The 66,315-nt window shown below is 44.2% G+C and overlaps 2 protein-coding genes across 2 annotated transcripts in view; both read right to left on the reverse strand.

Moving 5' to 3' along the window:
- Positions 1-14,914, reverse strand: part of LOC137142836 (NACHT, LRR and PYD domains-containing protein 3-like) — a gene marked incomplete at its 3' end in the record, with an annotated part of 25,625 nt that extends 10,711 nt beyond the window's left edge. The window contains 6 exon segments of the mRNA XM_067532300.1: positions 6,223-6,312; positions 10,372-12,133; positions 13,519-13,551; positions 14,632-14,799; positions 14,802-14,853; positions 14,855-14,914. Coding sequence (XP_067388401.1) covers positions 6,223-6,312; positions 10,372-12,133; positions 13,519-13,551; positions 14,632-14,799; positions 14,802-14,853; positions 14,855-14,914 — 2,165 coding nt within the window.
- Positions 14,915-27,322: 12,408 nt separating this feature from the next.
- Positions 27,323-60,690, reverse strand: LOC137142837 (NACHT, LRR and PYD domains-containing protein 12-like). Its single transcript, XM_067532301.1, has 10 exons — positions 60,611-60,690; positions 60,281-60,313; positions 56,850-56,939; positions 44,220-44,333; positions 41,176-41,346; positions 39,981-40,154; positions 35,924-36,094; positions 33,577-33,741; positions 28,035-28,104; positions 27,323-27,433 (listed from the first exon to the last, which is right to left on the reverse strand). The coding sequence occupies exons 1-10, from the start codon at positions 60,688-60,690 to the stop codon at positions 27,323-27,325; spliced, it is 1,179 nt and encodes a 392-aa protein (XP_067388402.1).
- Positions 60,691-66,315: the final 5,625 nt, after the last annotated feature.

Genomic DNA, 66,315 nt, shown 5'->3' on the forward strand with positions numbered 1-66,315 from the left:
GTTGCTGGTGGATCTAAGACCACCACCGCTTGAGCTGATCCAGGTCCATGCTGACCTGTACTGGGGAATAGCTTTGCAAGTCTCCCCCTTGTCAGCAAGGGAGGGTTATGCCCGCATTCTCCACCACGTGTGGACGTGCCCCTGGAAGCAGGGAGCAGCATCCGGGCTTCTCCCTCTGGGTCCTTCTCAGAGGGGGACCACCCCTCCCGGCTACCTCCCGCCGGGAGAAGTCTTGAGCCCTCTTCCCAGGCTAGCATTTTTTTCGCCCAGCCCTCCGGCAGGGCTGGCAAGTACACAATCTAGTGCCAGGCCCTCAGGCAGGGCTGGCCAACAAGCAGTCTAGCGCCAGGCCCTCAGGCAGGGCTGGCCAACAAGCAGTCTAGCGCCAGGCCCTCAGGCAGGGCTGGCCAACAAGCAGTCTAGCGCCAGGCCCTCAGGCAGGGCTGGCCAACAAGCAGTCTAGCGCCAGGCCCTCAGGCAAGGCTGGCCAACTAGCAGTCTAGCGCCAGGCCCTCAGGCAAGGCTGGCCAACTAGCAGTCTAGCGCCAGGCCCTCAGGCAGGGCTGGCCAACAAGCAGTCTAGCGCCAGGCCCTCAGGCAGGGCTGGCCAACAAGCAGTCTAGTGCCAGGCCCTCAGGCTGGGCTGGCAAGTACGCAGTCTAGTGCCAGGCCCTCAGGCAAGGCTGGCCAACAAGCAGTCTAGCGCCAGGCCCTCCGGCAGGGCTGGCAAGGTAAGCAGACCACTCTCTGGAGTGGTATGGAGGGTGAGGCTCTCTCAGGGCTGTTAGGGAAGAGGGGAGGGGGACGCAGGCCCACCCATCTCCACTGCGTCCCAGCACAGGGACCTTGCAGTGGCAAAAGTCGTTTGCCACGTGGTCGGCGGAGTTCCTGCCGCAACACACCGCCCGGGTTGCCCCAGACTCAGTCACGAACTTGTGGCTACCCCTGGGCTTCTTCCTCCCCGAAACCTCTGGTACCTGCCTCCTTTGGGTCGCTGGGGCATGGCAATCCTACGAGGCCCTCCTCATCCACAGGTGGCAGCTCTGGCAGCTCCATGGGTTCGTCCCCGGAGGGCAGCTCTTCCAGGTCCTCCGGCCTTCAGGCCACGGGCAGGGCCGGTAAGTTCTTCGGGTCCCAGGCTCTGTACTGCTCAGGCGGGCCCGCCTCCGGCTCCCAGGCCGCGGGTGTCTCAGGTGGGCCCTCCTCGGGCTCCCAGGCAGCGGGGACCCCGGTAGGCCCTCCTCCAGCTCCCAGGCAGCAGTGAACTCTGGTGAGGCCTCCGCTGGTTCCCAGGCTGGGGGTAAGACCGGCCGCTCCCTTTCAGCATGGGTCTCTGGCCTGGCCTGGTCTTCGCTGGGAGCTCAGGAGGAGAGGCGTCCTTCTCTCTTGGCCGTCCTCTTGACTGGGCTCGCAGGCCTGGCTTTTAAAGGCCTGGCTCCGCCCCCCTGCTTCCGGTCAAGTGGTGTCCCTGGGGCTTTTAAAGGCCTGGACCCGCCCACCTGCTTCCGGTCAGGGTTTCTCCTTTGGGGCTCTATCAGCCAGGGTGGGTCTGGCTCCCCTCTGGGTCCTTCTCAGAGGGGGACCACCCCTCCTGGCTACACCCATCCTACACACAGTCTTTTTAAAACCTCACATACATTGCTTTTTCTTTTTTTAACACCTATATTGTAGTATATATTCTTGATTCTGTGTCTGATTTCGCATAGATGTTTTCAATTCTGAGCCCTAACTTTTTTTTATTAGTATAATAATAAAATTGTTTTCTGTTGAAACAAATGACAATATTTAACATGTTTCTGTTCTCTTATGCGTTGTTTCCCTCTCATTCCCCTCCCTATGCATTCTCCCATTATCATCTGGTTCCCTCGATCTATGAGAACCCAGGCTTTCCTTACGTCCTCAATGAGCATGTTAGTTCCCTGCTAATAGGAGGTTTTCTTTTCTTTCTTTTTTTAATGTTCTCAAGAACCAAGCCTTATCCAATCTTATCATATAGTTTTGTAACATTGGGCATTATGAGATTATAATACCATTTTTGAGTTAATTTGTTCTTAAAATATTCCACCATAGATGAACCGTTTCCAAGTAATGTAAATTTTGGAATATTTGTGATTGCTTTAAAGTCAAACTTACTTCAGGAGGGCAGATCTAGGACTTCTGCTATTTTGTTACTAACTTTGGTTTATAATATAAATCACAACATTAAATTAACTATAATGTTATAACCAATAAGGATACTGTAATCACATGGAGTAAACTATCCTGTGTGCTATACAGCTCAGCTGCCATTTAACTATATGCCTTTGTCACTATAACCAGATGGATATAATAGCCATTAGTGACACAGACAGAAAGGGTTAAGCACTAGCAGGCTAAATGACCCAAATTCAACCTTTAGAGACATATCAGAAGAATATATAAATGGTAATTAGGGCCATTCCTTATAAATAGCAATCAAAGACATGTTAATAGACCTGAGTGTTTGAAATGCAAGTCTGTATTGTTAGAGAATTGGAAAAAGATGGTGAATGTATTTGTCTGTGTTTCCCTATATCTTGTGAGAGGTTAACAATGTAACCAGAAGGTCCCTGGCAGTTACTATATTCTATTGATTCAGAGATCAAAAGAGGATATTAACATTTAGATGAAACTTGGGTGTAATAATATTGTCTTTATTTCTTTTTGAAGATTGTAGTAAACTACCTATGAATGGCTTGAGATGGGTAGGTACCTTATGCTAATCAATGCGGCTAAAGCTAATTACCAGTGTGTGCCTAAAAATAGAGATTTAACTTCAAAACAACCATATACCTTCTTCACCCAAGGAATCCCTGTTATGTTAAAACAACGAGAGTCCTGTAGCACTTAAAAGACTAACACATTTTATTTCTGTAGGCATAAGCTTTCGTGGGCTCTAACCCACTTCGTCAGATGCAATGAATAGAAATCAGATAGGGGGTAATATATATACAGCCAAGGGTAAGTAACAATAGATGAGACCTGTTCACAACAATTGATTAGAAGTTGAGAATGTGTGAACAGTGACAATTACTTCTTGTAATGAGATAACCATTCCAAGTCTCTACTACAAGACAGAGCCAACAAAGAAAACAACAGAACACCACTGGCCATCACCTACGGCCCCCAACTAAAATCTATCCAACACATCATTAAGGATTACAACCTATCCTAGCAGATGTTCCCTCACTTGCCCAAGTATTTTGGTCACTTTATTAAATGAGATATTAAATAGTTTACATTTCAACTACTAAACAGCACTTTGAATGGTGAAAACACAGATAGTATATTGTCATACTTGAATGTTTCTTCTCTTTAAAAACACATTTCCAGTCCTTATATATATATTACAAAACAGCCTTATAGGAAGAGGTGACATCTTTTCTACAGTACTTAAGATATTTAATACAGAACTGAAAGGCAGACCTATCCTTGCTTACAGACAGCCTCCTAACCTGAAACAAACACTCACCAGCAACCGTTCACCATGCAACAAAAACACTAACCCAGGAACCTATCCCTGCAACAAACCCTGTTACCAACTCTAGTGACACCATCACAGGTCCTAACCACATCAGCCACACCATCAGGAGCTCATTCACCTGCACATATACTAATGCAATATATGCCATCATGTTCCAACAATGCCTGTCTGCCAGGTACATTGGCCAAACTGGACTGTCACTAAGCAAAAGAATAAATGGACACAAATCAGACATAAAAAAGTGGTAACATCCATAAACCAGTCGGAGAGCACTTCAATCTCCCAGGACATACTGTAGCTGACTTCAAAGTTGCCATACTTTTACAAAAAAACTTCAAAACCAGACTTCAGAGAGAAACTGCAGAATTGGAACTGATATGCAAATTTGACACAATTAAGATGGGTCTGAATAGAGAATTGGAATGGATTACAGTCAATAAGTATCTACATGGGTACAAATATTTTATAATGGGCTCTTCAATCTATCAAAGAAAGGTAGAACAGGATCCAATAGACATTGAAGCTAGACAAATTCAAATTGGAAATAAGGCATAGATTGTTAAGTGAGAGTAATTAACCATTGGAACAATTTAGCAAGGGTTATGGTGGATTCTCCAGTCACTGATAATTTTAAAATCCAGATTGGATGTTTTTTCTAAAAGAGATGCTCTAGGGGAAGTTCTATGGCCAGCGTTCTACATGAGGTAAGAATGGATGATGAAAATCGTCCCTTCTGGCCTTGGAATCTATGAATCTATAGCCCTGAGAAGAACGCTAGGAAGAAATGTTTTCTCTAACTCATGGAGAAGGATGCTCCTATGTACCTTGATAACTGCACCTTATAACAAAAGACATTGACATATAGAATCATAGAATCATAGGATTGGAAGGTAACTTGAGAGGTCATCTAGCCCAGGCCCCTGCACTCATAGCAGGACTAAGTATTATCTAGGCCATCCCACTCCTGATCTAGACCATCCCAGACAGGTGTTTTAATCTCAGAAGAGACAAGGGTTCTATAATTCTCATGGCCTCATACTGGCCATGACAGGCACAGCTCTAAGCTCTGGTGCAAATGGTCAAAGATGATCCCATCAGGCAGAGAGTCTGGTCTTGGATCATCACGTAAAATGAAGACACCTTGCTCCCTCCCTATGCTGGAACCCTCTCCCTGACAGCTTGGCTCCTGACAGGGTACAGAGCCATAGACACAAGCACATGGCTCATGTCTTCCTGGAATCATATCAGCCAACTCCAGGAAGTACTGAAAACATCCAGTGAAAAGTGTCTCTGGTGGGATGCAGACAGGGCCATGTTGACTCCTGTATTTGTTCCATGGAAAAACAGCTAGACTGACTCCATCCAGTGGCATTTGTCAGCTATTTCAGCCTCTGAGAAACCAGACAAAATGTCTCTGCAGCTCTTATCATCTAGTCCATGTGGGGTTTGACACTTCTGAACCTCCATTAAACAGCCTCTGTCTCATGGGATATTAATGTCACCCTAACAAAATGGACAAAAGCTCCATTGGAAGCAGTCGTTTAACATGAGCTGAATTTTCTTACATGGCATGTCATTTGCCTATTGACCGTGACTGTAGTTCAGAGAGCAAGTGAGCCTCAGGCTCTAGTGACGGATCCACCTTACCAAATATTACAAAGCTAAGGTGGTAGCACAGTCTCCTCTGAGATTCCTCCCCAGGAGCATCGTGAACTTCCACTGTCATGGGAATGAGTGAGCGGGGCCATGACAACGGAGCTGCAGAGGGCTCCCTGCACTGCCGCAGGTCTGGTGACACCTGATTCCTGCAGGCGCAAGGTGCGCGGAGGAGGCTGCAGTCCCTGAGGGGCACAGCAGATGTCATGAACTCGGCTGCCTCTGGGCTGGGTTGCCTAGCAACCCAATGAGCTCCGCTGAGTGCAATAAACTCTCACTAAGTGACCGTGCTCCCTGATTGGTCAGAAGAGCCAACAGATCACCACTGAAGCCCTGCAGCAAGAACAGCACAGTGGCTGCTTAATGCGTTGCACGCCTGCATTTGCGCCAGCCGTTGCCTCCTCCGCTTCAGCCTGAGTCCTTGCCTGTCTCTGAACTCCTGAATCCTAACTCCTGGCTCTGACCATTGGCTTGTCTCCTGACCACGACTCCAGCTTAGACCTTTGGTTCTCTTCTGACCCCTGGCTCTCACCATCAGCTTGTCTCCAGACCATGACTCTGGTTCTGCCATCTGACTCTGCTCAGACCACTAGGCCAGACTCCTGCTTCAACCACTAGGTTTCACTGCTTACACCTTGGTGTGTGACAGCAGAAAACCCCAACAAGGACTGTCCTCTGTCCCACTAGAACCATAGCCTTCCCTGCAGGTCAGGGCAGAGCAGAGTCCTGGCCAGGACTCGCACCTGAAGGAATTGAGGCTCACCAGCCCTGTAGCAGTGCAGGGAGGTTTCTGCAGCCCCACTGTCTCAGGAGTGAATGAGAGGGGCCATGCCCCCATCTCTTGGCTATCCAAACTCCTGGTTATCCATAAAAAATCTGGGTCCCCCCCCAAGTTATTTGGACAGTAGGGAGTATTCTGGAACTGGAAATTTAAATTACTAACCCCCAGACAATTCTATATCGTCACTGGAGCAGCCAACGTAAAAAGACCTACAATGCTGTAGAATTTCTGGGATAACAGCAGTAATAGGGGGATTTTAAAAAGGAAAAAAATAGCTTCTTACTTTAGTTTCTTTAATTTACAATTTGGATTCTTCAATGCTTGACAGAGCAGGTAAATAGGCGACCACTTCACCGCATCCTGATGCTGCTCCCTAAAAAGAGAGAATAGAAATGTTCTATGTTGTTCTCTGGAAACAGATTTTAATTCTGTTTCCTGAACATGGTAATACCCTCTCAGATGACACAAGCATACATTGCATATAAGTTACTACATGAATCTCTGAGTGGGATTCACAAGGGAGCCAGTTTAGGTGCTTACATCCAAAATTCAGATTCACAAAATGCCTGCTCAGCTGCTGCCTAAGCCTAGAGATGACTAGAAGTTTCCCCTGGTACAGTCCTCCAAGTCCATCCTACAACTCTTCCAATTTGGCTTTCTCTCCACTGGAACCTCTCTCAAGACAGTCTTTAATGACCTCTTCCTGGACAAATCTCAGGGCTTTTACTCAATCCTCCAACTTCTCAATCGCTCATCTGCTTTCAATGCCATCAGCCATACTCTTTTTATTGAGATCTTTTCCTCACTCAGCTTTCATGACTGTCACTTTTTCTTTCTCCTTCTACCTTGCTAGTCAATCTCTCGGTACTTTATTTGGGGGATCCTACTCATTCTCCTCCTACTTTCATTGGGGTCCCACAGAACTCCATACTCGGCTCTTTCCTTTTTTTCACCCATATCCTGTTACTGGGCAATTTAATTAAAAACCATGGTTTTCACTGTTGTTATCCTTTAGCCCAACTGGTTAGCCAATATTCAGGGCTTTGCTAGATTGTTTCCATTAGAAGAAGAAATTGATGGTGCAAAATCAGGTATATTCTTAAGTGCAAACCTGCTTGTTTACAAAGAGTGTACACAAAGTTCTGTTTCCCTGAACATGGCAGGAACAAACAACAGCAGGAAGTTTCCTTGCTTACATTTTCCAAGTCTGCCTCTAAAACAAGTTCTGTGCCCAAGAAGCTCTGTCTCTCTACTTCCTCTCAAGACCTCGGTCATGACTGCTTCTCTCACTCACTGTTGGCTTTCTCCTCTAACACACAGAGATACACACAGCTAAAACGAATATCCTAGCACTTACGCTTTCAACCACTTCCAGGGAAATCCCAGCTAAGCCACCTGAATTAGTTTTTGCTCAAGCCTTGCTATGCAGCGCATTGCTTGGAGCTATTATGTCCAGCTATCACACTAAATAAAACAGGCTCAATCGCTCCATCCATTTAGCCAGACAGAAGTGTGCTTAGCAAACCCATAGCTTTAACCAGGTTTCTGATTGTCTTTGGATCAAAGACTCATGGCGGCCATTAACAACTTCCAGTATAACACTACTGTCTTCATGATGTTAATACACAGATTGTCTCTGTAGTCTGGTTCTGTCTCGTTCTGTCCAAACTAACATCTTGGTTTGTTTTTCTCACACCTCTTTACAGATGTCCAGCCACCAACATCACTCATGCCCATAATCTCAACATCCTCCTTGACTCAGCCCTTTCTCTAGAGCCACACATCCAGGTCATGTCTAAATCTTGCCATTTCCTGCACTACATCTCTGAGATCCAGAATATCCTCTCATTCCACAGAACTAAAACTCCAGGTCCTTATCATCTTGACTACTGCACCCTTTTCCTCTCCGGCCTTGACAAATACAGTCTTGTCTCTCAAGTCCATTCAAAATGAAAAACATCTCCTTGGCTTATTATTCTACCTACATCAATCCCTTCTTTGTATCCCTCCATTATCTATCTAGATTTTTATACGGTCATCCTGTGCAGTGGTATCTGAGCACCTTCCATGAGAAGTAAACAAATATTCTGGAACCAAAGTGAAAGGAAACCTTAAACTTTTGAAAAATATTTTTAGAAAGCTGTCTTCCCACAGAAAAAAATCCCATATTAATTAGCATTCAGTATCCCCAAGGCAGAGGACTTTGAGCTCCACCCATGTTGTAAACAAAATTCTACTTTTATTACTACTATTAAAAAGCAAATAATCATAAAAGCAAGTCATATTACAATACAGAGCACTTGTGTACTTCATATAGTACACTGCCAAACCAACCAAAATACAGATTAGGGAGTATTTCACATTTCATCTACAGGTTCAATTTAGGTAAAAGTTTCTTATTGCATTTCTCAAATAAATTGTTAAAACTTAAGTAACTTAATGGTTATTCTTTTCTCCTGTAAACTGCAGGGTCTTTCATATTACAGTTTGAGATTCTGCGTATTCTAAAGAGTCCTTTGCTAGATATTATGGAGGAAAGTCTTAAGTATTAAAAGCCTCAATGGAGTAATATCTAACGAGTATGGGGTAATATGTAGGGTTTGTCTACACATGGAGTTATTCTGGAACAGCTATTCTGATTTAAATTCATACCCCATCTTATTCCGGAAGAATTTTAATGGTTAAACAAGCCCTAAATCTCTCTTCAGGTATAGTTCCAGGTGAGGCAACTGGACGGAGAGAGAGAAAAAATTCCTTCACTTCTCAAGTCTGGCTTGACTTAAGGATTCCCCTTCCCCGGACTAGTCTCTCGTACTAGTGCTTGGCTTCCCCCCTTTGGATGTGGTCTTGGACTCCACAGGAACGAGTGGACATGCTTAGATAAGGTGCAGAGATGCCCTTCCCTGATCTAGAAATGAGTCTTTGGCTTCCGTTGAACCTTTAACTTGCAGCCTCAGCTTTTCTCCCTGAGCAGTCTGTGGTAGCTCCATATTGCCCAGCCCAGCTGTGGATTTACGCCTCCTACTTTCATCCTCACACTCCCATTTCCATTCTGCTCCCTTCTCTGTCTCTTTCCAGAAACTTATGTGACAATCCTCTCAAAACCAGTGCTTTTCAAAGACCTCCCCCTTTCCCACCAAAATGTGTTAAAAGACTTGTTTTTGTGGCAAAGATTGTCTGTGAAAGGCCTTGTTTTATCAGAAAACACTGTCAGTGTCCTCATTTTCTGCAGGCCGAGTTCATTCTTGCCTTGTCGAAACCCATTCAAATTAAGCCCACAATCAAACCAAAGTCAGGTAACACAGCTAAAAACTTATTTAATCCCATCCCCCCACTCCAAGACACTGCCCTTTCTTAAGGCACTACAGTTGTGTGGTCACAAACGCTACTGGAAAACGCTCAGAAGCTAGTGATGAGCATGGTATAAAAACCTATATAAAACAGAAGGGCTTGAAATGGACTCAAGTGTGGCCTGGTTTTTTCAGGGCTGGTAAAAGAGTCCATCAGCTTGAAGACATGAGTTCAAATTTTACACAACCTCTCTGCATTCCCTGTTCCGAGCCACCTGCAATCACCTGACTCTTGCTGTCACATATTTGGTGCAAGTGCAGCATGCCCTGATAATATGGGGCAGATTTTTTTTCTTTCATCAGCTAACACATGGTGTGTGAATTGGCCCTCTGCTGTTTCTGCCGCCCTCTCCAAGCATCCCATCTCTGTGGCAGAGGGCAAGATTAGGTAGGTGCAAAGCCCCTGACTGAGGGTGAGAGGTTGACAAGGGAGAGAGCGGGGTTTTCCTGGAGTATTTGGCCTGGGTCAGAAGGAATACTCCCGTGGGGGTGAGAGACCTACAGGAGATGGGGGAGGAGAAGATTGTTAACCCTCCACATGAGAGTGAGAATCTCAGCTGAACAAGAAGGTAGGTGTGTGAGGATGATGTTGTTCCCCCGCTCCCCCTCCCCTTTCACTTATTAGTAAGTTGTCTAACTCAGATTTTTCAAGATCCCTTTTGTGCCTTGCCCTGGAGGTCACTAATCAGGCACCCAGCTTCAGCAGATGTGTCTCTTCAGTGAACACCTTGAGAGGGTGTCCCTCTGCAGCCCCACAGCAGCTCCATCTTCCCAGCCTCCTTGGAAGGAGGAGGCAGCAGTGTTCACAAGTGTCAGCCCAGCAGAGGGCACAGAAAGTCACACACCTCCACAAGATCTTTTCAGTTTTACTGTTGAAATCACCAGCTGCTCTGGTACTTAATGCCTCACTGACGCTTCACCTAACTGCCCATATTTTCCCACTGATCTCAAGTTCAGCCTTAAGAGCTTTGTTGCTCATACTGATGCCAGCTTCCCTGTTTAAACTACCTTCTCCCACAATAATGTATATTTATGCAATTGGGAAATTATGTAGGTGTTTTTGGAACTCAGACAATACTTACAAACGTGGCTGCTTGGGTGGCCTTAGGTAATCTTTATTCAGGCCTTCTAATCCAAACATGCGCATATTTACATAGAGGGTCTCCAGCCTATGACAGTTTTTTAGACAGAACGAAAGAGCCACTTGATCCATTTTGGTAAATTTGTATCCATCAAAATATAGCTTTGTGAAGCGGTTTAGTGCACTTTGCACAAAATTCTCTTCTTGAATTTCATACAAGCAGTGGAACTCCTCAAGCTGGTAAATCATCTCAGTATCATATTTAAAGTACACCTCATCATTATCCTCAAAGAACCACTCCTCAGTCTCCAGGGAGAAGGACAATATTTTTGGTTTTGTTTTAACCCACTCTAGTAAATATGGTTTAATTTTGGGTGAAATTTTGCAGCTAAGTTTTTTCTCCATGTCCTTCATTCTCTCTTCATTTAAGAGACCAAACAGGAATCGCACTGTTAATATTAAATAATTTCCAGATTGTCTATAGTTTTTTAACAATTTTTTCACATTGTTCATAGCAGTTTCTGAATCTTCTACTGTTGTTTCTTCTTCTTTCTCCAACACATAAAACAAAGCTGCAAAAAACTCTTGAAAACTCAAATGAATGAAGCTGTAAACACATTCACAGTCAGTATCTTTTTGAAACATGTGCTCATTCAGAAAGAGAGAGTCAGATATATCTAAGCCATGCTTCTTGATTTCTTCTTCCCCAAATAGTATTTTCTGCCTCCAGATTCCATCTGCCGCCAAGGAGCAAAGTCCCTTCAAGTTAGCTGGTGTGTGTTGCTTTGAATTGCTGCTGTGACCCTTTAATAAACTGAAAAGATAGAGCATGTACACACCAGTGACTGTTTTGGAAGTTTCTGCAAGATCTTCACCTGCTTCCATCTGTTGTTTCAGAACCGTGCAGATGATCCAACATGCAATGGGGACAAAGCACATGGTGAAGAGCATTTCATTTTCTTTTACAAAGTTAAAGGCTTTTTTTGCATTTTCTTCATTCCCAAAAAACTTGTGGAAATATTCCTCCCTCTCAGCTGCAGAAAATCCCAAGATCTCTGCATAACGTTCACGTTGCAAACACTGCCTGAGTTTCTCCAGAGCAGTTGGTCTCGTAGTAATTATTACATAGGATTCAGGAAGAATGGTTTTTTGAATTAAACATCTCAGTATGATTTCCATTGGCTGCTTTTGACAGGGATCAGAGCACAGATTATCTTCTGACTGATCCAAGGAAAATCTCAGTTCATCAAAACCATCCATTATGAACAGGAGTTTCTCTGGATTTCTCAAAATCTCTTCAATTTGTGCATTTTTATTAGGACAATTCTTTAAAATCATATCAGCAATACTTCCCTGCTCACTGCCAAAGTTCACTTCCCTACAATTTATGTAGAAAGCATAATCAAACTTTTCCTTATAGAGCTTTTCAGTTGCCCAATCAAACATAATCTTTCGTGCTGTCATTGTTTTTCCAATCCCTGCAGCTCCCAGCAGCACAGCCATTTGTGGAGTTTGTCCATCTTCATCACATTTAAATAAATCACCCAGGGTGATGGAACTAGCTCTCTTAGTCATGATTTCTTCATGTGTCCGTCCAAAGGTCATTATTTCATGTTCTCTCTCTTTTTTGTGACAATGTTTCCCTACAATAATCAGCTTTGTGTATCTGCTGTTTAGAGTCACGTTCTCACCAAGACGAGAGTTCAAGTCTTTTATTACTCTGTATTTGTTTTGTATGTGTTTTCTATATGTCACCCTGTAATCTAAGTTAGTGACATGAAGCATTAGAAATAGGGAATCAGAAATTCAGAACACTTATCACTAGTGTCACAGTAAAGCTACTTAAACAATAATAATGCTACTTTAAGCTTATTCTGCAACTTCCAGCATAAAACACCCCAGTCAATTAACTATGGGCCTGATTATAAATTGTCCCATTGAAATTAGTCATGTGAGTAAAAGATCTAGGACCTTCCATGCATATACAGTAGAATTCCATTTATCTGAATGGCCTGCGGGACAACTGAAATGTTCGGATGACCAGAAAGGTGGGGTACCTGACTCCCTCCCCCAAGGCTGTCAGTGCCAGGAAGCGCTGATGCCAGCCGCTGAGGATGGCAGAGAGGAAGGAAAAAAGGGGAAGGTTCCTGTCTCCTGACAAGAAGGGGTGGCTGGGCAGAGTGGGGACACCAGGCTGTTGCAGCTGTGTGGACCACACCCCTTCCTCAGCCTTCTGTGTCTCTACAAGGCCAAAGTTAGTGCCTGCCTTGCTCCCCTCCCTCACACCCGCCCCTGCACTCCCTGCACTCCAGGCTCCTCAGCGCACACCCTCAGCCCCAAATGTCAGCCCCCACTAAAGGAAAGGCGGAGGATAGAGGATGGGAGAGGTGGAGTAGCTCTCAGTGCCGGGAAGGGCTACTGCAGTACCAAGGAGGTGCCTGTCTCCTGCTGCTACTCCCTCTCTCCTTCTCTTTCTGACAGACTCAGGGGAGGGAGCTGGCTGTATCCCACACTTCCCTTTATACAGAAATCCTTCCAAAATGCAGTGGAGGACACCTAGCTGATTTGGATATCTAGGATTTTCGGATACATGGAATTTAGAATAATTGGTTGCACCTGTATATAGGAATCACTTCATCAGTTACTGAAATGCAACCCCCCGGCAACTGTTTAATAGCACACACAAGCACTACATAACAAGTTAGGACATGATGTGCTGAATATGCATTCTGAACTGCAGTGGGAATTTAGGTGCGAGGATTGTAAGTACACAAAGTAGAATGTGTCCTGGACACAGGTTTTACAAAAGGCCATAGCCTCTTTAATGACCACAGCTGGGGACTCCTAGTTATTTTACCTCATTTAAAAGACAGTACACCTAGCAGCAGAGCACCTTCCAGCACCGTTCTTCTGGGTGGGCTCAGTACGGACTCTGAGATAAGAGTTCTGCCTGATCATTTAACACCATTTGCTGCAGCACGTGGAGATCTACCATCCATTTCCTCATCTCCCTCCATACCCTACTTACCCTGTGTGATCTGATGAGACTATATACTCTGAGGTGTTATTTCTAGAGGTAAACTAAATGCCTGGCTGATCTGGTCTAATGTCTGTAATCAATACAATTTTCAGTTAAAATGTCACATACCTGAACTTGTAGGTGTTTGCTGAGGAAGCAAAACTGAAAGAGAAATTGCACATGAACGTTAGAGTAACAGAATCACGGTGTGTCACACTGTATGTGTGAACTTGTACGAGCATCCATGCACTCCATTCACTGCTGTCTGAAGGCTTGTCTACATCTGGAGTTATTCTGGAATAACAACTCCGTATATGGACACTCTTATTCACAGTTCGTTTAATATATTTTGAAAGTGGATTGAGCTAGAGTGAGAAAAGGCACTCTTATTCTGGAGTGTTCATGCATGGAGTTATTCAGGAACAGCTATTCCACTTTAAACTCAGACCTTACCTTAACCTGAAATAATTTGAGTGTAGACAAGTCTTGAGGACTGTGAAGGTTGTGTTATAGATGCCCCAGGCCAGCACCATCCTGCTTGCAAGAACTGGACTTCACTCTCTTGTGGGACACTGAAAACAGCAGGAGGCCTTTGGAACTGCAGCTCTCTAGGTTTGCTGGCTGCTAGATTTTTTGTCGTACACTTAATTTGTTTCTTTAATTAAATATAGCCACAAAGATAGAGTTCCTGCCTGAAATCCTAGAAAGATCCTGTTCAGCTGTTTAGTGATAATATACTGGGTAAGATTCTCTTCTATGACCAGTTAGCAGTTACAGATCCTTGATTCTCTGTCTCAGCCCTGGCACAGGTTAGAGCAGTGTGGGGGGCTGTTTTAACTTACAGCAGCTGCCAATTGTCCCCAGGGAATGGTCCCCTAGCTGGGCATGCACTACAGTCACTCCTCCTACCCATCTCTCTCTGCCTGTGACGCTCCCTCTGCATTGCTATGTTGGCGCTACAAACACAGGGAACTCACCCACACTGGGAATTTCCTTAGATGGAGTTACAGACCATCTCTGCTCCCTTTGCGCCAGCTGAGTGGGAAAAAAGTGAGTGGAGCAGGCCAGAGAATCTGACCCGCTGTGGGCATCTCTGCTTTGAGTCCCCCTGGCTTCCAGCTGGGATTTAGAATTTGTCATTCCTGCCACTTTCCTGTTTCTCCTTCTGCTACTCCAGCTGCTGCCCAAGGTCAGATTCCTGGGGGGCGTTCCCAGGTTTTACAGTAGCTTTAGATTTCTTACCTCTTTCTCTTTCTTCACTGAGTTTAGCAGCGGAGTCTCTGAGATTCATCTGAGTGAAAACGTCTATGCTTATGTCTACTGCAATATCTCCACCATAGAATGCCATCAGGAGGTTCTTAGTATCTATTGCATCAGCATTCTCCAGCCGACCTCGGGGAATGTTACCTGACCCTCAAAGTCAGAGTGTGATAATTTGTCTTTAAATCCTTTGAATTCTTCCTGATGAAAGGCTGTTGAGGGCATGCATGAGCAGGTCACTGATTATGCTGCTTCTGTTTGCCATCACTGGGTGTCAGGAAAGGAAACTAAAATACAAGATAAAGTCCTGTTATGCATAATGAATAGAGTATAACAGCAATTTTCCCCATGAAGAGGACAGAAGTATATTCTAGTGATGAGAGTAAATCATGGGGGCTCATAATTCCTCAGTTGTTTTCCTCACAAAGGAGGCACAGGAGAGCTCACTTTGTCTCTCTGTGCCTGCTTTCTCATCTGTAAATGGGGATAATTGTATTCATCTAACTCACAGGCAGTGACATGAACTGTGCTATAAGAGGTTTAGACATCATGCTGCATCCACAGTAAAACCTCAGTCAGACTTGTGTGACTACTGTCAAGTTGTTCTGTGTGTTCTGGGCCATATTCTGCCATCTTTACTCATGTTGAATTCAGTGGAACTACTTGTGGGCAAGGTATACTCAGGGTGAATAATGGGGGCAGAGTATAGTTCTAAAAAATTAAACCAGGTTTTGGAGGTGAATTGTTGTTCATCACATTTCTTGAAAGTTCCTACCACATTTATGGGCAAAGGAAAGTCTGACGGATTCTTGAAACGTCACTGATTGAAAATATGACAATTACTTAAGTAAATACAAATTATCTCCATGCACCTAATTACATCAATCTACCAGCTAGAGCCCTAGGGCAATAGGTTTAAAACAGTCTCTACTTTTCTACCTGCAGCCAGTAGCAGATGCAGTTTTGTTGGTGCAAATCACTATAGGCACAACAGTTGTCAGGCCCCAAGCCTGACAAGGGATAAATGATTAACTGATGGTGTCCTCAAATCAGAGAGGCTTCTAAATGCCAACACTGAAACCCATGGTTATTTGCACTCCCAAAACCACGTCCCTAATTGATTAGGGGGCAAAACTGGAGGCCAGTTTTTTTAATAGAATTTTCAGCAGCGCTGCAAAATAATCATTAATTTGGCCCTCAATAAACAGGAGCCATAAACAAATTACAAGAAAAAAGGAAAATGATTTTAACAAGCAAAAATTAAGACAAATGGTGAAGAAATCTAAGCAAAACCTCAAAGTGTTCTTCCTGAGTTCCCTCTCCCCCTTCCACAGACACTGTTGTGCTAAAAAGCTTAACCACAGAAGGTCAGACAATACTGGGAGAGAGATTTATGCTCATGAGGATCAAGCTTTGAAAGAAAAGAAATTTAAAAGAGAACAAACATTAGGGCAAATGTGACCATTCCTTCAACACAACAGTCATGTATTTAAAAATGGTAATATTTCAGATCCCTATCATTCCCTGTCTACAGTTGAATCTAGGCACATAATAGTCAGGATTTGGGGTTTCTAGAGACCATTTACCAAAGTGGAAATTGTAATATCCTATTTTTTTGGCCCAGAGGCCAAGATTTTCATTAGTGACCAGTGATTTGGGATGCCTAAATTGAGACACCTTGAAGGAGCCTGATTTTCATTTGCCACTTCCTGGTTTTCAGCGTTTCATGTTCAGCACCTACTATTATGAATCACTCATGAAAATCTTATCCTAAATGCTTAATATATAGTTTCTCCATAGAAATCACAAACATTGATACGGAAAGAAAAGGTGGCTATAAGTTAAAATGGGGGAAAAGTTCAGCAAGATCTCTGGAGCAGAGACCCCAAATTTGCAAAAGAACTACCACTTCCTCCACAGGTATTCCTATTAAAGTAACCGAGTATAAAACGCTCTCCCAATGATGCCTCGCTAGCTCTTAAAAAATTAAAACAGGCTCACAGGAGAGAGGGGATGGGGGGCAGTTCCATTCCATGAGAGTGTCTGAAGTTGGCAAATGTTTAGATCTCTACCCTTGATTTAATCTTTGAAATCATCAGATCCAGATTGCAGCAGGACAATTTATTGGTATTACTGTGCCACTCTGTGAAAGAGGAGTATACACCACAGATAAACTCTTCACTCCATTGAAGTCAAAGGAAAAACGCCCATTGACTGGAGTGGGGCCAGAATTTCACCCTGGACCACTGTAAACTTGTGCCTAACCTCCCAATAATAACAAAATTCTCCTTAGCTGCATCTTAGTAAGGGAACAAGTCTCCAGACACAATTATTTGATTAAAAAATGTTCCAGGCTCTTTTGACAATTTGACTCCACTTTTTAGCATTTGACCCAAACTATCCCCAAGCTCCATAAGTAACCAGATGAATTTAATCGCTTTGCTTTATTATATGATATGGAGTTGAAAGTCTTCTCCTGGTTGTTTTTAGTACCTACTTCTCTTATTCTGTTTCATACTTTTTTACTGTATGTTTTCCTTTAGGATTATGGTGTCCTGTCTCTCCCACATCATCTTTATTTTACTGTTTTGTTATTCTGAAAATGTTTAGCAAGAGAAAAGTAGCAGACATGCTTTTATTATTATACTTGTTCTTGTACCACTAAAAATGTTAACAGAAAATGTTCAAACCCCATTTTGTTATTCAATGAGCACTCACAAGGTGGCGATTCAGGAAAGGTGTGACAGGGGGCAGCACTTTTGTGGACACGAGGGCAGAAATAAGCTTTGGGTTGAGAAGCAACAAGTCCTGAGATCTTCAGAGCTGCCTAGCAATTATAGACTTGTCACATGGGGTGACCTGAGAGGTATTGTCTCTTTGTGTGTGTCAAAACCTCAGTTACTTATTCAAATTAAGAGGAATTTGCCCAAGACAGGAAAGTACCTTAGAAAAGTTGCTGCCAAAAACTAAATGGGCCTAATTCCCTGTTCTATTTCACCAGTTCTGTGCTGGTGTTCCCTCCCTTGCTCCCAGTGGCACTGGCATAGCAATAATGTCATGACATGGAGAATCGGGCCCCATATGTTCATTACAATGATTATGTGCAATGAAGGATCCCAATTAGAGTATGCTGTAAATGTAACAACTTTCATCATATTTGTTATTCTTTATATTAAATTAAAGTAACAAAGCCTTTGTTTTGTGTTTAAGGTCAGCAATAGGGTAGGCCTGACCTTACCTTCTTTAATGAAGGAAGTTGAGGTAAGATGCATAAAATGTTTATTCTAATGATTTTACTAATGTTACATTTCACCCAGCTGCACAGCAGATCATTGGGACTGGGGGCAAAAACAGAAAGTTACTGTGGAGCAAGCATTGCTTTCTCCTTCCCCTGTGAAGGTGGGATTCTCAGATCCAGTCTCCCCTCCATTACGCTCGGCAAATAATTTATTTTTCAGCTTAGTGGGAGTTCTGAAAAATCAAAACAGAATTTTTTATTTCAATCTTTTTTTTAACCCTTTAAAGAAAATAAAAGGAAATTCCATAACCAAGACATTTTGTAAGGTCCTGGGCGAATCAAGGATAAGAAGCAGAGTCCAAGCAACCACACTTTTATTGACAGAGCTCTAATTGTTAAAAAAGAAAGCGCAGCGGGACCCACAACGGATAGTGGGGTTCCTTACAGGTATTACTTGCCTTCTTGGGAGCCCCTCGAGCATCCTGGGTGGCGAAAATCAAGTCCACGGATGATCCGTTCCTGTCCGTGATGGCTTGGCTCAGTCTGGGTGTTTTGCCCTTTTATAGACTTTGTCCCCTGCTGATGTCAGTGTTTCTCCACTGTCGTTAGGGTGGAGGAGGGGAAACTAACATGGCCTATTGCTCAGATTGATAAACAGGATGTTGAGATCTGGCCTCTGCCGTTTCTTGACTTCCTCCTACATGACAAGCTAGGTGCACTCCCAGCTCTGGGCCCCACACATTTGAAAATGAAAAGTTGAAATATTTTGTTTCCAAAATGACAAAATAAACCACACCAAATTTTCCTAAATAAATAAATATTTTTTCTTCTTTTTTTTCCCCCGATCAAAAAAATGTGTCAATCAATTTGCAAAACGATTTGCCCAAAACTGAACTGCATTTTTTGGTGAAAAAATGTTTCAACTGAAATACTTCACCCAGCTGTACCCTTCCCTTGCAGACACAGAAGGGGCTGTTGCCTTTGTCCTGTTACCGCTTCTCTCTACAGTCACTTTCTGTTACTTTCCCACACACAAATACAAGAGACCTTACAAGAGATTCAGAAACTAGAGCCAATGGCACACATTCTCCCTTTGTGTTTTCATACAAGCGAAATCACAGTAAAATGTAATCTTGCACACACATTGTCAGTCTCTACAAGGGACCAAAGAGATGTCCAGTTTCTATCTGCACAGAAAACTGCTGCCTTCCTTCAGAGAACCTGCCTGACAGTAACATGACATAGATCAATACAAATATTATGCATTGTGGACTCACCTTGAGGCACTAAAGAGAGCTTGTTTATGTTGAATTTTTTAGAACGTTTTCATAGTGAAGTGGAGGAATGCTGTTCTCTGCAATGTGGTGAAATCCGAGAGTATTTTCATAGTCTATATATGGGCTCTGCACTTCCTGGGTCTGTAAAAATCAGCCACTATTAGACTGAGCCCCAACCCTTTCCCAGTCAAAAAGAAAAAGTGTTCAGCATGTGGCATTAAGGTTCCAAATATGTCTCAATACTTTAAGGGTAAAATTTATTAGTAGAATTTTTAAACCTACAAAGAAAAGTTACATTAAAAACATTGTGCAGTATGAAAATACAGAGTGAAGGTAACTGATCTTGGACATTCCAGAGAAAATGTCTTAAGATTGACAGAACATCCATCATACACCCCAATATGGTTATCTTTGGTGTAAGATGTGCCAACAATCGGGCTCCATCCTGCTCTGAATGATGTGCCTTCTGTCACCCACTGCTGCTACCTATCACCCATTCTTGCTCCCCCAGCTTGATCTTCTCACATTCTGACCTGGCTTGACTCCTGTCATCTGACTTATGGTTCTGACCTCCAGTTTGTCTCCCACCTCTGACCCCGTGGTATCCTGACCTGACCTGGCCTGACTTTGGTTCCCGACTCATGGTTCTGATCTCCAGTTTGTCTCCTGCTTCTGACCTCCTAGTATCCTGGCCCAGCCATTTTTGTCTCCTGTCTTGTGATTGTGGACTTTGTCTCTGACTAATAGGTCTGGCTGCCCATGACCCTCCTATGACATGTTTAGCTGGCTGCTAATTTTTTTAAAGGGTAATTTTATATATATTATGTATACACACACGCGAGAAATAATGTATTTGTTAAGGTAGCTCTATTCAACTGCAATATTTTCCTCAAACACTGAGAAACTAAGAAAAACAGGCCAACAACCACACACCTATATGCTTGCTACCTATATTAAACTTATCAGCTATTACCTATTTCTACCATCCTTCCTTAACACATTGCAAACACCCAAGACTTCATAAACCACTGTACAATCTTAATTCGTACATTCATACAAAAAGAATGGAAAGGAAATGGAGGGAAACTTACTTCATTGCACTTTCTTACTGTATTAAACAGGAAAAAGGTTTGAAAAAGGAGTGTCTCCCCACTAAACTACCACTTCATTTTGTTTTCCAACTGGAAAAACTTGTGAAATAGAAAGTGCAAAAAATCCAAAAGTTTTTTAAAAAAAATAAGTTGAAACATTTAGTTTTGATTTATAATTAGAAAAATTTCAGGAAAGCATAAAAAAGGCAACCTTAACAGAGGACTAGATGTTGGGAGTAGAGGGCACAGAAAAGTACAATAGGGTCATAGACTTGGTGGTATAAGTCTCATGATGGGAATACTGATATAGAGGATCTGTTCAGGAAGGACAAACAGGAAAAAAAAGGAGGCAGTAGTGCATTATACAGCAAGAACATATTCACTTGTTCCCAGATCCAGAAAGAGGTGAGGCAGACCAGTTGAAAGTCTCTGGGTAAGGGGAAAAGAGGAAAAGATATCATGATAGGGGATTACTATAAACCACCAAATCAGGAAGAGGAGGTGGATGAGGCATTTATATAACAAGCAACAGAAATATCCAAATAACAAGATCTGACAGTAATGGGGGACTTCAACTACGCAGACATCTGTTGGAAAAATAATATGTCAATACACAAAATTTCCCATAAGTTCTTGGAATGTGTGGGGGACAACTTTTAATTTCAGAAAGTTGAGGAAGTAACCAGGGAGAAAGGCATTTTAGATTTGATTCTGACCAAAAGGGAAGAATTAGTTGTGAATCTGAAGGTTGAAGGCAAGTTTAGTGAAAGTGATCATGAAATGACAGATTTAACAATTTTAAGGAAATGAAAGCGTGAGAGCATCAGAATAAGGACAACGAACTTCAAAAAACAGTGCACTGTAATGAACTCAGAGAACTGGTAGATAAGGTCCCATGGAAAGAAAATCTAAGGGATAAAGACATGCAGGAGAATTGGCAGTTTCTCAAGGAGACAATATTAAGCAAATGACTGCAAACTATCTGATGCGAAGAAAACATAGGAAGAATAGTAAGAGGCCAATATGGCTCTATCAGGAACTCTATAATGACCTGAAAATCAAAACAGATTCCTACAAAAAATAGAAACTTGATGAATTCCTAAGGAGGAGTACAAAAGAACACCACAAGCATGTAGGGACAAAATCAGAAGGGTAAGGCACAAAATAAGTTAAGGCTAGCAAGGGACATAAAAGGCAACAAGAAGAGGTTCTTTAATTACATTAGGAGGAAGAGAAAGATGAAGGAAAGTGTAGGTCCTCTAGAGCTAATAACTGATGACAGCAAGAAGGCTGAGGTGTTTAATAACTATTTTGCTTGAGTCTTCACTGTAGAGGTTAATGGTGACCAGATACTCCACACAATTAATATTGACAACAAGGGGGAAGGAACACAAGTCAAAATAGGGAAAGAACAGGTTAAAGAATATTTAGATAAGTTAGATGTATTCAAGTCAGCAGGGCCTGATGAAATTCATCATAGTGTACTTAAGGAACTAGCTGAAGCAATCTCAGAATTGTTAGCAAACATCTTTGAAAATTCCTGGAGGACTGGTGAGGTCCCTGAGGACTGGAGAAAAACTAATATAGTCCCTAGCTTTAAGAAGGGTGTAGCAAGGCACTGTGGACTTCCTCAGAGCTTGGGCCCAAGGAAGGGTTGCGGCGCCCCTACTGGATGGAACCAGGCCCTGCAGGAGAAGCCCACCCGGAAGCAGAGGGGCAGAGCCAGGGCTGGGGAGGGAAGTATAAAAGGCTGGCCCAGCAGCTCAGTCAGGGGGAAGCTGCCGCTGGAGGCAGATGTGTCTTCCCAGAGTCTGTGGTCTGTGCCTGACCCAGGCCCTGCGGCAGTTCGGAGAAACCGCTCTACCGACCGGAGCCTCCAAAGCCTACCCGGATTGCCAGGCCCGAGTGACTGCAAAGATTCTCTGAGTCTGAGTGACTGGAGAGGGCCGCCAGACCCAAGTGACTGGAGTGGGCCACCAGACCCTAGTAGCTAGGAGCAGCTACCCAAGCCCACTGGGTGGGAGAAACCCCCTGAGGCCAGCCCTGACCTGGAGGAGCTGCCTGATGGAGTGGACCCAGAGGAGCGGGCTTAACCTCGTGGACCGGAGGAACCCCTGGGACCTGGAGGAGCTGTCCTCCACTGATGACTCCAAGGAGTTTCTGGACCTGCCACCGGTTGACGGTGAGGGACTCGTAGGATGCCTGCTCGCCATCTACCCCAGCGACCCAGAGGGAGACACTTGGATGCAGGTACCCGGGGATTGGGTGGGAGGAAGTAGCCCAGGGACAACCAGCTAGACAGTGACTGAGTCCGTGGCCAAACCCATCAGCATGTTGCGGCTGGATCCCCGCTGACTCAGTGGCAAAATGTTTTGCCATTGATAGGGCCCTGGACTGGGACGCAGTGGAGTTGGGTGGGCCTGCATTCCCCTTCCCCCCTTCCCTAACCACCCCGGGAATGCTTGGCTACCTCTGAGTGCCCAGAGGCTATCGAGCTGTACCAGCCCTGCCTGACAATAAGGCCGGGGGCTTTAGACTATTTTGCCTGCCCCGCCCGCTTGAGGGCCGGGGGCTACTGACTTCCTCATCAGTCCTGCCTGACTTCAGGGCCAGGGGCTGTAGACTGCTTCGCTTGCCCCGCCTGTGAGAAGGCCGGGGGCTATAGATTGCTTTGCCTGCCCCACCCGCTTGAGGGCAAGAGACAACAGACTGCGTATCAGACCCGCCCAGCTTGAGGGCCGGGGTCTGTCCACTGTGTACCTTGCCTGCCCACTTGAGGGTTGAGTGCAGCAGACTGCTTTCCAGCCCCGCCCTGGTTGAGGGCCGGGGGCTATAGACAGCACATGCTTGCCAGCCCCGCTTGAGAGACAGGGGCTAAAGACTACTTTGCCTGCCCTGCTCTGCCTGAGGGCCGGGGGCAATAGACTACTCTCCCGCCCCTCCTGTTGGAGGGCCAGGGGTCATGGGCGCCATACGAGCCCTGCCCTACGTGAAGGCCAGGGGGCTACTGACTGCAAGAAAAGCCTGCCCTGCTTGGGGCTGGTGCTAAAAGACTCTTAAGCTGAGAGCTTTTTTCCCTTAGACAAAGGCGCTGTGGCCTTCATCAGAGCCTGGGCTTGAGGAAGGGTCGCGATGTCCCGGCTGAACCATGCCACCAGCTTACAAAGGGGAACAAAGAGGTCCCAGGGACTTGGAACCAATTATTAAGCAATCAATTTGTAAGCACCTAGAGGATAATAGGTTTATAAGGAACAGCCAGCATAGATTTGTCATCATGCCAAAGCATGCCATACCAACCTAATTTCCTTCAGGTTAGTACCCTAGTGGATAGGTGGAAGCAGTAAATGTGATATATCTTGATTTTAGGAAGGTTTTTGACACAATCCTACATGACATTTTCATCAGCAAACTAGGGAAATGCAGTCTAGATGAAATTACTATAGAAAGGTTAAAAAAACTGGGCATATTTAGTCTTGAGAAAAGAAGATTGAAGGGGACATAACAGTCTTCAAATATGTTAAGGGCTCTAATGAAGAAGACGGTGATCAATCGTTCTCCATGTCCACTGAAGGTAGGACAAGAAGAAATGGGTTTAATCTGCAACAGGGGAGATTTAGGTTAGATACTAGGAAAAAACAGGGTTATTTACCAGTAACTGTTGTTCTTCAAGATGTGCTGCTCGTATCCATTCCAATATAGGTGAGTGCGCGCCCTGTGCACTGGTTCCCGGAACTTTTTTGCCCTTAGCAAGCCCTATAGGGCCGGCTACGGCGCCACCTGGAGTGCCTCACACATGCCTTGAGGGTCCTCAGTCCCTTCTTTCTGCTGACTCCGACAGCGGGGACAGAGAGTGGAATGGATATGAGCAACACATCTCGAAGAACAACAGTTACTGGTAAGTAACCCTGTTTTCTACTTCGAGTGATTGCTCATGTCCATTCCAATATAGGTGATTAAATAGCCATACCTTGGAGGTGGGTAGGAGTCAGCGTTGAGCTACTCTCATCAGCACGGCTTTGCCGAAGCCTGCGTCCTCCCTCGCCTACTGCACGATGGCGTAGTGGGACATGAAAGTGTGGACCGATGACCAGGTCGCTGCTGTGCAGATGTCCTGCAGGGGCACTCGTGCCAGGAAGGCTGCTGACGAGGCCTGGGATCTGGTTGAGTGCACTGTCACAGCTCCTGGAAGCAGCACCTTCACCCACTCGTAGCAGGTCCTGATCCAGGCAGTGATCCAGGCAGAGATGCACTGGGTGGAGACGGGTGAACCCTTCATCCAGTCCACCATGGCCATGAACGGCTGTGACGACTTTCAGAACAGCCTCGTCCGCTCGATGTAGTAAGCCAGGGCACGTCGCACGTCTAGCGAGTGCCATCTCTGCTCCTCCTCCGAACCGTGCGGTTTAGGAAAGAATATGGGGAGGAAGATATCCTCGTTATAATGAAACTGGGACACCACCTTAGGCAGGAAGGCTGGGTGGGGTCTCAGTCGCACCTTATCTTTATAGAAAACCGTATGGGGGGGCTCCGAGGTCAAAGCCCTGATCTCGGAGACCCTTCTAGCTGATGTAATGGCCACCAGGAAGGCTACCTTCCAGGAGAGGACGAGCAGCGGGCATGTATCCATAGGCTCGAAGGGGGGTCCTGTCAGCATGGCGAGGACCAGGTTCAAGTCCCAGGGAGGTACCGGATCACGGACCTGCGAATACAGCTTCTCCACCCCTTTGAGGAACTTGACTGACATAGGGTGCGAAAAGAGTGACCTCCCTTCCATTGGCTGGTGGAAGGCCGAGATGGCTGCCAGGTGCACCTTCAGGGAGGCCAGGGCCAGGCCCTGCAGCTTCAGGTGGAGCAGGTACTCCAAAATCACTTGTATGGGTGAACAGCTCGGCGGTATGCCCCAAGACTTCGCCCAACAGGTAAAATGCCTCCACTTGGCCAGGTACACCACCTGAGTGGAAGGTTTTCTGCTACCCAACAGAACCTGTTGGATCAGCACCGAGCAGGCTCTCTCCCCCCTCCATTAGCCACAGAGTCTCCATGCTGTCAGGTGGAGGGAGTCCAGGTCCGAGTGCAGCAGGCGACCCTGGTCCTCGGACAGCAGGTCATAATGCCTCGGGAGTGGCATTGGCGTGGCGATGGACAGGTCCAGCAACATGTTGAACCAATGCTGTCTTGGCTAGGCCGGGGCGATCAGAATGACATCCGCTCTGTCCCTCTTGATTTTCAAGAGGACTGTGGGCAGCAGCGGAATGGGGGGAAATGCATACATGAGGGTCCCCATCCAGTCTGAAAGGATGACGTGAACAGGTCCAGTTCGGGAACACCCACTGGCGGAAGATGGAAGTCACCGCCTCCGGGTGTAGTGACCAGTCGTGGTGGGGTAAAAACGACCTGCTGAGGCGGTCCGCCTCGTCGTTCCTGACTCTGGGGAGGTGAGAGGCAGATATGTGGAAGTCATGCCTCCCCACAAAGTCCCAAAGTCTAGTGGCCTCCTGGCAAAGGGCCGAGGAGCGCGCCCCCCCCTGCCTGTTCATGTAAAACATGGCATCTGTGTTGTCCGTGAGGACCTGGACCATCCTGCCCCTCAGGAACCTGAGAAACACCTTGCAGGCCAGGCCGTTGAACCACTGGAATGTTGCCGGTGAAGTTTATGCCCACGGCCCGCCCTCATCGATGACCTGCTCCAAGATGAGGAGGAGGAGGGGGAACGCCGGTGCCAATGCCTACGGTGCTGGCGTGGAGGCGAGCAGATGGAAGATCTGGAAGACGAGCTCCGCCTAGGCACCAAGGGCTTGAGGGGGCATTTATCCCTGGATCGGGAGGGGTGCCGGCCGTGAGTGTGCCCCGGCTCTGATTCCGAGGACCCCAAGCGTTGCTGCGGTGCCGGAGGTGCCACCGGTGCCGAGACCTTCAGTGCCAGAGGTCTCGCCGGGCTATGACCTGGGGAACATGACCTGTGCTGTTCCTTTCCCGCCAGTGCTGATGGTTGCACCGGGGATCTGGAACGGCGGTGCCTGCGCTCCTCCTCGGGACCCGGAACCATTCCAGGCTACAATCCAGGGATCTGGACCGGTGCCGAGCTCTTTTGACCTCCGGTGGTGACCGGCTGCCAGTGTGTGATCGATGCTGAGCACGCCGGGTTTCTGCCAGGCTACACGCTGGGGATTGGGAGCAGTGCCAGGCCTCTCCGGCCACCAGAATCCGCGCCGGGCTGCCTGCCGGGGATCGAGATTGGGGACGTCTGGTATCTGTAGCCAGGATTCACACCAGACTGTGCATCAGGAATCAAGACTGGTGCTGGGCGCATCAGGTTTGGTCGGGCTCCCGGTGCCCTGTTGGACTGCGTGACAGGAATCGGGACTGGCATCGAGTGCATCGGGTCTTGTCGGCCACCGGGATCCGCGCCGGGCTGCCTGCCGGGGATCGAAACCGGTGCTGTGCTGGACTCGGTGCCGGGATATGGGAGCCCGAAGAGCGATCCCCCTGCGAAGTGGAACTGTATCGCCATCACCTCGCACTGGAAACTCGAGACCGCCCACGGTGCCAAGGTGTCGAGGAGCTCGATGACTTTGAGTCAGAGCTGGGAGGGGAGCCCACACTCTCTACCCTCTGCAACCGTCTGGGAGGAGACCTGGACTCCTGCCTCAACCACCCACTGAGGTAACCCAGCACAGGTTTACCTCGAGACACCATCCCCTGCACCCTTGGCCGAGGGGGGGGAAGGAGACATGGGCATGCCCCTCAGGGCGCATGCTGTAGAGAACACCTCCGGTGTCGACGGTCCCTGCAGGGGCACTCCCCCACCCCCAGGAGTCGGTGCCGGACTACTCTCCACAGCACATGGCTGGGGCATCTCCTGGTTCGACCCCAGCCCAACCGGCGGCGCGGGGGAGTCCTTGTGAGCAGCCTCTTGCCGCTTCTTCTTCTTCCTTTTGGCACCGAAGGCTGCTGGCTGGATGGACCCGGTGCCGGTGCGCTCTGCACTGAGGAGACGCTCAGTGCCACAGGGGATCGTGTCAGTTTCGCGCAGACTCCATCAGGATGGCCTTCAAGTGGGCATCCCTCTACTTCTGGGTCTGCGGCTTGAACACCTTGCAAATTTTGTGTTTGTCCTTTCGGTGCTGCTCCCCGAGACAATGGAGGCAGTGGTCCTGAGGGTTGCTCACATGGAAAGCCTTGCCACAAGCAGCACAGGCCTTAAAACCGGCTGAGCCAGGTATGGCCCAACCTTAAGCCCCTAAGGGCTATCTATCTATTGTTCTAACTCTACACTTAACTATTGAAACTAAACTATTCTACTTAGCACTATCTATCACAAACAACAAGGAAAAACAGAAAGGAGTTGCTACTTGCTTGAACAGCTAGGGACAGACGTTTCAACAACCGTCAACGGGCGGAAAGAAGGAACTGAGGGCCCTCAGGGCCGGCGGTGCCTGATATACTGCAGCATGTGCACGGCACTCCAGCTGGCGCCATAGCCAGCCCTACAGGGCTTGCTAAGGGCAAAAAACGTTCCGGGAACCAGTGCACGGGGCGCGCACTCACCTATATTGGACCGGATATGAGAAATCACTCGAAGTAGAACAAAAACATCTCCATTTAAAGCTAATCTTCAAAGCTTTTTGAATTTCTATAGCAGTTCTCATGTGACAGCAAGTAAGGTTCTAAACCTTCCTAGTGAAATTTTATAGATATAAAATCTTTTCCAGAAGGAATAAAAGCCAAGGAAGTTTTTTTCTTTTGGCGGCATTCCTTTGGCACCAGCAGCTGGCACACCTGTTTCTGAGATAATGTTGACATCACAAACACCATGAACTTCTTCATCTTTTTGTACTTCCCACATACTCTGTGTCAGGAGAAAATAACGTAGCAGCTTTAAGCAAGACAATGTAGCAGGTCTAATCAAAACAAACAACATATAAAAGAGTGTGATTGAATATTTGCTCAATATTCAAATAGCAGTGATATCAGCAGACAGTGGAGCTTAAGTTCCTCTCTCTTGTGTTTTTCTCAGGTAGAACACTGCCACTATTTTTCATTTTAAAACATAATGAGAAAGAGGGTTTTGGCAAAAATAAAGGAAGCAGAAGTGGATCTTCATGGACCATGAATATCATAAGCTGAAAACGTGAACATGAAAAAGCTTTACAAGTCACTTTCACAGTTACCCAGGAGGAAGCTGCTGCTTGATAAATGCAGGATGGAAGATGGCATTTCTGATACATCCCTGTGAGATTCTTTATCTCTGCTGTCTTTTGGGGGCAATCCCCTTTATTCCCTCAAAGATCAAATAAGCAGATCCACTTTGGGTGCCAATACCTGGCACAATTTGGGGCTTTGTGTTCTTATTCTGAGAATTTCTCATATTTGTTGTTTTTATTTGCAGCTCCTAGAAGCCCTTCTCCCAGCTGAGAAGTGGAAACAGGACACCCACCATTCATTTCAGGAGAGAAATAAGAAAAAAGTGAAAAGGAATCCACTGGTCCCACTCCAGTGTGGTTTCTGCCTGGTTTTACGACAAGGGACCAGCTCCTCTGTAGGTGTCGGCCAGCGTGGCTCTATGGATGTCAATAGAGCCACTTCCATTTACACCAACTGTGGATCTGGCCAAAGGACTGTTGATGTCTTGGAAACGACCCAGGGTTTGGGAAATAAGGTAGGGCTGTAGGGGCCCTTGAGAGGTCCGCTAGTCCAGCCCCCTGTGCTGAGGCAGGACCAAATAAACCTAGACCATCCCTGACACGCGTTTGTCTGACCTGTTCTTAAAAGCCTCCAATGATGGAGATTCCATAACTTCCCGTGGAAGCCTAGTCCAGAGCTTAACAACCCTGATAGTCTGAAAGCTTTTCCTATCTATCCTAAATCTCTCTTGCGGCAGATTAAGCTCATTATTACTTGTCCTATCTTCAGTGGACAGGGAGTATAATTGATCGTTGTCCTCTTTACAACTGCTCTTAACATTTTAAAGATGTTATCAGGTCCCTCCTCAGCCGTCTTGTCTCAAGACTAAGAATTTATCTACATTTACAATGCTACATTTACAGCTGCAGCTGTGCCTTTGTAGTGCTTTGGTTTAAACATTACCTACAATGACTGGAGGGGTCTCCGTCACTGTAGTTAATCCACCTTTCTGAGAGGCGATAGCGAGGTTAACAATCATTGCGGGGCTAAGTCTTTTTGGAAAGATTCTGTGCTATTTATTATGTGAAAGGTGGAGGAGGGAAGTGGGAACAGTAGAAAATAGCCTGCAACAACAGAGGTGTTTAAGAGGGAAGTATGAAAGTGGCGACTTGCAAAGAAATCACTCTTTGGGTGATCTCACCTGGCAAGGGCCTCCGACTAGACTGGATACTCATGTTCTCTTGTCTGGAACACTATCTGGGGACTTAGATTAAAGGGAAACCTGCTCCTTCTTAATTCTCCTAATGCAGAAGCAAGAAAAGCAATTCTTTCTTGTGACAGCTGCCTGGTTTGGTCCTCTTACCTGCTATGTTGATTTAGTGATTTGATCATTTGAACCAATTTATTTATTGAGTGAGTTGTGACCTTGATTTGATCATTGTGGTGTTCCATTCTTAATTAGTTTGATGGAATTGTAGTAGACATTGATATATATGTTCAGATTTTTTTTATATTTTAAATAAAATCCATAAAAATTACCCAGAACTGGTTTGTTCTTCAAATTGCAACATGGGGCAAGTAAGCCTGAGCCTGAAGGTAATCTACTCGAGATATTTAAGAGACAAGGTGGGGGAGGAAATATCTTTTATCGGAGCAATGTCTGCTGGTGAGAGAGACAAGCTTTTGAGTTTACAGAGCTTTTCTTCAGGTCTGTGTAAACTTAAAAGCTTGTCTCACTCACCAACAGACATTGGTCCAATAAAAGATATTCCCTCGCCCACCTTGTCTCTCTAATATCCTGGGATGAACATGGCCACAGCCCACTGCATATGAGATATTTAAGAGCCATTTAGAATGTGGTTGTACAGGCTCCACAATCAAAAGATCCTTCTAAAGGGAGTGTGTTTCTTAGACTATTGAACTGGTACGGGAAGTTTGTAATTATCCTCCCTAGCTAAACCCTTTATTAAGTTGCTATATATAAAAGAAGCTTGGTGTGGACCACAGAATATATTATTGGGTCATCCTGAGATACTCAAGATGATGTGAGGAAATTCCTTAATTTTCTATGCACCAATGCTAGAAGCATGGGTAATAAATGGGAGAAACTGGAAATGCTCACATAAGAACTTCTTTCATAGCTGATATTACTAGAACCTATGGGAGGATTCACATAATTGGAATGTTTAAATTGATGGCTACAACCTATTTAGTAATGATAGGAGTGGATAAAAGGCAAGTTAATGTTAAAGGTAATTCATATAAATTAGAAATTAAGAAATGCAGCCAATTAGTAAGTGAAGCTAACGGTCCCAACAACAAAAATATCGATGGCCAATATGGTTAAGTATAATGAAAAGGAATTTTAAAAAATATATCTGGAACAAAAGTGATCCTAATAGTAGTGTAGGTCCATTGTTAGATGGAGATGATAAAATTGTCAACAGTGATGCAGAAAAGGCAGAAGTATTAAATATCTAATTTTGTTCCATAGATGACAAGAAGCTGGAGGATTTATTCATCAGACATAATGATGATCAGATATTTTCTGTTCTAACGGTATCTAAAGAATATTAAACAATCTAATAAAGTTCAATATTTTTAAATCAGAAGGTCTTTACTGCACCAAAAACTTTTTTTTTTTTCATAAGAATTGGCCGAGGAGCCTTCTGGACTGTTGGTGTTAAATAAATCTTGGAAAACTGAGGAAGTTCCAGAATACTGAAAGAATGCCAATATTGTGCCAATATTTTAAGGTGATGAATGGGATGAACTGGGTAATTATAGGCCAGTTGGCTTTCCATCAACCCAGGAAAAAATAATGGAACAGCAGAGATGGACCCGGTAAGAAAGAAAGAAAGGACCGAATATAAATAATGGCAGTCAATGTAGTTCATGGAAAAAAGGTTTGTTTGACAAGACCTGACAACATTCTTTGAGATAATGAGTCTGGTTGATAAAGGTAACTACTGAAATGAGGTACTTAGACTTCTGTAAGAAACTTGATTTATTACTGCACAGCCGTTTGATTAAAAAATAGCACTGTGCAAAAATCAATACGACACATATCAAGTGGATTGAAAACTGGCAGACAGATAGTTCTCCCCCCGTTCATGTCCAACAGCCTGTATAGTGGGCATTTTCTTTTCTCCTGCTGCTTGGAGGTGGCCAAAATTTGACAGCCAGCCTGAGATTAGAAACACCCCTCTGTGGAACTCCCAGAATTCTCTGCCTCCACTGCCGGGTACCCGGCACACTGGTCTCCTCTTTGTGGCAGAATCTCAAGATCTTTTTAAAGTGGATACCACAGGAGGCTCATAAAAATTACTCTAAATTGAAGTAAACTATATTAAATTATACAAATAGTAACGAGCAGGCTCTCTATTGGCCAGGATTTTTTCTAAGCCAGTCTTGCAACTTCTCTTGCCACAGCTCTCTTCCACGAGAGGGATAATTTTTGAGGCAATCTTTTCTCCTTTAACTCTCTTGTCAGGGCTCTTGTTGATGTTCTAGGCAGGACAACCCTGTGAAGTCAAATAATTAATCATAGAAATTGATCATAGAAGGCCTGGCCTGAAGTTGTAGCCTGAAACTGAAATAGAAGCCCCAGGCTAAACCATTAACAGAATGCCTCAACTGAAATTATGATAAAGATGCTAAAATCCCACAAGATGTCTCTGAACCACACCCCAAATGCAAGTTCTCTATTATAAGCCTTAAGCCTTTTGAAGTCTGTGAACAGACTTCACCTGTTTCGATAAGTACCGGTATCTGCCCCCCTTTGTCTTACCGACCCCATAGAAACTCACTCCATACAAATTAGCATTTGAACAGGTATTGTGTAACCACCCATCTTCAGGTGATAGCCAGGGTACCTGAAAACCACATTGTATAATCAAGTGACTCGTTGGGCGTTCCTGTGAAAACATCTGGTGTATCCCACTGTGCATTATAATTGTCTTTCCTGTTAAGTATAAACTGTTAACCAAATTCCACTATGAGATCAACATGTAAATGAACCTAAGCAACCCCTATATAAGTCTTTTGAATCTGGTAGCCAGGCGAAGTATGACTTCCCTATAGCCACTTGGATTTTCCCTATGGCTATAGTATTCCCCATAGCTATGGTTATGTGATTGTGTGTGTGTCACAATTAAAGCTGCACCCGATCCAACTCTAAAATGTAGCAGAGTGATTCTTTTCCATGACAACCTCTTGCATTAGTTGTTGGCAGCAATAACCTCAAGCCTCCAATGATGGACCTTAGCTGGAGGGGCTGATTTTGCTGTTCACACTGCTCATGCTTTTGGGGCAGATTTTCGAGAGATCACAGCCTCCAACGGCAGGTCTTTGGAAAATGTGGGCAGAAGAGTAACAATGGGGAACTGCTGGGTTCTGAGCTCTTTTGAAAATCTGGCCCAATATTCCAGGAGGGCTCCACACCAGGCTTGTGATTCTGACTTGAAAGAAGAAACAAGCAGAGACATACCGGAACAGAAGAGGGAAGAAGCGTTGTGTTCCCCAAAGAGGGTTTTGGTTTTGATGAGTCCAACACTGGCATCTCTTCTAACCTGCCCTGTTTGTTACTGTAACCACGCATCCCCACTCCCAGAGGGGTGCACGTCAAAGGGTATTTCTCCAAACTGGTGGTGCCTCTCAGCTGACAGAAGCATCAGCCTCAACTCTGTGAACTTCAAAGGCAGCAGTTACCATGGCTAAGGCTGAAGCTGAAACCACATTGGATATTTCAGCTCAGATGGGGGGTTAAGAATTCTCAGGCTCCTGGGGTTCCCTTTGCCTAAATTAACTTTAAAGTAATATGTTAAGGTGTCAAAAGTTATTAAAATTATCTATAAAACAGGCTGTTGGCTGATGAGGAAAGTGTGCTACTTTAAAACAGATGCATTTTATTAAGCGTTTAAAAAACAAACAATCAACTATTTATTTCCCAAACATCAGAAGATTGTGGAGCCACCTTCTGGTGTGGGCCCAGCTTCACATAAAAATTTCCATTTTCCACGCAGGGCAGGCTGGTCAATGTTGTGAGCCATTGCCACAGGAGCTGGAGAGACACTCAACTCTGAGCTTCTCCATTTTGCTACAGAGGGCAGCCAATAAGACACCAGCCACACACCCTGCCAAGCTCTGTACATAAAGGACACCTGTAAATGCACAGAGGAGGCCAAATGTCACTTACCCCAGTCTCTGCAGTTTGCAGTTTGAGTGTTTCAGTCCCTCGCACAGCAGCTGCACTCCAAAATCATTCAGATAATGGATATCCAGCTCTGTCAGGCTATCACTGATGCTGAGAACAGCAGTGAGATCCTCACAACATGCATCTGTGAGAAGGAAATTCTTCAACCTGCAGGAGAGAAAAATGCAGAGAAGAGTAATCATGGTGTGAATGGGGCTTCTCACAGCTGTTATGACAGGTGCCCCCCCCCCCCCCACTTCTCTCCCTGACCACACAGCACTGAGAATGGACCAGAAGTCCTGCCCCAGTTCCTGTCCAAAGCCCCACCCCTTGTCTAATGAGAAACCAATATTGGGTGGGACTTCCAGCGTAAGCTCTACCCTTGCCCAATCAGCACTGGGAATGAACCAGACATTTCAAGCCCCAAACCTCTACCCTTGACCAATGAGGAATAAGGGGTGGGGTAAGACTTCCTCCCTAAGCACCGCCCCCAGGCCTTTCCATTGACCAACCAGGATTCAGGAGGGCCCCTTCACATCCATCTGTCAGAGTTTTAGGGTAACTACATCTTTGACCTCCCTCTGTGGTTAGCTCAAGGAAAACCCCTCAGGCCTCTAGCTGTCACTTCTCTCTCTGGGCAGGGACCTATATCCTGTTCTCTTCTGTCCTGGTGCGTAGGTTGTGGCTGCCTGCAGTTGCACGCTGATTATCCCCAGGAGGTCTGACTAAGTGCAGCCCCTGGGCTTTACTTTCTCCCCAAAGGCTGTGACCATGGTTTATCAGTGACCAACCAGCTCTCTCAAAGCACTGTGCATTTATTTAAGGACAAAAGCATCCAGAGAAAACATAAAACAATAGCAGGATTTAAAGGCTCCCCCCTCACCCGTGACTCCTATGGAGACCCAGACAGGTTCCAATCTCTCCAACTCTTCAATAGGATGGGGTCTCCCCTTGGAGAAAAGGTCACATCCATTTGTCAAATCAAAAAAAAGACCCCTCTGTCAAGAAAAACTCAGCCTTTTATACCAAACCTCTTGCTTTGCCTGCCCCACCAGCTCCCTGATTCTGATTGGCCATAAAGCAAGTGTCCCTGCGTAATTAATAGGTGCAGCCAGGAAGGGGGCATGGGATGCCTACAAAATTTCGTGACAGAAGAGCCTGCTGTGTAATGGGACAGCCGTTGAGCCTCTGTGGAGGATGTAAACAACCTGAGCTGGTCTGTAGATTTGGGACAGAACAAAGGAAGGCCCAGAGAGGCCAGTTTGGGAAGATCTTCACAGGAAAAGCAAAAGGCACATTTGACAAAAAGGCTACGCCCTACCAAATTTTGGATCCCTGCTTCAAAAAGGATGTGGACAAGTTGGAGAGAGTCCATCAGAGAGCAACAAAAATTATTAAGGGGCTGGAGCACAAGACTTATGAGGAGAGGCTGAGGGAACTTGACTTGTTTAGTCTGCAGAAGAGAAGAATGAGGCGGGATTTGATAGCAGCTTTTAACTACCTGAAAGGGGGTTCCAGGGAGGATGGAGCTAGGCTGTTCTCAGTGGTGGCAGATGACAGAACAAGGAGCAATGGTCTCAAGTTGCAGTGGGGAAGGTCCAGGTTGGACATTAGGAAAAAGTTTTTCACTAGGAGGGTGGTGAAGCACTGGAATGGGTTACCTAGAGAGGTGGTGGAATCTCCATCTTTAGAGGTTTTTAAACTGCAGCTTGACAAAACCCTGGCTGGGATTATTTAGCTGAGGTTAGTCCTGCTTTGAGCAGGGGGTTGGACTAGATGAACTCCTGAGGTCCCTTCCAACTCTATGATTCAACATATGAGGGAGCTAGAGATTATCAACAACAGAGCTGCTAAAAATGTATTTTCCCTCTAACCTTGTTCTTGGAAACCTTTGAACAGTTTAACTTAAATTTACTTTAAAAAAGTTCATCCTGAAGCGATGCCTGGTGAGGAAAATTTCAGCCCAAGCAGTTTAGAGTTAGGCAAGTTTATAAGCAACTGAAGATGGTCTTACAAGGGGAAGTATCGGGCCAACTTAATAATAGTGGTGCTACCAGCACAGGTATCCAGTAGGTGGTGCTACCAGCACAAGTATATAATTGCAGGGAAAACACTTCTTCCTCAGGTTCAGGGAGGGGGAGGAGTTTGGAGCTATCGCTTCAGTTTGGGCCCATCTTTATTTATCACTTCCATTTTATGAACATAACAGGCCATCGAGATGTTGTGAACACCCGACATATCAGGTGCTGCAGGGATACTCAGCTGCCAGCCTCACAATGAGCTTGCAGGGAGCTGACATCTCAAACCGTCTGCTAAGTACTTTCCAGAAAAGAAACCTGTAAATACTCACCCCAGTTTCTGCAGTTTGCAGTTTGCATGCTTCAATCCCTCACACAGCAGCTGCACCCCTGAATCTCTAACGAGATTCCCCCTCAGCTCCAACTCAGTCAAAGTCTGATTGATACTGAGAACAGAGGAAAGATCCTGACAACAAGTGGCTGTGAGTTGGCAACCCATCAACCTGCAGGAGACACAAACAGAGGGGAATAAGCACTTCTGTCTGTCCATTTCCCTCAGTGGGTTTTTTACAGAAAAATCCCTTTATTCTGGGAATAAAATCACAGAGCTGTAGCGGTGGTTGCTGAGGACCACGTGACTAAGTGCGCATTTCAATCCATGTGCGGCTGCAGCTCTCATTGATCCTGTATTCCACATACGAATGCTATTCTAAGGCAAAGTTCCCAAACTCCCCTTTTCCCTGGGTTTGACCATACACTAGAAAAGGTGGAATTTCCATAGGGAGCCCAGTCTCAGAGGCTGGGCCTACAATTAAATTGTTACAGTCTTTCACTGTTGCAGCCCCATTGGTGTGACAGCAGCATGATGGGAGTGATTGTAGAGAGATCAGAACTTTAGGAGCTAAAATACACTGAATTTTGGAAGATACTAAAAGATTGGATAAAATGAGCCCAGAGTTAGTGTCTGTGTTATATAGAGGCTCATAATTCTAGGAAGAGACTAGGGTTACGTTTACATTGACGGCCAGATCGATCTTTCTTAATCGATTGAGTGGTCAGTGAGACCCGCTCAATCGATCAGGAAGTCAACTGAATAAGTCCACCCCCTCAAGTAGCGTAGCGCTGAACCGACGGGAACGGCTCAGCGCAATGTAAACAGCGCCTAGAAGCAATTGACAATAGTTACGCAAACCACTCTGCGTAGTTTGCGTAACTCCCGTCAACTGCCGCCGAATCGCACGGTAAGTATGAACATGTCCTGATAGATGACTTACGACTTTCCTTAAGAAAGCTCAAATGAACTCCCAGTGATGGTCAAGGCTGGTGTAAATCAGCGAAGCTACTCTGAAGTCAGTGGAGCTATGCTGATTTGAATCAGCAGAAGATCTGGCCCTTAGAGTGGAAAGCTAAGACACACTCACTGGCTATAAGCTCCTCTGACTGCGTAAGGCGTTGCGATTTACCAGTGGATAAAAATACACCCAGATTGGTGTGGACAATGAAGAACGGTGAGGGAATTACAAAGGAAGCCAGTGGCTGCTGACACTGATCTTTGTATTTTACAGTTGGGAGGTTTCAGCCTCCATGAAGCGGTGCCACTTCTGAATCCCCCTGGTCCGAGACACTGGAATGCCTTCTCTGGGGCTTAAGGTAAATATCACATGCAAACTACATCTCATACAGTGTGCAATTTATTTGAGCACAGCATATCACACCCTGATTCTCAAAACCCCGTGGATTTCAGAATGTAATTCAAAACCCTAGCAGTTGCCCTAATTTACAAGGCTCTTAACAATTTAAGGTCAGGCTGTCTCTGAGCCTGTTCATCCACCATGATCCACCAACCCAGCAACACCACACTGGGTTCCTACAGCGAACAACGCACAGGGTCAGACTCCCAGAGGCACACAGCAGACCCTGGCTGGGGAGCGCTTTACCAGGGGAGATAAGACTGAGCCTGGGTCTGACCATGTTCAGATCTAGGGTGACCAGATGTCCTGATTTTATAGGGATAGTCCTGATATTTGAGGCTTTGTCTTATACGGGCGCCTATTCCCCCCTACCCCTGTCCTGATTTTTCACACTTGCTATCTGGTCATCCTATTCAGATCGAAATGCCAGCCTAGCCTCTCTGATGCCTATGTTCGGGCAGCTCAGATTGCAGTGCAGCACTTAGCCTTCCACAACGTGGAGGGGCAGAAGTTCATACTCAAAGTTCAGAAAACCTGTTAGGTTTCCTCTACCCCATCAGGAACTGGAGGGGCAAACTCCAAAGGGCAGAAAAACAGGACATTTCCCTAAGGAAAAGCAAAGTGGATCTTATACAAGCACAAATACAACATTTACATTTCATAACCTGGCACAGCGGCCCTGTGTGCATCAGCAACCTGACAACCTGTCCCATAACAGGTAACATTTCACAAGTACTTCCCCTTCTCAAATATGAAGCAATCGTGTCCTCTAGTGACTGACAGGAGGAACTACAGTTCCTGCCTTCTCTCGATTCCAGTTGAAGTGTGTTGCCAAATGAGTGTCAGATGAGATACCTGACGACTTGGCAGCCCCGTGTGTACATACTGGTCCATGAGCTCACTTTGCTGCTGGGGAAGTGCCGTTTCCAAGAGATACTGTTGCCTGGATCACTGTATTTTTGAAATTTGTGAATGACTATTCACAGCAGTTTGCAGCCCCCTGAATGCTCTCACTGAGATGTGTTGCAAACTTCCAATCCCACATGTAGCAGTGGACTGAAATCCAGCAGCCAATGCTCATGCAGCTGCTCCAGTCTGAGACTAACTGGTCCCAAACTCACCTGAAGATCTTCTGAGAAAGGGCAAAGCCTTCCGGAGCACTGATACAAACTACCCATCAGTAGGCTCCCACTGCCATACAAAAAAAACAAGCCCTCCCTTCTTGGTCAGAGCAGCAGATCCGCCTCCAGTGCCCAAGCCAGGCCTGACAATTCCTTGAGGAAACATGTCAGAGGCACCTCTAAACCTGTTTGTCAGTTTCGGAAAATGGATGTGATGCTGCAGCTCACCCTACCCAGTTGGAAGTCAATGAGCAACAGGACTTGGGGGGAGGAGGCTGGGGACAATGATCTATCTGGTCCCACTGCCAATCCCACTGGTAGCAGCATGGAGGAGGTCGCTCTGACTGGTTTCTCTGCACCTCCATTTGCTGCCAGGAAAATCTGGAAGCGCCGCCACCCTCCTCCAAGGTTTCTTTGCCCAATTCCTTTCCTGAGTGAAAACTGAAGGGGCTTCCTTCCGTGAAAGACTGCAGTTCACTTCTGAACCCGGTGACAAGGGTCTGATATGGAGGAGTGCTGGAGAGAAACTGGATGCTATTTCCTGGCCCCTGCCTCGTCCCATAATTTGGATGAATGTGACAATGGGCAATACCCTGTCACATGGCAGAGGTCACCATCCCCTGCTACATTAGTAACAAGAAACACTTTTATTCCCAGAGGGGCTTCTTGTCAAGGGTATTTTGACAAACTGCTGATTTCTCTTGGCTGAATCTAGTTTCACCAGCCACTGTGGGTACGTCACAGGCCAGAGACACCTCAGCCAGGCGGCAGCTGAAACGGGTGAGTGTTGCAGTTCAGATTGACCCACACTGTGCAGGCTATTCAGAAAGTGAACAAGGGGAGGGCATGGGACAGGAAGCTTCTCTCTCCTTGGACTCCCCTGAGCACAAGGTCTGAGCCCTTCTTTCCCCAACTTAGAAGCAAAAAAAACCCAAACCCAACACCTAAGGAGGCAAGAGCAAAAGGAGCTCTTGATAGCTCTTGATTTAATAAAAATCCCACAATGCACGGGCCAAGACAGCCAGATGGGCAACCAGAGGAATAAGTTGCAGCTCTTGAAGAGGGTTTAGCTGCAGGTAGATCCCCCGGCATGTGAAGGATGTGCGAGAAGAATTCTTCCTCTCTGAAACAAAATCCCTCCCACAGCTCCCCCCGAGGCAGACAGCCCAGAGATTTAGGATCCTGAGCTCCTTGGGCCTCTTGTGTTTCTATTAGTTTTAAGTCAAAATAAATGTAGTATTCTTTAAAGATGACTAACAAGGTGTTTAAAAGGGTCTGTCTCTAAGAGGATGAGATTACGCTACAATTTTTATTGAAAAAATACATTTCAGTGGAAATCACTCATTCCTCAAGTTCAGGGGAGTTTGAACTACTGCTCCAGTTTGGACCCATCTTTATTAACAAATTCTTTTCTCCAATCGCGACAGACCATAGGGATATTGGGAGCTACTGAGACATCAGGTGTTGGAGGGACACTCAGCTTTCAACCTCTCCATGTTCCTTCACAGACCTGACATCTTACACCATCTGCACACCCTGCTGAGTTCTTTACAGAAGGAAAGTGTGTGAATACTCACCTCAGCTTCCGCAATTTGCAGTCAGGATGTTTCAGTCCCTCACACAGCAGCTTCATTCCTCCTGCCTCTCCCAGGTTGTTCAGTGCAAGATCCAATTCAGTCAGGGTCGGTTTGACCCTGAGAACAGAGGAGAGATTTCCACAAGAACTGGCTGTCAGACCACAATTCATCAACCTGCAGGAGACAGAAGCAAAGAGGGAAATGAGCACTTCTCTCTGTCCAGTTCCCTCTAGAAAGAGTCCTTTATTCTGGGAATAAAATCACTGTGCTGTAGTAGTGAATTCTGGAGACAACATAATCCCATGTGGATTTTGGTCCACATGAAGCTTTAGCTCTCACTGGGCCAGTGCAAGGGTGACAGAATTGCGTGACTACACCCAGAGAAACGTGGAGGCCTGGGACCTGAGATGGGTGCACTCAGAGACACCTGAAAGGAGACAGGGGTGTAGCTAGCCTTGTACCATGACACAGGGTTGAGCACATCCAAGGTGGCCTGGATGTTGCTCACCAAAGTCTGAATTTGGCCTCTCTCTAATGGAGCACTCGAGATACAGGGTTTCCTCTTGCCCTATAGCAGACTGGAAGCCAGTGGACAGACTCAGCAGCTGGAGAGGGGAAATGAAGTCATTTCAAGGTGTGCCAGGGGAGGCAGAGCACAGGAAGCCTCCCTCTCCTTGCACCCCACACTATGGCTGGGCACAGCCGCAACCCTTGCATTCCCCTGAGCACAAGGTCTGATCCCTTCTCTCGCCACCTCAGGGGCAAAAGTAGCAGCAAAGCAGGCAATGGCAGAGCAGGAGGGGGGCATGAGAAAGTCCCACGATTCACTGGCCAGCACAGTCTTTTGTTTGTTTTCAATTGAAATAAATGTAAAATTGTTCTAAAGATCATTCTGAAGGACTGGCTGTTATCTAAAGGAGAGAGATCATGCTTCGTCTTCCTGGAAAATACCTTAGTGAATATTAGCACCGTGCATTCCTCAGTTCCAGAGGGGTTTAAATTAGTGCTCCAGTTTGGGCTCATCTTTATTTATAAGTTCCATTTTCCAAATATGAGGGGCCAGTGGGATGTTGGGAGCCACTGACACATCAGAAGCTGGAAGACACTCAGCTTTCAGCCTCCCCTTGTACCTGCAGGCAGTGACATCTCACACCCTGCCAGCTTCTTTACAGAAGGGAACCTTACAAATACTTACTGCAGTTTCTGCAGTTTGCAGTTGGGATGTTTCAGTCCCTCACACAGCAGCTGCACTCCTGAATCTCCCAGGTTGTTCTCCCCTATATCTAGCTCTGTCAGGGTGGGTTTGGTGCCGAGAACAGAGGAGAGATCCTCACCACAAGCAGCTGTGAGATAGCAGTTAGAAAGCCTGCATGGGGCAGATAATCAGAGAAGGAAATGAGCACTTCTGTCTCAGTCCGTTTCTAGGAAGATTCTTTTAATTTGGGAATAAAAATCACAGAGCTTTAGTAGTGGATGCTGAAGACCACATATGTCAGTTTCCATCCTGGGCATCTGTAGCTCTCATTGATCCTGTGTTCCACACATTAATGATATTCTAAGGCCAAGTTCCCAAACTCCATCTTCTGAGCAAAATCATTTGGACACCCCCTAATAAAGAAGCTTCATTAGACCTGATGGGTCAGGACTGGAAAGGGAGGGAGGGAAAGGAACCTCATTGTAATATATATTACAGTTTTATGCTTGTGGACAGCCTGTTCTTATCTCTTGCTGCATCCTTTCTACTTAGGACTCAGCAAATAAGCCACCATTTATGGGATACTTAGAATTTAACATTCAGGATTCAGAGTCGGGTGAGTTTTGCCTTGTCTCAAGTCCCCCTTCTCTCTCCATGTTCCCGAGGCTTGACCACACACTGGACAAGGCTAGAATTGCCCTAAGGAGGGCAGTCGCACAGACTGGGCCTACAGTGAAATTCTTTCACCACTGCATTTCTGCTGGTGGCAAACTGCCTGCCAGCATTATTATTAACCACTGTGGGACCTTAGTCCTGCTCTTAGTAAAAGTGCTATTGTCTGCAGTTAACACCCTAGGAGCTGCACTAGTAGTAGGGTAGTTTTATTAGTGAAATTTAACAGAGCTCAGAGCAGACAGTACAATAAATAGTGACCTAAAGGTGCTAGTGGAAAAGTCTTGTGTGCTGGACTATGATAAAACGAAATGGAAGGATGTGGCTGGGGAGAGATTAGAAGAATCTGGGAAGAACTGAAAGGCTGGATATAATGAATGAGCCCGGATGTGTTGTCTGTGCTACATATCAGTGCACAATGTTAAGAAGAAGAAACCTACAGATGCCAAATGACTTATCTGAAGAAATCTCAAGTGAATTTCCAGTGATGCACAAGGCTAGCCCCTCAGCTGGTATAAATCAAACAAGCTATTTTGGAGTCAGTGGAGCTTTGCTGATTGACAGCAGCTGAGGATCTGGACCTTAGTGTGGAGACTAAGAAGCACTGGCTGTGTGCTCCCTGACCAATCAATCTCTTACACTGTGTGCGGAGGATCATCCACTTCCTTTCCAGCCAACTGGCACTTATTCAGGAGTCAGACTGGACCACAGGCTAACATACCAGTCTCATTTGGACCATTTAAAGAAAAAAATCACCTCCTGCACTGCCTGGATCCAGAAGCTAGCAGGAACTTCCTGGGGAGCAGAGGTAAATGTTCTACAAACCTCAGTCCTGGTATTTGCTCCAGCAGAATATTGTGCAGCAGTGTTGGGCTGGAGTCGGTACGTGCATCTTGTTGACTCAGAGCGGAAGACAGCCACCTGTATCTTTAGTGGCTCAAGACCATGTCAGCTGGAAGGGGAAAGGACACGGCCTCCCCATTAGGTAGCCTCCTCTGCACCAGCTTCCCCTTTACTTCCTTAACCCTGCCCAGATCAGTCATGGAACCTAGAAACCCTTTACACTGAGGCATCCAGCCTGCAGCAGAATCTGACCTGCATGATGTATTTCTGCGTCCCACGTGATATTCTCAGAGTCTCCAGAATCGAAGCTGACATTTAAACCAAGTGAGTGTCTAGCCCCGCATGACAGCAGAGATCACCTTCGACATGTCAATTCAGTGCAACTGATACAATGTTTGTCTGAGTCCACAGACAGCCTGAAACAATGATTCGGGGATTCTGAACGTTCCGGTTGCCAAGTACTCTTACTGGAGTATCAACTTAAATAGTTAACATTGACACTAAAACATCATCAATGGACTTTAAATCATGATCATTTGGGTGGCTGGAATGGGGGGCGTGAAGCCGAATGGCTTGGGGATTGGAAGTTGCTACAGGGAAGAAAACGCAGAGACATAGAACAGAACAAACTCACAAACACCAGCAAGAGGAAGAGAAACAGAAAGAAGGATGGAAAAGAAAGAGAAACTAAAGACAGAAATTCCAGAGTCTTAAAGGGAAGCAGATTTTTCTCACTGATGAAGACTGTGACAATAGAGCGCTGAACAGATAATAAACAAAACAATTAATTATTGCATAAGCCCACGTTGTCCCATGATCGTTGCTATCAGTGGACATTCTATTGTACATCATAGGAAGTACATAGTATTTATACCCGGTCCCAGAGACTACAATTAACCATAGAAAGCAGACCTCTTCCCCGAGTGAATGTCACAGCTCTGCCATAGATGCCAAATATTTGTAAAACTGTTTTAGAGATCATAAAATGGTGTCTAAAATGGGCTTTCCCCTCAGAAGATGAGATTAGGCTTCAATTTTTATTCAAAAATACATTTCAGTGAAGAGTTCCAGAGGGGTAGCCGAATTAGTCTTTCAGGTGCCACAGAACTCTCGTTGTTTTTTGAAAACAGACTAACAAATTTGTTTGGGCGTAAGCTTTCGTGGGCAAAAACCCACTGCATCAGATGCAGCGACAAAGTGGGTTTCTGCCCATGAAAGCTTATGCCCAAATAAATCTGTTAGTCTTTAAGGTGCCACAGAACTCTCGTTGTTTTATTTCAGTGAAGATTACTCTCTCCCACTGGTTCCTCACTTTTAGGGGAGTTTGGAATTAGTGCTCCAGTTTGTGCCTATCCTTATTTATAACTTCCAGTCTCCAAAAATGACTGGCTGTCAGAAGCCACGGACACACCTTACGCTGGAGGGACATTTGCCTTTCAGCCTCTGCATGCTCCTACAAGGAGCTGACATCACTAGCCAGCCTCAGACCCTGCGCAGTTCTTTACAGAAAGAAACCTGTAAATACTTACCTCAGTTTTTGCAGTTTGCAGCTGGGGTGGTTAAGTCCCTCACACAGCAGCCTCACTCCCAAGTCTCCCAGGTTGTTCATTGACAGGTCCAGCTCAGTCAGGGTCTGTTTGGTACTGAGAGCAGAGGAGAGATCCCTATAACAAGCGTCTGTGAGATGGCCATTAGTAAGCCTGTAGGAGACAGATAAACAGAGAGGAAAATTAGCCAATCTGTCTGTCCAGTTCCTTAATGTTTCTAGAAAGAGTCCTTTATTATGGGAATAAAATTCACAGCCTTGTACTATTGAATGCTGGGGATCCTGTGACACTTTGTGGTTTCAATCAACATACACTCATAGCTCTCACCCATCCTTTGCTCCGCATATAAATGTTATTTAAAGGCAAAGTTCCCAAACTCCATCCCCTGAGCAGAAACACTTGGGTTCCCCCTTATAAAGAAACGTTATTATAAATCAGGGGTCAGAGGACAGGAAAGAAAGTGTAAGGGGTCTATTAGCCCCTTACTGAAACTTAGTGGGTCTTTTTGATTGGCCATCTCTGGAGGAAACAGGACCCTGGAGCCGACAGCCCTCAGGGCCAGTGGAGAAAGGCCAACTCAGGTCAGCCTGATTGACAGAACAGGCAGGCTAATGACAGAGCCAGGAGGGTGGGGGGAGCCCAGCCCTCACTGTGAGCTAGAGCTGCCTGCTGGGGTGTGCAGGGGCAGAACTGACTGGAGCTAAGGACAAAGCAGCCAGCAGCTGGAAGGGGAGCACAGAAAAACTGAATGGAGCCAAGCTGACCCAACCTACAGCAGCAGAGCAGAGGGGCATCCCAGAAAGTGAAGCATGGAGCAGAGCAAGCTGGGGCAGGAGCCCTCTGGAGCTGAGTGTGGTGAGCAGCTGGGGAGAACAAAAGGGACTTTGGGAGTGTGTGGCGACTGCCAGAACAGGGGGCTGACTCTGCATTCCTGCAGCATAGCCAGGGCCTGGACAGTGGGCCTGCAACGTGTGACACAGACTGTGAACCCCAGAAACACGGTTTGTGGTGCCCCGAACCAGGGGGCAGTGTTGGGATGTTTCCCTTTAACCTTTTTACTCTTTTCTTACTTTTTTAAATTAGTTTGATTGCTATTTGTTTAATAAATTGTATTGCTTTGTATTGTATGCAATGATCAGTGAGTCAGGAAAGTGCCCAGTGCAGAGTTAGTACCTGGAGTGGGGACACCCTAGCCCCTGCCCTAAGGGACCACGGCAAGATTGGGGGTCGAGCCCCAGAAATCCTGGGCCCAGCCTTGTCGGGGTTACGGGCACCCCACCACACAGGGGAGTGGGAGGGGAGCCCTCGAGGTCAAGTGGGGCCTCTGAGTAAAGGAAGTGGGAGCAGGGACTCAGATCCTTTTGCTAACCAACTCTACTGGGGTATTGTACAAGCAAGGAAAGATCCCCACTATAGTGGGCCCATTCTCCCGCTTACAAAGGGAGCAAAAGGAACCTCACTGGGGAATAATGAAAATGTTGCTCACTGGAAGGTATGTTACGGTGTTGCAGATGGGGGGAGCCCATTCTTCTCTCTTGTTGCATCATTTCTACTTAGGACTCAGAAAACAAGCCATCATCTACAGGATACGTAGTACTGAACATTCAGGATTCAGGAATGGGTTCCATTTTGCCAGCTCTTGAATCCTCCTTCTCGTTCCCATTTTCTCTGGCTTGACCATAGATTAGAAAAGGCTGGAATTTCCCTACGGATCCCCCTCTCACAGGCTAGGCCTACAGGGTATGTCCACACTTCAATAAAAGACCCATGGCGTGGCCATCGCTGTCTCTGATCTGCTGACTTGGGCTGGCATGGCTCAGGCTGCGGGGCTATAAAACTGCACTGTAGACATTCTGGTCTCAGACCCGGACTCCAGCCCAAGCCTGAATGTCTACACTGCAATTTTGTAGCCTTGCAGCCCAAGCCCCACCAGCTCGAGTCAGCTGACCCAGGCTCTAAGACTCGGTGCCACAGGTTTTTTTTGTTGCCGTGTAGAAATACACACAGTGAAATTTTTCTTACAGTCTTTCACCATTGCAGCTCCCTTGGTGGAGACTGCCTGCCAGTGTTGTTAATCGCTGTGTCACCAGGCTCTTAGTAAAAATGCTGGTGTCTGTTGCAACCTCCAGGGGAACTGCATCAGCAGTAGTGCAATGGTAGGAAAGCATAACAAAGAGATAGATGGATAGAGAACTGGCTAGATCATTGGGCTCAATGAGTAGTGATCAATGGCTCCATGTCTAGCTCGCAACCGGTCACAAGCGGAGTGCCCCAGAGGTCGGTCCTGGGGCCGGTTTTGTTCAACATCTTCATTAATGATCTGGAGGATGGGGTAGATTACACTCTCAGTAAGTTTGCGGATGACACTAAGATGGGGGGAGTGGTAGATATCCTGGAAGGTAGGGATAGGATACAGAAGGACCTAAACAAACTGGAGGATTGGGCCAAAAGAAATCTAATGAGGTTCAACAAAGAAAAGTGCAGAGTCCTCCACTTAGGAAGGAAGAATCCCATGCACAGCTATAGACTGGGGACTGACGAGCTAGGTAGCAGTTCTGCAGAAAAGGACCTGGGGGTAACAGTGGATAAAAAGCTGGATATGAGTCAGCAGTGTGCCCTGGTTGTCAAGAAGGCTAATAGCATATTGGGCTGCATTAGGAGGGGCATTGCCAGCAGGACGCGGGAAGTGATTATTCCCCTCTATTCAGCATTGGTGAGGCCGCATTTAGAATATTGTGTTCAGTTTTGGGCCCTCCACTGCAAAAAGGATGTGGACGAGTTGGAGAGAGTACAGCGGAGGGCAACAAAAATGATTAGGGGGCTGGAGCACAGGATTTATGAGGAGAGGCTAAGGAAACTGGGCTTGTTTAGTCTGCAAAAGAGAAGAATGAGGGGGGATTTGATAGCAGCCTTTAACTACCTGAAAGGGGGTTCCAGGGAGGATGGGGCTAGGCTGTTCTTGGTGGTGGTAGATGACAGAACAAGGAGCAACGGTCTCAAGTTAAAGGGGGGGGAGGTCTAGGTTGGACATTAGGAAAAAGTTTTTCAGTAGGAGGGTCATGAAGCACTGGAATGGGTTACCTAGGGAGGTGGTGGAATCTCCATCTTTAGAGGTTTTTAAGATGAGGCTTGACAAAGCCCTGGCTGGGATGATATAGCTGAGGTTAGTCCTGCTTTGAGCAGGGTGTTGGACTAGATGACCTCCTGAGGTCCCTTCTAACTCTAATATTCTATGATTCTATGAGATCACATCTTCCTCCATTGGCAGGCACCAGAGGTCTTTGCCACCCATCTGAACAAGAAGCTACCAGCTCTCTGCTCATAGAGTATTTTTCCTGAAACAGGCAAAGTTACAATAAAATGTTAACATACCACATTGTACATTACTTATTACTTTTTCAGGATTGGGTTAATATTCATGGCAACTGGCTAAAAATGCTGACTTGCTGTTTGGGGATCCCTCCTCTGCTGAGTATGCTAAAATGAATAACCAAATTTCTAAATATTTATCTTCTTTTTGCCCTTTCTCTGGTTCACATACATGGTCTGAAAGCATTTCCATTACAGGGACAGTACGTATTTTACTATACCACAATTTCATAGAAGTCACGTTTTTCCAATAACGTGCAATACAAAGTCTTACTAATAACCATAAAAAAAGGAATTAATTTCTTTTTTTTGGTTTAAAATGTAGCTCCTGTACTGGAGCAGGACAGGGGATCTCTCAAGAAACTGATATTTTGTTATAAGATGAAGATTTTTAACAATTTCCTTCCAAAACTGTTGAATTCCTGGACACAACTACTAGATGTGCAAGTATGTTGCCCTTTCCCTGCAACCCCTCCATCAGAGCACCTCCCTCGTAGGAAAAATATGATGTCTTACCTGGAGCAAAATGCCATTAATACAGTAATTTATAAAAATTTTCTTTGAGCTACACAAATTGAAGATGTATATCCCCTTTGCCATATAGGGACCACTAATACAGATCAATTTCTTTGTCCAAATACCTTTCTGCTCCCATATTTTCATCTGGGTTGTTTTCTTATCGACATCTTTTTCAGTAAATATTGTATATATCTTAGACATTAAACCTTTTGTTCCAGCTTGCTCGTGGGTCAACTCCTGAAATGTGGTTAAATGTCTAGATAGAGCTGTCTTGTACCCAGATTTCACAATAAAGTGTTTGACCTGTAAATATTGAAAATACAGGATTTTTACTTTATTATCATAGAATCATAATCTTAGAATCCTAGAGCTGGAAGGGGCCTCAGGAGGTCATCTCGTCCAACCACCTGCTCAAAGCAGGAGTAATCCCAGCGAGGGTTTTGTCAAACCGCAGCTTAAAAACCTCTAAAGATGGATTACATATCTCTTGGTATGATTTTAAATCAGGACTCAGGAACAACTGTTCAAATTAAGTAATCTCAGCTCTTACCCACAATGAATAGTTATTTTGATATTTCCTAGGGATAATTTCCTGATTATTAATGGAAGTAGTTAAGGAAGAGGGTCTTTCGCAACACAATTTTTTTTTAAAAATGTCCCAAGCTGCTAAGATGGACTGGATAAAGGGTAATTTTTTTTTTTTTTTTTAATTTTGGTGAACTAAATTTCTTCTTAAACTAACAATTACAATAAATAACTGTATTTGAGCTTCAGCCTTGTTCAAGTTTTACCCAGGGCTCAGATGATCTATTGTGAACCTAATTGATCATATCTTTTTAATTGTGATGCATAATAATAATAATAATTAATAAGAAAAACTAGGGAAAACTAGTCCAGCTCATTTTGTAGGCTTAAACAGAGCTTCAGAACTCACCCTTTGTCTTTTATGTTTCCATATGAATGTTAATAGAGCTTCCTGCCATGTTTTTTATCAGGGATACCAACATGGATACATAGAAACAAAAATAATTACCTTGAAAGAAAATTCATTTTTACCAAGGCTACCCTTCCTAGCCATGAAATTTCATATTTGTTCCATTCTTTCAAGTATTTCATTATTTTATTTCACAGTGGAGGATAATTTGCCTTTAAAAGAATGTTTATGTTTCTCCACAATATTTATTCCTGAATATTTAAAGATTCCTTAGGCCTTTTACATTTATGTACCTGCCAACAGGTTTTTTTTTTACCTCCTTCAGAAATATTCATTCCTAAAATTTCATATTTATCATCCTTTATTTTGAAGCCTGATACCTGCCCAAATTTCAAATCAATTATTCTATCATTTTTAATAAGACTTCTGGATCCTGCAAATATAACCAGACATTGTCAGCATACAAGGCTATTTTGTGTTCTAATCCAGAAGACATTTGGATGCCTTTTAACAACGGGCTGTTTTTCACATTTATTGCAAACAGCTCCATTGCCACAGCAAACAACAGGAGGATAAGGGACAACCCTGTCTCATATCCCTAAACAAATTAAAGGTTAGAGATTGATGATCATTTACCAAAGCAGACACTTGAGGATGAGTATGCAGGGCCAAAATACCTATAGTAAAAACTGATTTCCAAAACCAAACCTTAACAAAATCTGTCTGAGGTACTCCCACTCCAGCCAGTCAAAGACTTTCTCAGCATCCAAAGAAAGCAACATACAGGAAGAATAGCTAGAATTAACATTACAGATCAAATTCAGAGTTCTTCTGGTATTATCAGATAGATGCCTGCCAGCAACAAACCCAGATGGGTTAGGGTGAAGATTTGGGCAAGTTGACACTCAGTCTGTTTGCTAGCACCGTGGCATAAATTTTAGCATCCACTTTAATTAAATAAACAGGTCTGTGTGGTGTACAATTCTTTCTTTAGGAATGACCACAATTTTTGCCTCTTTCCATGAATCTGGAATCTCATTGCCACGCAATACAACAATTCAGTTAAAATAGGGACCAACACTTGCTTTAGAGCTATATAATACTCTCTAGAAAATCTATCGGGACATGGAGCTTTGTTGGATCTTAAATTTTTAATTACAACCTTAAATTCCTCTGCAGCTATTTGCCTATCACGAGCTGCCCCATCATTTGCTGAGAGCTGAGGTAGTTACATGCTTCTCAAATATCTGTTAATAAATTCAGGAATTGGCTGTTCTGAAGTGTACAAAGTATGAAGAAGTTAGAAAACGTTTTAGATACCTGTTTGATGCTAGTTACTAAATCTCCCTTTTTATTTCTAATCAGAGGGATGGCTGATTTATTCTGTTTCTTTTTTAACTTTCTAGCTAAAAGGCCTATTAGCCTTATTGTCCTTTTCATAATATTTTTGTTTAATATATCTAAGTGTTTACTCAGCTGCACCTGTTTGTAACAAGCTAACCTTCCCTCTTATCTCAATTATTTTTTTATATGTCCTGTAGATTTCTGGCTACTGTCCAAAACAGAAAGTTTATTAACCAGACTCGCTTCTTCACAACCACTCATGTCTTGGAAGTATAATGCTTTATTTATAAGGCATTTCCTCATTACCACCTTTTTGGCATCCAGAGAGCACTCATTGATCCCTTTCTTATCACTTTCTTCTATATATATTTCTGAAAATTGTCTTCCAGCTCTTGAATTCTAAAGGAGTCATATAACAAAGCTCTAATTCAACTCCCAGACCTTTTGTTTTTCCATTGAGTCCCAGTCTTTCAATCTATTATATGCAGGAACATGATCAGACCAAGTTATAACTCCCACACTAGCTTTTTCAAATAAATTAGCCAAGGTCTTAGAAATAAAATCATATAAATCCTGGAATAAGATACATGAGTAGCAGAATATGTATAGTGCCTAACATCTGGATTCATCTCCTGCTAGACATCCACCAGATCCTCATTTTCAAGTGATTCAACAAATTTGTGCTTGCTCCCCCCCAAATCCTTTCTGTGTACATTCAGTCAATCCAAAGTGGGATTAAACACCTCATTAAAATCCCCCTAGAAAAATATCCTCTTCTCTAAAACTGTAGAAGTCCCTAAAAAACTATAGAAAAAGAAGCTTGCCTTTGATTGCCAGCATATACATTGGCTAAGATGAGAAGTTTACTTTTCCAGGGCCCCTTAATTAAAATATATCTGCCTTCTGTAACTACGGGTTGTGCTGAAAAAATAAAAGGGAAGCGTTTAGCAAAAAATATTGCCATCTTTCCTCTATCTATTAGATTGCCCTGGGGAGACAAGGTAGCTGTGTCCCAGATGCAGTCAAGTATTTATCTTCATTTTTCTTCAAGTGAATTTCATGTAACTAGATTACACTCGGAAAATCCTTTTTCAGTGAAAAAAATACTCTTTTTTGTTGGATCGTTCATCCCCCTACCATTAGCAGTTATTGCATAATAAACTCACCCATAATTATCAAGTCTGTTCTCACCCCATATATTACTCTTGGTTAAAAGCAGTGAGACCTCACTAGCTAGATGCATTTGTGCATCTTCTTTAAATAAGACATTTTAGATAGAATTCCCATCCTACACACAGTACCTTTAAAACCTCACATACATTACTTTTTCTTTTTCTAACACCTAGATTGTTGTATATATTCTTGATTCTGTGTCTGATTTACCGTAAATGTTTTCAATTCTGAGCCCTAACTTTTATTAGTGTAATTTTTCTGTTGAAACAAATGTTTCGGTTCTCTTATGCTCTGTTTCCCTCTCATTCCCCTCCCTATGCATTCTCCTATTATCATCTGGTCCCCTCGATCTGTGAGAACCCAGCCTTTCCTTACGTCCTCCTTGGGCAAGTTAGTTCCCTGCTAAAGGGAGGTTTTCTTTTCTTTCTTTTTTTAATGTTCTCGAGAATCAAACCTTATCCAATCTTATTAAATAGCTTTGTAACATTGAGCATTATGAGATTATAATACCATTTTTGAGTTAATTTATTCTTAAAATATTCCACCATAGATGACCCATTTCCAAATAATGTACATTTTGGAATGTTTAAAGCAATCACAAAGTCAACTTACTTCAGTAGGGCAGATCTAGGTCTCCTGCTATTTTGTTACTAACTTTGGTTTATAATATAAATCACAACATTAAATTAACTATAATGTATATTATAACCATTAAGGATACTGTAATCACATAGAGTAAACTATCCTGTGTGCTATACAGCTCAGCTTCCATTTAACTATATGCCTTTGTCACTATAACCAATGGATATAATATCCATTTGTGACACTGAGCCAGAAAGGGTTAAGCACTAGCAGGCTAAATGACCCAAATTCTACCTTTAGAGACATATTAGAAGATATATAAATGGTAATTAGGGCTATTCCTTATAAATGGCTATCAAAGCCATGTTAATAGACCTGAGTGTTTGAAATGCAAGTCTATGTGCTTGTCTATGTATATGTGTATGTTACCTATTTGCTGTATCATTTCTACCTACTGCATCTGAGGAAGTGAGCTGAGGCTCACGAAAGCTTATGCCTGCTGAAATTAAATTTGTTAGTCTTTAAAGTGCTACAGGACTCTCATTGTTTAAGTCTGTATTGTTAGAGAATTAGAAGAAGATGGTGAATGTATTTTTCTGTGTTTACCTATATCTTGTGAGAGGTTAACAATGTAACCAGAAGGTCCCTGTCAGTTACTATATTCTATTTATTCAGAGATCAAAAGAGGATATTAACATTTAGATGAAACTTGGGTGCAATAATATCATTGTCTTTCTTTCTTTCTGAAGATTGTAGTAAACTACTTATGAATGGCTTGAGATGGGTAGGTACCTTATGCAAATCAATGCAGCTAAAGCTAATTACCAGTGTGTGCCTAAAAAAATTGTTTTGAAGTTAAATCTCTATCATATACCTTCTTCACCCAAGGAATCCCTGCTGTATTAACTACTGTCAAGAGGCTATCTGGCCTGGCAGAGGACTATAAAGGAAGCTTTGTACTTAATCCTGTCATCTCAGATCTGTTTAAACTTGGTCAGGGGAAGCTTTACTGAGATCTCCAGCTCCAGTCTGGATTACCCTCTTAATTCTCATGGAAGAATTTGAACAAACTCTATATATGGATTGCTGATTGGATTATAATTTATGGACCTAATTCTGAAAGAACTTTTTGCAACTCAGCAGCTCACCAGCTTTATTATGAAACTGACCTAAGAACTTAATTCATGTCTGTATGTATAACAAACGTCTAACCAATACTCTCTTCTTTCTTTTTTAATAAATCTTAGTTAATAAGAATTAGCTGTAAGTGTGTATTTGTTAAGATCTCAAATATTCATTGACCTGGTGGGTAAATGTGTCCGGTCTCTTGGGATTGGTAGAACTTTATATACTATGAACAAGATTTTCAGTAATCCTCATCATATTTAACTTGGCTGTCTGGGTGGGAGCCAAAAATACGTCCTATCAAACTAACTCGACATCTCTTTATGATGAGATTACAGGTTTGATTGATAAAGGTAACAGTATTGATGTAATATACGTAGACTTCTGCAAGGCATTTCATTTGCTACTGCAAGATATTTTGATTAAAAAACTACAATGATATAAAATTAACATTGCACACATTAAATTGAATAAGATCTAGCTAACTGATAGGTCTTAAAATGTAATTATAAGTGGGGTATTGAGCAAGTGTATTTCTAGTGGGGTCTCATAGGGAGCAGTTCTTGGCCCTATGATATATAACTTTTTTATCAGTGACTTGGAATAAAACATAAAATTGTTTATGATAAAGTTTGCAGATGGCACAAAAATTGGGGAAAATGATAAATAATGAAAAGAACAGGTCACTGATACACAGTGGATCACATGGTAAGCTGGGTGTAAGCAAATAAATATATGTTTTAGTACAGCTAAATGTAAATGTATACATCTAGGGACAAAGAATGTAGGTCATACTTATAGAATGTGCGACTTTGTTCTTAGAAGCAATGTCTCTGAAAAAGATTGGGGGATCGTGGTTGATAATCAGATGAACATGATCGCTCAGTGCAACACTGTGGTCAAAAGAGCTAATGCAATCCTTGGATGCATAACAAGGGGAATCTCAAGCAGGAGTATAGAGGTTATTTTACCTCTGTATTAGACTTTTGTGTGACCACTTCTATAATACTGTGTCCAGTTCTGGTGTCCACAATTCAAGAAGGATGTTGGGTTCAGAGAAGATCCATGAGAATGATTAAAGGATAAGAAAATCTGCCTTCTAGTGATGGACTCAAGGAGCTTAATAATTTTAGTTTAACGAAGAGAAGGTTAAGGGGTGATTTGATTACAGTCTAAGTACCTACATGGGGTACAAATATTTTATAATGGGCTTTTCAATCTAGCAGAGAAAGGTAGAACAGGATCCAATGACTGGACATTGAAGCTAGACAAATTCAAACTGGAAATAAGGCATAGATTGTTAGGTGAGAGTAATTAACCACTGGAACAATTTAGCAAGGGTTATGGTGGATTCTCCATTCACTTATAATTTTAAAATACAGATTGGATGTTTTTTCTAAAAGCAATGCTCTCGGGGAAGTTCTATGGCCAGTGTTCTACATGAGGTCAGAATGGATGATGACAATCGTCCCTTCTGGCCTTGGAATCTATGAATCTATATCCCCGAGAAGAGCGCTAAGAAGGAATGTCTTCTCTATCTCATGGAGAAGGATGCTCCTATGTACCTTGATAACGGCACGTTATAACAAAGACTCTGGCACATAGAATCATAGGGCTGGAAGGGACCTTGAGAGGTCATCTAGTCCAGGCCCCTGCACTCATAGCAAGACTAAGTATTATCTAGACTATCCCAGACAGGTGCTTTAATCTCAGACGAGACAAAGGTTCTATAATCCTCATACTAGCCATGACAGGCACAGCTTTAAGCTCTGGTGCAAATGGTCAAAGATGATCCCATCAGGCAGAGAGTCTGGTCTTGGATCATCACGTAAAATGAAGGCACCTTGCTCCCTCTCCCTATGCTGGAGCCCTCTCCCGGTTAGCTTGGCTCCTGACAGGGTACAGAGCCATAGACACAAGCACATGGCTCATGTCTTCCTGGAATCATATCAGCCAACTCCGAGAAGTACCGAAAACATCCAGTGAAAAGTGTCTCTGGTGGGATGCAGACAGGGCCACGTTGACCCCTGTGTTTGTTCCATGGAAAAACAGCTAGACTGACTCCATCCAGTGGCATTTGTCAGCTATTTCTGAGGAACCAGACAAAATGTTTCTGCAGCCCTTATCATCTAGTCCATGTGGGGATTGACACTTCTGAACCTCCATTAAACAGCCTCTGTCTCAAGGGATATTAATGTCACCCTAACAAAGTGGACAAAAGCTCCTTTGGATGCAGTCGTTTAACATGAGCTTAATTTTCTTACATGGGATGTCATTTGCCTATTTACCGTGACTGTAGTTCAGAGAGCAAGTGAGCCGCAGGCTCCAGTGACGGATCCACCTTACCAAATATTACAAAGCTAAGGTGGTAGCACAGTCTCCTCTGAGATTCCTCCCCAGGAGCATCGTGAACTTGCACCTAAATGAACCTATCATCCTGGCTACATTTTTCTCACAGCTCTTCTCCCCCAGCATGCGGTACATGAGATACACACCCTCCGCAGCATGAATCTCATGTTGGGGGACAAGGAAGATATAGTGGCAGTTCCGGTAATAGAGCAGAGACCTTGCGGTTTCCAGGATCAGGCATCACCAGCCCACCTTGCCGTGCAGGGAGCCCTCTGCAGCCCCACTGTCATGGGAATGAGTGAGCAGGGCCATGACAACGGAGCTGCAGAGGGCTCCCTGCACTGCCGCAGGTCTGGTGACACCTGATTCCTGCAGGCGCAAGGTGCGGGGAGGAGGCTGCAGTCCCTGCGGGGCACAGCAGTTGTCATGAACTCGGCTGCCTCTGGGCTGGGTTGCCTAGCAACCCAATGAACTCCACTGGGCGCAATAAACCCTCACTAAGAGACTGTGCTCCCTGATTGGTCAGAAGAGCCAACAGATCACCACTGAAGCCCTGCAGCAAGAACAGCACAGTGGCTGCTTAATGCGTTGCACGCCTGCATTTGCGCCAGCCATTGCCTCCTCCGCTTCAGCCTGAGTCCTTGCCTGTCTCTGAACTGAATCCTAACTCCTGGCTCTGACCATCAGCTTCTCTCCAGACCATGACTCTGGTTCTGCCTCTGACTCTGCTCAGACCACTAGGCCAGACTCCTGCTTCAACCACTAGGTTGCACTGCTTACACCTTGGTGTGTGACAGCAGAGAACCCCAACAAGGACTCTCCTCTGTCCCACCAGAACTGTAGCTTTCCCTGCAGGAGATCCCTCAGGGCAGAGCAGAGTCCTGGCCAGGACTTGCACCTACAGGAATCGAGGCTCACGAGCCCTGTGGCAGTGCAAGGAGGTCTCTGCAGCCCCTCTGTCTAAGGAGTGAATGAGAGGGGCCATGCCCTCACCTCTTGGCTATCCAAACTCCTGGTTATCCATAAAAAATCTGGGTCCCCCCAAGTTATTTGGACAGTAGGGAGTATTCTGGAACTGGAAATTTAAATTCCTAAGCACCTGGACAATTCTGTAACGTCACTACAGCAGCCAGTGTAAAGGGAGCTACAGTGCTGTAGAATTTCTGGGATAACAGCAGTAATAGGGGGATTTTAAAAAGGAAAGAATAGTTTCTTACTTTAGTTTCTTTAATTTACAGTTTGGATCCTTCAATGCTTGACAAAGCAGGTAAATAGGCGACCACTTCACCGCGTCCTGATGCTGTTCCCTAAAAAGAGAGAATAGAAATGTTCTATGTTGTTCTCTGGAAACAGATTTTAATTCTGTTTCCTGAACATGGTAATACCCTCTCAGATGACACAAGCATACATTGCATATAAATTACTCCATTAATCCCTGAGTGGGATTCTCGAGGGAGCCAGTTTAGGTGCTTATGTCCAAAATTCAGATTCACAAAATGCCTGCTCTGCTGCTGCCTAAGCCTAGAGGTGACTAGAAGTTTCCCCTGGTACAGTCCTCCAAGTCCATCCTAGAACTCTCTCAATCTGGCTTTCTCTCCACTGGAACCTCCCTCAAGACAGTCTTTAATGACCTCTTCCTGGACAAATCTCAGGGCTTTTACTCAATCCTCCAACTTCTCAACTGCTCGTCTGCCTTCAGTACCATCAACCATATTCTTTTTACTGAGATCTTTTCCTCACCCAGCTCTCATGACTGTTACTTTTTGTTTCTCCTTCTACCTTGCTAGTCAATCCCTCGGTACTTTATTTGGGGGATCCTACTCATTCTCCTCCTACTTTCATTCGGGTCCCACAGAACTCCATACTTGGCTCTTTCCTTTTCTTCACCCACATCTTGTTACTGGGCAATTTAATTAAAAAACATGGTTTTCACTGTTGTTACCCTTTAGCCCAACTGGTTAGCCAATATTCAGGGCCTTGCTAGATTATTTCCATTAGAAGGAGAAATTGATGGTGCAAATCAGGTATATTCCTTAGAGCAAACCTGCTTGTTTACAAAGAGTGTACACAAAGTTCTGTTTCCCTGAACACAGCAGGAACAAACAACAGCAGGAAGCTTCCTTGCTTACATTTTCTAAGTCTGCCTCTTAAATGAATTCTGTTCCCAAGAAGCTCTGTCTCTCTACTCCCTCTCAAGACCACGCTCATGACTGCTTCTCTCACTCACTGTTGGCTTTCTCCTCTAACACACAGAGATACACTCAGCTAAAACCAATATCCTAGCACTTGCACTTTCAACCACTTCCAGGGAAACCTCTGCTAAGCCACCTGAATTAGTTTTCGCTCAAGCCTTGCTATGCAGCACATTGCTTGGAGCTCTTATGTCCAGCTATCACACTAAATAAAACAGGCTCAATCTCTCCATCCATTTAGCCAGATAGAAGTGTGCTTAGCAAACTGATAGCTTTAACCAGGTTTCTGATTGTGTGTGGATCAAAGACTCATGGTAGCCATTAACAACTTCCAGCATAATACTACTGTCTTCATTTGCTCCAATCCCTCAGACAGAGACAAACACCTACAGAATCTCCATAAAACGTTCTTAAAACTACAATACCCACCTGCAGAGGTGAAGAAACAAATTGACAGAGCCAGACAGGTACCCAGAAGTCACCTACTACAAGACAGACCCAACAAAGACCACAACAGAACACCACTGGCCATCACCTACAGCCCCCAGCTAAAATCTCTCCAGCACATCATTAAGGATCTACAACCTATCCTAGCAGATGATCCCTCACTCACTGTAGTTGTGGGAGGCAGACCCATCCTTGCTTACAGACAGCCCCCCAACCTGAAGCAAATACTCACCAGCAACCCTACACCCTACAAGAAGACCAATCCAGGAACCTACCCCTGCAACAAACCCCGTTGCCAGCTCTGCCCACACATTGACTCTAGTGACACCATCACTGTTCCTAACCACATCAGCCACACCATAAAGGGCTCATTCACCTGCACATCTACTAATGTAATATATGCCATCATGTGCCAGCAATGCCCCTCTGCCATGTACATTGGCCAAACCGGACTGGCACTAATGCAAAAGAATAAATGGACACAAATCAGACACAAAAAATAATATCTATAAACCAGTTGCAGAACACTTCAATCTCCCAGGACACTCTGTCACTGACTTGAAAGTTGCCATACTTCTACAAAAAAACAAACTTCAAAAACAAACTTCAAAGAGAAACTGCTGAGCTAGAAATCATCTGCAAACTTGACACAATCAAACTGAGTCTGAATCGGGACTTAGAATGGTTATCTCATTACAAGAAGTAATTGTCACTGTTCATACATTCTCACCTCCTAATGGAAGGTTGTGAATAGGCCTCAACTACTCTGAATGGACTTTGCTTTTATCTACCTTCCCCATTGTTGTTTCTTACCCTTGGATTTGTGTATATATATATATATAACTTCTATGTGATTTCTATTCCTTACATCTGACAAAGTGGGCTACAGCCTACGAAAGCTTATGCCTGCAGAAATTAAATGTGTTAGTCCTTAAAGTGCTACAGAACTCTCGTTGTTTTTGCTGTATACAGACTAACACAGCTACCCCTCTGAAACAATACACAGATTGTCTCTGTAGTCTGGTCCTGTCTCGTTCTGTCCAAACTAAAATCTTGGTTTGTTTTTCCCACACCTCTTTACGGATGTCCAGCCACCAACATCACTCATGCCCATAATCTCAACATCCTCCTTGACTCAGCCCTTTCTCTAGAGCCACATATCCAGGACATGTCTAAATCTTGCCATTTCCTGCACAACGTCTCTGAGATCCAGAATTTCCTCTCACTCCACAGAGCTAAAACTCCAGGTCCTTATCATCTTGACTACTGCACCCTTTTCCTCTCTGGCCTTGACAAATACAGTCTTGTCTCTCAAGTCCATTAAAAATGAAGAACATCTCCTTGGCTTATTATTCTACCTACATCAATTCCTTCTTTGAATCCCTCCGTTATCTATCTCGAAACTCATTCAAACTAAGCACACAGTCAAACCAATGTCAGGTAACACAGCTAAAAACTTATTTAACCCCACCCCCGCCCTTACACACAGACACAAGCAAAACAAGACACTGCACTGCACACACTTCACCCTCTTGGGAGAGGGTGAGAGAACACACTACCTGACAGTTTTGTGGTCACATTTCTTAAGGCACTACTGGAAAACGCTCAGAAGCTAGTGATGAGCATGGTACACAAAGTAGAATGTGCCCTGGACACAGGTTTTACAAAACGCCATAGCCTCTTTAATGACCACAGCTGGGGACATTTAGTTATTTTGCCTCATTTAAAAGACAGTACACCTAGCAGCAGAGCACCTTCCAACACCGTACTTCTGGGTGGGCTCAGTACAGACTCTGAGATAAGAGTTCCGCCTGATCATTTAACACAATTTGCTGCAGCACATGGAGATCTACCATCCATTTCCTCATCTCCCTTCGAACCCTACTTACCCTGTGTGATCTGATGAGACTATATACTCTGAGGTGTTATTTCTAGAGGTAAACTAAATGTCTGGCTGATCTGGTCTAATGTCTGTAATCAATACAATTTTCAGTTAAAATGTCACATACCTGAACTTCCAGGTGTTTGCTGAGGACCTAAAGCTGAAAGAGAAATTGCACATGAATGTTAGTGTAACAGAATCATGGTGTGTCACACTGTATGTGTGAACTTGTACGAGCATCCATGCACTTCATTCACTGCTGTCTGAAAGCTTTTCTACATCTGGAGTTATTCTGGTATAACAACTCTCTATGTGGACACTCTTATTCATGGTTAGTTTAATATATTTTGAAAGTGGATTAAGCTAAAGTGGAAAAAAGCACTCTTATTCTGGAATAAGAGTGTTCATGCATGGATTTATTCAGGAACAGCTATTCCACTTTAAATTCACACCTTACCTTAATCTGAAATAATTTAAGTGAAGACAAGCCTTGAGGACTGTAAAGGTTGTGTCATAGATGCCCCAGGCCAGCACCATCCTGCTTTCAAAAACTGGACTTCACTCTCTTGTGGGACACTGAGAACAGCAGGAGGCCTTTGGAACTGCAGCTCTCTAGGTTTGCTGGCTACTAGATTGTTTGTAGTGCACTAAATTTGTTTCTTTAATTAAATATAGCCACAAAGATAGAGTTCCTGCCTGAAATCCTAGAAAGATCCTGTTCAGCTGTTTAGTGATAATATACTGGGTAAGATTCTCTTCTATGACCAGTTAGCAGTTACAGATCCTTGATTCTCTGTCCCAGCCCCGGCACAGGTTAGAGCAGCATGGGGGCTGTTTTAACTTGCACCAGCTGCCAATTGTCCCCAAGGAATGGTCCCCTAGGTGGGGATGCACTACAGTCACTCCTCCTACCCACCTCTCTCTGTCTGTGACGCTCCCTCTGCATCACTATGTTGGTGCTACAAACACAGGGAACTCACCCACACTGGGAATTTCCTTAGATGGAGTTACAGACCATCTCTGCTCCTTTTGTGCCAGCTGAGTGGAAAAAAGGGAGTGGAGCAGGCCAGAGAATCTGGCCCGCTGTGGGCATCTCTGCTTTGAGTCCCCCTGGCTTCCTGCTGGGATTTAGAATTTGTCATTCCTGCCACTATCCTGTTTCTCCTTCTGCTACTCCAGCTGCTGCCCAAGGTCAGATTCCTGGGGGGAGTTCCCAGGTTTTACAGTAATTTTAGGTTTCTTACCTTTCTCTCTGTCTTCTCTGAGTTTAGCAGCGGAGTCTCTGAGATTCATCTGAGTGAAAACGTCTATGATTATGTCTACTGCAATATCTCCACCATAGAATGCCATCAGGAGGTTCTTAGTATCTATTGCATCAGCATTCTCCAGCCGACCTTGGGGCATGTTACCTTTCCCCTCAAAGTCAGAGTGTGATAATTTGTCTTTAAATCCTTTGAATTCTTCCTGAGAAAGGCTGTTGAGGGCATGTATGAGAAGGTCACTAATCCTGCTGCTTCTGTTTGCCATCACTGGGTGTCAGGAAAGGAAACTAAAATACAAGATAAAGTCCTGTTATGCATAATGAATAGAGTATAACAGCAATTTTCCCCATGAAGAGGACAGAAGTATAGTCTAGTGATGAGAGTAAATCATGAGGACTCATAATTCCTCAGCTGTTTTCCTCACAAAGGAGGCACTGGAAAGCTCACTTGGTCTCTCTGTGCCTGCTTTCTCATCTGTAAATGGGGATGATTGTATTCATCTAACTCACAGGCAGTGACATGAACTGTGTTATAAGAGGTTTAGATATCATGCTGCATCCACAGTAAAACCTCAGTCAGACTTGTGTGACTACCATCAAGTTGTTCTGTGTGTTCTGGGCCATATTCTGCCATCTTTACTCATGTTGAATTCAGTGGAACTACTTGTGGGCAAGGCATACTCAGGGTGAATAATGGAGGCAGAGTATAGTTCTAAAAAAATAAAGCATGTTTTGGGGGTGAATTGTTCATCAAATCTCTAGAAACTTCCCACCGCATTTATGGGCAAAGGAAAGTCTGACAGATCCCTGAAAAGCCACTGATTGAAAATATGACAAATACTTAAGTAAATAAAAATTATTCCCATGCACCTAATTACATCAATCTACCAGCTAGAGTCTTAGGGCCATAGATTTAAAACAGTCTCTATTTTTCTACCTGCAGTCAGTAGCAGATGCAGTTTCGTTGGTGCAAATCACTATAGGCAGAACAGTTGTCAGCCCCAAGCCTGACAAGGGACAAATGACTAACTGATGGTGCCCTCAAATCAGAGAGGCTTCTAAATGCCAACACTGAAACCCATGGTTATTTGCACTCCCAAAGCCACGTCCCTAATTGATTAGGGGGCAAAACTGGAGGCCAGTTTTTTTAATAGAATTTTCAGCAGCGCTGCAAAAGAATCATTAATTTGGCCCTCAGTAAACAGGAGCCATAAAAAATTACAAGAAAAAAGGGAAATGATTTTAATAACCGAAAATTTAAGACAAACGGTGAAGAAATCTAAGCAAAACCTCAAAGTGCTCTTCCTGAGTTCTCCCTCCCCCTTCCACAGACACTGTTGTGCTGAAAAGCTTAACCACAGAAGGCCAGATTATACTGGGAGAGAGATTTATGCTCGTGAGGATCAAGCTTTGAAAGACAAGAAATTTAAAAGAGAACAAACATTAGGGCAAATGTGACCATTCCTTCAACACAACAGTCATGTATTTAAGAATGGAAATATTTCAGACCCTTATTGTCCCCTCTTTACAGTTGAATCTAGACACATAATAGTCAGGATGTAGGGTTTCTAGAGACCTTTTACCAAAATGGAAATTGTAATTCCTGGTTGCTTTTGGTACCTACTTCTCTTATTCTGTTTCATACTTTTTTTACTGCATGTTTTCCTTTAGGATCATGGTGTCCTGTCTCTCCCACATCATCTTTATTTTATTCTTTTGTTATTTCTGAAAACGTTTAGCAAGAGAAAAGTAGCAGACATGCTTTTATTATTATACTTGTTCTTGAACCATTAAAAACATTAACAAAAAATATTCAAACCCCATTTTGTTATTCAATGAGCACTAACAAGATGGTGGTTCATGAAGGGTCTGACATGGGGCAGCACTTTTGTGGACACGAGGGCAGAAATAAGCTTTGGGCTGAGAAGCAACAAGTCCTGAGATCTTCAGACCTGCCTAGCAATTATAGACTTGTCACATGGGGTGACCTGAGAGGTATTTTCTCTTTGTGTGTGTCAAAACCTCAGTTACTTATTCAAATTAAGAGGAATTTGCCCAAGACAGGAAAGTACCTCAGAAAAGTTGCTGCCAAAAACTAAATGGGCCTAATTCCCTGTTCTATTTCACCAGTTCTGTGCTGGTGTTCCCTCCCTTGCTCCCAGTGGCACTGGCATAGCAATAGTGTTATGACGTGGAGAATCGGGCCCCATATGTTCATTACAATGATTATGTGCAGTGAAGGATCCCAATCAGAGTATGCTCTAAATGTAACAACTTTCATTATATTTGTTATTCTTTATATTAAATTAAACTAAGAAAGCCTTTCTTTTGTGTTTAAGTTTAGCAATATGGAAGGTCTGACCTTACCTTCTTTAATGAAGGAAGTTGAGGTAAGATGCATAAAATATTTATTCTAAAGATTTTACTAATGTTACATTTCACCAAGCTGTAGAGCAGATCCCATAAGGCCTTTAAAAGTTTGTTATTTTGTTTCAAATTCTACCAACCAGGTAAAGAAACCCTTCTTGCCTATGAACTAGAAACACTGAAGTTGAACACTGTACCAAAAGCAGGGAAACAGAAGGTATTCAGCACAGATGACACTACATGGAATAAAGGCACAGCACTATACTTAAATACAAAAATACACTATGTTAATACAATGTGAAGGATAAAAGTGAAAATGCAGAAGTCAGGGACATTCATAAGCTAAGGGTCTCAGAGTAACTTTATCACGTGCACGTTGTCCGCCATCTGTGAAGTAGCTGTGATCTTGAAATGCCACATGCAAGCTTGGTTACAAAAAAGGTGGCTTTTTAATTAAGATACAAGAACGTCACAGAGAGGAACTATTTCCTCTGTCCACCCCAAGACTGTTTCCCCTCACCATATAAGAGAGCTTGAACTCTGTGGAAGGGCATCATTGGGACTGGGGGCAAAAACAGAAAGGTACTGTGGAGCAAGCATTGCTTTCTCATTCCCCTGTGAAGCTGGGATTCTCAGATCCAGTCTCCCCATCCACTACGCTTGCAAATAATTCATTTTTCAGCGTAGTGGCAGTTCTGAAAAATCAAAACAGAATTTTTAATTTCAATCTTTTTTTAACCTTTTAAATAAATTCAAAGGAAATTCCAAAACCAAGACATTTGAAAATGAAAAGTTGAAATATTTGTTTCCAAAATGCCAAAATAAAACACGTCAAATTTTCCTAAATAAATAAATAAATGTTTTTTCTTCTTTTTTCCCCCTGACCAAAAAAATGTGTCAAAATCAATTTGCAAAACAATTTGGCCAATACTTATCTGCATTTTTTGGTGAAAAAAGGTTTCAGCTGAAATACATTACCCAGCTCTACCCTCCACTTGCAGATGCAGAAGGGGCTGTTTACTTTGTCCTGTTACAGCTTCTTCTTTCCACAGTCACTTTCTGTTACTTTCCCACACACAAATACAAGAGACCTTACAAGAGATTCAGAAACTAGAGCCAATGGCACACATTCTCCCTTCACGTTTTCATACAAGCGAAATCACAGTAAAATGTGATCTTGCACACACATTGTCAGTCTCTACAAGGGACCAGAGAGCTGTCCATTTTCTATCTGCACAGAAAACTGCTGCCTTTCTTCAGAGAACCTGCTTGACAGTAACATGACATAGATCAATACAAATATTATGCATTGTGGACTCACCTTGAGGCACTGAAGAGAGCTTGTTTAGGTTGAAGTTTTTAGAACTTTTTCATGCTGAAGTGGAGGAATGCTGTTCTCTGCAATGTGGTGAAATCTGAGAGTATTTTCATAGTCCATATATGGGCTCTGCATTTCCCAGGTCTGTAAAAATCAGCCACTATTAGACTGAACCGCGCCCCTTTCCCAGTCAAAAAGAAAAAAAGTTCAGCAACTGGAATTAAGGTTGAAAATATGTCTTAATATTTTAAGGGTAAAATTTATTAATAGAATCTTTAAACCTACAAAGAAAAGTTACATTTAAAACTATATTGTGCAGTATGAAAATACAGAGTGAAGGTAACTGAACTTTATCATTCCAGAGAAAATGTTTCAAGATTGACAGAACATCCGTCATACACCCCCAGCACCAGGCCATACTGAGTATGTAAATATATACACCATCCATCGTATGTGCCACTGACTCACATGCCACTAATTAGTCTTGCCCTGACAAGACAGCAATATCAACATGCCACATCTTACACCAAAGATAACCATATTGATGGATGCAATATAACTGAATGGCTACAGTGACTAGATAAACGTACCAATTCATATCCAATCTATCTATACTTCTCTTGTGCCAGACTTTGGAATTGTATAGCTATTTTAAACCTTTCCTATCCATAGTGGCTTGGCTGCCTGCAACTGTGAAGATCTTAAAGCCTTTTCAATTTCTGTTTAGGTTTTGAATTCTCTGCTGCATAGATTTGGGATACTGGGATATTGTTTACTTAATTTCATTTTTGCCTGGACTTGGGTTCAGACAGAAATGTTAAATGATCTGATTCTTCTTTTTAATTCTTCACACTCATCTTTGAACTTTGTGGCTCAGTACCTCCCAGCCTCCATGGACAGATTGAGGTTGTCCTTACACATGGACAGCAGGGTTGGTTTGGTAGGGTGGGGGGCAGGGTTCAGCAGCTACTTTACAGTGTGGATGAGAAGAATTCTGTTATCTGATTGGGTAGCCATATGTGTGTGAGGTGGAAGGGGAGTCCCATAAGGAGGGACAGGGTCTGACTTTGCAAGACGTTAATGGGATGTGTTGATTTTATGGTACGACGAAGAAGCCTCTCTTCACTAATCATTTCTCTGAGACCCAGGAAGCTCCACAGTGTGAAATTCTGCCACTGGCAGAGTCCCAGAGCATTTGATTGGACAGCCAGAAGCT

This window comes from Emydura macquarii, unplaced genomic scaffold (genome assembly GCF_026122565.2).
Source record: "Emydura macquarii macquarii isolate MOO-44397 ecotype Brisbane River unplaced genomic scaffold, CSIRO-AGI_Emac_v2 contig_3253, whole genome shotgun sequence".
NCBI lineage: Eukaryota > Metazoa > Chordata > Testudines > Chelidae > Emydura > Emydura macquarii.

What these genes read in the sequence shown, in the direction of transcription:
- LOC137142837 (XM_067532301.1), bottom strand. Translation starts at nt 60,690, where the DNA reads ATGGTGCTGGCCTGGGGCATCTATGACACAACCTTTACAGTCCTCAAG. An exon ending in TGCAAATTGCGGAAGCTGAG is followed by an intron (nt 36,095 to 39,980) that starts GTGAGTATTCAC and finishes TGTCTCCTGCAG; the next exon opens with GTTGATGGGTTGCCAACTCA. An exon ending in CAACATTATCTCAGAAACAG is followed by an intron (nt 27,434 to 28,034) that starts GTGTGCCAGCTG and finishes GCTTGTGGCAAG; the next exon opens with GCTTTCCATGTGAGCAACCC.